Here is a 71,208-nt window from a genome sequence, read left to right as displayed (position 1 = left end):
ACATCACATAAGAAGAATATTAGTGAATTTTACCAGATTTTTAAAAATTTATTTAAGGCACTAACAATTACTAGAATTTATAAAAGTAGTCTTTTTTGGAGAATTTTAGTTTAAATTATACATATGATTTTTGGCTGAATTCAATTAAAATGGGTTGCACATGAATTATAAAATATGTACAAAAAGTTTTTGAAATTTTAGAGCAACAGAACATCACTGTTTTGAATAGAGAAGGTAACAGAAAATTGAATTTCAAAGTTACTGTTCATCACGGATTCTCTTACCGTGCTTCAAAGTGCTATAAGTCTACCCGTCCCATGAAAAAGTGATAAGAGCTTGTAAGACTGTTTACTGCTCTCTTAAGGAGTGATGAGGGTCCAACCGCCCTATAAAAAGACGGTAGACGTCTAGTTTTGTAATTATTTTAAAAAAATTTATTTATTTAAATTTTTAATGAAAAAATATAAAAATAAAAAAGCTCTCAATCACCCGACGTCCCGTCCCGTCCACCCCGTACAGGGACAACGCGGGCCATTGGGCTACACTGCGTGCCTCGTACACACGTGGTCCAGTCACGATAATGAAACCGGCTGGCAATGGCGGCTCCCCGGGACGTTCCGGGAAGGAAACCGCGCGCCTGGCCCGGGAGCCACGGAGGCGCTCGCCGCGCTGCGCTGACCAAACATTCGTGCGCGCTGCTGTCGTGCCGTCGGGATGGACACCGTAGCCGCCGTCATCGTACTCGATGATTGCAAGTAAAATTTGGAGGAAAGAAAGAGCAAGGGAGAATGCAAGCTCCTGATACTAAAAGTGTGTTTGGTTATGATGGAGAGTTTGTATTCTATAGCCTGGTTAATGGAAATAGGTTAGGAGAACTATATAGCTTTTAGAACAATATTTGATTGATGGTATGAACATGTAACGACAGATGGTATGAACATGTAACGATAGATGTAGTGAATTTATGAGTATATTTAATTATTTATATAAATAGATATAATGATCATATGATCTAAAATTGATGAGTGTGTTTATTGATATAGCTTATGTAGCCTATATCCGTTCAGACCGAATATGAGTGAAATTTAATTTAAACGTATTGTATAATCAAAATAACTCATATAAACAACCAAACACACTTCTATACAAAATATATGAATACATATAAGTTTCTCATATATATATATAATAAACCAATCAGATCCTAAATCTACACCACTTGTGTTGATCTGTGCCCGTAAATTTTTAAGACGCCTAAGGTGAAAGCTGCTTTCCGCGGTCAGCAGCTGAGCTTCCCACAGCATTCGTTGCCGGGTCCGGCCCGCTTCGCGCTCGGCGACCCGCATGTCCCTCCCCCATTCATTGCGCCCACCCACTCCGGCGTGGGTACGGCAGCACGCGCTCCCCTCCTATTTAATGCCGCCCCCGCGCCTTCCCGGCACGGCGGCACTCAATTCCTTCCTTCCCAAACTCCCCTGCTCCTCCTCGAACCCCGCGCCTGTGCGCCCTCAGTGACTACCGCCTCCCAGAGACAGAGACAAGCCAGGCCAGGAGAGAGAGGACAAGGCTGCCGCCATGGGAGAGGAGAAGAAGGCGAGCAAGGACGGCGGCGGCGGCGGGGACAAGAAGAAGGACGCCGGGGCTGGACCAGCGGCGGCGGGGCCGCAGCCCATCGTGCTCAAGGTCGACTTGCATTGCGCTGGCTGCGCCAGCAAGGTCCGCAAGGCCATCAAGCGCGCCCCAGGTACGTACGCGTGGTTATGGGTCGGTGGTTGGTTGGTTGGTTGCTCCCCTCGCCGCGGGTTGTTCGGAGTTGTGATTGTTTGTCTGTTTCTGTGCCGGCGGCAGGCGTGGAGTCGGTGGTGCCGGACGTGGCGGCGGGCAAGGTGATCGTGACCGGCGCGGCGGACGCGGTGGAGCTCAAGGAGCGCATCGAGGCCAGGGCCAAGAAGCCCGTGCAGATCGTCTCCGCTGGCGCCGGCCCGCCCAAGAAGGAGAAGGAGAAGGAGAAGAAGGCGGACGGCGGCGGCGAGAAGAAGGTGGAGAAAGAGAAGGGCGGCGGCGGCGGAGAGAAGAAGGGCGAGAAAGCGAAAGGTGGCGGTGACAAGAAGGCCGAGAAAGGCGGCGGCGACAAGCCCAAGGAGGAGAAGAAGCCTAAGGAATCCAAAGAGGTCAGTTACTCCACGCATGGTGATTTTTCCACTGGCACTGCTGCTCTCAACTGCCCCCGGTACCAGCGACTGAAATTGCTCTGCTTTTGTGCTTCTCTTTCAGGAGACGGTGACGCTCAAGATCCGACTGCACTGCGACGGCTGCATCGACCGGATCAAGCGCCGCATCTACAAGATCAAAGGTGAATCTTTTTTTTTTTGAGTTTTTGCGGCGGATTCCCACCTGGAACCACGAATCGTCAAAAAAAAAAAAACTTGTGAACTTTTCGCCGAGATTGAATTGACACTTGCGTTCTGATTCCAGGGGTGAAGGATGTGGCGGTGGACAACGCTAAGGATCTGGTGAAGGTGACCGGCACCATGGACGCCGCAGCGCTGCCGGCCTACCTCAGGGACAAGCTCAGCCGGCCCGTGGAGGTTGTCGCGCCCAGCAAGAAAGACGGCGGCGGCGACAAGAAGGCCGACGACAAGAAGGACAAGGGCGCCGGCGACGGCGGCGACAAGAAGAAGGACGGCGGTGGCGGCGAGGAGAAGAAAGACAAGGACAAGTCCGCGGCCGCCTCCGCGTCGGTGGCACCGATGCCCCTGGCCAACGCGGGCATGTACCAGATGCCGCCGCAGTACGGCTACACGCCGTACCCCCCGGCCCCCGGCGCCTACTACGGCGGCGGTGCCCCGCCGCCCATCCCCACCTTCTACCCCAACGCTGGCTTCGGCCAGTACCCGCCGCCGTCCTACCCGTACTCCGCCCACGTCCACGCGCCCCAGATGTTCAGCGACGAGAACCCCAACGCCTGCTCCGTCATGTGAGACCGCCGCCGGCGCCGCACGCAACGCTCCCTACACTCGCTGTATCAAACCAGAAACTACGGCTTGGGTCTAGTGGTTTAGTTAGTTAATCAGTTAAGCATTAGTAGCTAGTTTAAATCAGTGCTCCGAGATTAGCAGAAGACCTGTAAATGACAGCAGTGCAGCGAGGCCACGATGAAATGCAGTGTCATGTAATCTATCGGCCCGAAGAAATTTTGCCCCTGTTCTAGCACTAATCGCCATTGTCGAGTCGCTAATGTCGCATCCAGAGAAAGATAACAGTCGCTAATGGTGTTTGATTAACAATCGAACGGGGTGGCGCGTCGCCGTCGCCGGTGAGGTCCGCGACGCCGACGGGTGCCTTGTCTTTTCGTCCTCAGGAGGGTTCCAGAACCCGGACGCTCGCTTTGGCCGTCGCTCCGGCGTCTCGACGGTTAACGGCACGCTTTGTTATCTTGTGGTTACAGCATAATTAAGCATATCGCTAATCTTAATTCAAAGCTAATCGACTTGTCCTGCTCAGATGCAGAAAGATGGAGTACTAATCTACTTTGTCAAACATTTCGATTGCAGCATCCCTTCTTCTTTCAGGGAGATTTCTAGAGCTTAATTCTAGTGACAGCAGCCGTGGTTTTCTTCGATGTGACGTGGGTTTGACGAGGGCAGCCTGGCAGGTTGAGCAGCCCTGGAATATTCCCGTGTTTCTAGGTGATTTTTTAATGTGAGTGATGGTGGTTTTTCTGTGGGCTGCTGCTGCTGCAGGGCGGCTGCGATTATACGAAACGGACTTGTCTTTCAGAAACTTCTAAAAACAGACTACTCGTGTTAAATGCCGGAAGTGGCCATGCCGTGCGTGCGTGTGAAGTGGTCTACCTCTGGCGCATACGTTTTGACAACAGATACAGTGATAAATATCATATAGTTGGGTTGATTTTGGACTAGATGTATATAAGTATATACGGGACATTTCGACGTTAACACAGTTCACAAGACACAACTTTGATTACTATTTTTTTATAATATATTTATAAATCATAATAAAAATATGTTATTATAAAGAATACTTTTACAAAAATATATTCATGACATTTTCAAATATTAAAACTCAACACATAAATATAATTTGTAATCTAAGTTTAAAATGGTTAACTACACATAACTCAAAATGTCGTTTATTTGTGACGGTATGAAGTAATTTCTTCTCATTATCTGTCACTTTCTTATCCTTGATAAGGTTGATCAAGGATGTTGATTTCTCTTAAAGATACTTTATTAGATCTTTCATTCATCAAATCCCGTCCCCACCTCCTACAGTCCTACTCTGGTCTCAACATTTTACTCCCTAATTGTCCACTACTATACTCATTTTTATATGGACGCTTCGGCATCCTACACTTTGCTCGTTTGGGCGTGGTTGCCGACGTTCCCTTCCGCCGCCATCGATTTTACCGACCCATCCATCCCTTTAATAGTAGAAAATTATGTAAATCTCTAACCCTAATTTTGCTCCTGCTCCTAATCCACCCCTGCCTTAGAAAAAAAAGAGCTATCCCCTCCGACCACAACACAAATTGCCAAGCTACATTGAAAAGGCGAAAATATTGAGTGTATGAAATCCGCTGCAAGTGCTGATTTTCCAAATGGTAAGAAGCACCACGATGATTGGCACTTGTAGTGGATGCATGACAAGTCGCCTTCGTCTTCTCCCTGAGTCATCACTTGGACCAAAAGCCCGATGATCACCATCGATCCCTGCCGCAATCAACGCCATCGATGCGTACCAAAATTCTCATCCTCAACCTGTCGAGTTTATACCCTTGTCTCATCTAAACCACCACGATGATAGTAAAAATAGAAAAATAGATAATATATACTAATATATTTATAAAATCTAGTATATATATTTGAAAACTTAAAAACCAAAAATTTGATTTTGGAACCTAAGGCATCGAAAATCGATGGGCTCGACCGTATTTGAAATTTAAGGTGCCGAATATGGTATTGTACATCGTATTCGGCACCTTAATTACCGAAAACTCGCTGTATTTAGCATCTGAGTGCCGAATACGGTACACTCAATTACCGAAAACTCGCTGTATTTGGCATCTGAGGTGCCGAATACGGTGCACACAATGCCCGTATTCGGCACCTTAGTTTCCGAAAGCCGCTCGCGTGGTCTCACATCGCGTTGCATCCTGTCCCGTGCTTTCAGCGCATGTGGGTGGTGCTTTTGCCCGTTTTTGCAGCCCACGCGCCGTTGTCCCCACTGCTTTTAGCCTTCGTGATACTGATTTTTGCTATAAGATGAGAGCGCAGCAGCTTTAGAAGAGAGTATATGAGCGGCAGGGTGAGGTGAGGAGAGCAACACGAGGCGAGGAGAAGCAGCACCGTGAGGAGAGGATCGGCAGCACGAGGTGATGAGAAGCAGCAGCTCCAGGAGTGAAGAATCAGCCTGAGACGAGGAGGAACAGCAATACAAGTGTGTAGTAAATACTTAGATTATGTATTTAATTAATATATCTAGTAATAATAGTAATTAGAGTAAGTAAATTATTTAATTAGTTTAATTAAATTTGTTTAATTATATTAATTAGATAAATTAGAGTACTTAGATTATTTGCTTAGTTTGATTAGTCAGTGTAATTAGATTATTTAACTAATGGTGGCGTATGGTGATTCCTAGTGCATGCATGCTCTACATAGATGTAAGTATGGTGTCGGTGCAAAAAACTTAGATTGAACATAAAGATTTGATTAAAATCACAATATATTGAAAAATTCTCAAATTAAAATTTATAATTAATAGTGGTGTGTGCGTGTTTAATTAATATTTTTATTTAATCTATTAAAATAGTGGTACGCATCAAATAACTGCATGGCCACAAAGTTAGTCAGTGATGGGATATGATGTAAATGATGGATGGACTGTGGTGTAAGGCTATTTAATTAATATTTTAATTCAATCTTGAATATTAATTATTATATTTGAATTTAATATTGATGATTTAATTAGTATTGTTAATTACTTAAGTATTTAACATTGTTAACTATCGTACATACCTTTAAGTAGTTATTTTATTATATGTACTTTTGTTTAGCGGATATGGTATGACTTTTCATATTTATTATAGAGAACATCTCGTTATTTTGCACGGGACGCTCGTAATAATTTAAAACTATCAACACATAGAGAGTTCGGTTGAGGTTATTGACTTAGATGGTCTAAAATCACATGTTATGAATCTTTTGCGTGTGAACCAATAGTCTCATATTATTGTCATGGAGGGTGTGAGGCTACAGCTTGTTCCAAACAGTTCGATCATTGTCCATAAATTGTTCGAAATGAGAAGGAACAATGTATGTGTTTAGGAACAACGTATGTGCTTTGTACTCAGGTAAGGTATTAGAGGAGAACTTTGATATAGGGCTGTATGTAAATATAGTGTCACAACTAGTGCACGGTGATGCAGTTACTATCTTAGAAGCATCAGGCCAGTAAGTGATGCATGAAGAGGATATAGGGCATGTCGAGGAGGGTAGTTCCGGTAGAGAGAGTTAGAGTGGATCCTTCTGAGGTAGATGCAGGATGCATGGATGATGAAGACGGTGGTAGCGGGGATGAAAAGCTGCTGACAAAGATGACCCGGTACCGGTGATCTAATACTTTCGTGGTACTGAGCTGTTGGATTGTGCCGTCATTGAGTATGACACCTTATCTAATTAGGGATACCAAAATAGCAGCATTTAGGTTGAACAATAGTTTCGTAATATTAGGAGATCATCCACTTTATTAGCAACTATGCTGTAATGACAAGAAGGGACCACAAGTACGTCTGATCTAACCCTACGGAATATGAGGTCATGTGTATCAAGCACCCGAATTGTCCTTACTTTGTACACGCACAAAACCGAGATATGAGAACTATTTTGTAATTAGTAGACACACCCCATATATATGCAGTGAAGAGACTATTAGGAATGTGAATCACACCGTTATGTGAGGTTTTATAGCTGAACTCCTCATCACCCTTATTGGCACGAACATTTGTTTGCCCCCAAAATCAATTATGGGGGAGGTGCAGACTAAGACAGGTATGCTGATCAATTACTACACCATGTGACGAGTGAAGCGGAAGATATTGAAAATATTGTTTGGGAGTTTCGAAGAGTTTTACATCTATGCTTTAATGCTCTTGCATAAGATTATCATGACGAATTCAGAGACTCAGTGGGCCATGGCCAATGAACCAATCAAGCTAGATAATGGGTCATACAACACCACTGATTGATATTTTATTAGGTTATTCTGATCTTTTGGACAATGCACCGTAGCTTTCAGACATTGCATGCTGGTTGTATGCGTTGATGCCACATTTCTGAGCTGCAAGTACCATGGTACCCTTATAACAGTGATGGTGGCAGATGCAAATAATTAGATCATTCCACTCGCCTTTTGCAATGGTTGAGAGTAAGAACAATGATAGCTGGTTGTGGTTCCTCACCTTGGTGAGGATACGTATCGTGGAAAATAGGGAACGAGTTTGCATCAACTCTGACCGTAATAAGGGCCTTCTGCATGCGTTGAATATGCTGTATGATAACACAAACTACTCCATTGCATGGCCTAATATGGAGAGAAGACAATACATACAACACTTGGGTGCGAACCTATACGCAAGATACCACAACAAGTCACTTATAAAGAGATTCAAAGGGTTGTGTCTTCAGAACCAGCAAGCGAAGTCCAACGAGATATGGAGAGAGTTAAATGAGAGCACTCGCAAGATGATGGCAAAGCAGCAATCATAGGAAGACCATTTGCGGACGCAAATGGCTGGAGGTCAAACTACATTAGCCGTTCACATGCTACGTTTAACCAGTGGATAGCGGGGAAGCTGGTGGATCATTAGTCTCTAATCTATAACACTCATGGTGGCACACATAGAATTTTAATGATTATATTTTACCATTTCTTATGCAAATAGGTGTTCTAAAATTATTGTTTCCTATGTTAGATACACCATCATGATAATGAACATAGCGGAGACGTTCAACAATATCCTAAATGGAGTACACGACCTCCTATTATGTGCTCATTGAGCTCATATTCTATAGAACGATAGATTAATTTTAAGACCGTGGTAATGCTGCTATTAAGTGCAGCACACGGTTCACATCTAAGATGGATGAAATAATATCCAGAAGGAGGAACAAAGCACATTTTCATCGGACAAAAATCTACGACCGAGTTAACAATGAATTCGAGGCTATATGCCGCCGTAGGTATGCTTCAGGGTATAACGTAGGGGACAATGTGCAGCAGTGTCAACTTGGGCCTCACGAGGTGAAATACACATGCAATAAATCAAAATTACACCATATCCCGTGCTCATACACTTATTCATTTAGTTGTTTTCTTTATTTATTCACTCGTGCATGATGAAACAAAGTTGTGCTAAACCTCATATATTGATTACCATGCAATATGAAATGACACACGACAAACCATGGCACGTCAGCATGTATTCGGCAACTGAGATATTGAATACGATATTGTGCACCGTATTCGGCATCTCAGATGTCGAAAACAGTGGGACCGTCGCTTTTCGATAACTCAGTTGCTGAAAACAAGTTTTCAATGTTTAAAGTGCTAAATATAGATACTAAATTTATAAATATACCGATACATTACCTATTTTGATAAATAGATCAGCATAAATTATCTATTTTTTTAATTTTTCCCATGATAGCACTGGTTTCGTGTCGGAGCCGTTTGGACGACGCGAATCATTTTCGGTTTCGTCACCGGAGCTCATCCAAGGCTTGACCGGCCGTACGCCGGTGCGTGGCGTGTCTCGCGTCCTACCCGTCGGCCCGGTGCCGACTGCCGAGCCGGTTAGTTTTATTTGGTTTTTTGCTGCGTCACGCTAATCGATTAACGGACCGCGAACTGGGAATTAACAATGCTTTCGTGGTACGTCCCGTGATAATCAAAGTCGCTAGGTCGTCCGACCCTGTCAAGTTCAAGATGGTTTCGTGTGTCCTCATTCCAAATCAACTTGCAATATCTTTTGTTTTGTTTTTTTTTTTTTGAAAAATTGGAACCGGCAGATTCGAAAGGAGACATTTCGACAACTAAGCGATGAACGGGCGTACGGCGTCACAACAATCCTCACTCACTCGCCAGTGTACCGAGGTAGTACCACTGCATTACTGCTCGAGTATCCTTGGGTGCACGAAGGGTACCAACAGGGTGCAACCGATCGTAAGAGACAAGCAGAAGAAGCTGAACACAAGTTCCAACCGCAAACCACCCGTTTCGGCTACTGAATGCGTGAGTGACTGACGTTGTTGCGCGCAGGTACTCTCTCTCTCTCTCTCTCTCTCTCTCTCTCTCTCTCTCGGCACCGCACGGCGACGGTGTATGTACTTGTACTGCACCAAGCGACGTGGTCCTCGAGCTACGCACTGCGATATCACATCTCATCTGCATTTGCGTGCGAGTTTATATTTATCGGCGAAACCTAGGTGAAGAGGAGCGATATCTTTTAACACAAGCAGGCAGACGATCAGTTTGAAATCCTGCAGTCTTGCGTTGCTGGATGGAGCCATGGAGGAGCCGTGGAAACTCCCACCAAAAGGAGTCGAAAGGTCACCAACCGACCGACCCTTTACGCAAACGCTCGTTTCGTTTCTTGCTTTCTGATCTCTGTGCTCCCGCTGAAAACTCTCCTCTTTTACGACGCACCGTGGCTCCTCCTCCCCATCGTTCTCAAAAGCGCATGGGAGTACGCATGGGGCCGCGACACTGACCAGGGAATCTGCCGGTCAGGACAAGCGCGAAGCAGACGACGCAACTTCCATCCATCCATCCATCCATCGCTCAGGTTCAGAGGCCAGGAGTGAAGTGGCTGGTGAGCAATGATCATCAATCTTCAACCCTCTCGTGCAAACGCAAACGCAAACGCAGCGCAGGGCTGGTGGTACAGCGTGCTGCACCTTCATCTTTTCTTACGTGCTTGCGCGCGCGCGCTCTGCTTTAGTTGTTGCCACTCCAAGGAAACCTCCGAGCCGGATGAGCCAGCGGGGTGCGGACAAGCAGATCAGCCTTTCCCTCTTTCGGGTATTATTCCTGGGCTACCTGTAAATGTGCTGCTGCCATCCATGTAGCTGGTGTGACAATGCTCAACGCCAGCCTGCCAACCCCTTTTCGCCCGTTCTTGTGCAGAGTTTGTGAAGATTCCAGGATTTTCCAGTAATAACTTCCGATGTTTCTTACATAACATCGTTATAGATTCAGGTCCCACATGCATATCCCGCATGCCATTCTCCTAATAATGGCAAGCTAGGTATTAGATGGTTATTCATTTATCCATCATCCTCTCACAAAGAAAACTTTATCAATTGGTAAGCTGGTAATCAAATGATATGCGCTTAAAGGAAAATGTCATTTGTTTTGAAGTAGTAAGAGATAGCTCTAAGCACAAAGTGGGTCTCACCTCAGCACATTTCTTCTCTGTAAGATATCAAAAATTATAAACGACGATATATATATAAATTTTAATAAATATGTTTTAATAATTAGAGCTAGAGCTGCCTAAAAAACCAGTCCTTTCCAACAAGATCTGTTCGATTGACTCGGATGCTTTCTCTTCAAGTTGTATGTACATACATACCTTTATGCGTTGAAAAGGGGAAACGGTACATGTATGTGTACCATGCATCAAGTGGAGCAGAATTTCCCATTTTCGAATGGCTTACTGCCTACCTACCTATGTGTACTACACCACCACGACATTGACAACCACAAAAAATCGAACGCTTTCAAATCACACCAGAGGCAACTAATCAATATATTATACTGTTCGAGCACAGCCGATTGGTTTTTTTAATTTTAATTCTCTCTCGCGTTCGCCGAAGTTTAGAGTCCTTAGACTACCGGACACGAGACATGCTTTCACGGGGATAGCGACGAGTGGAGAAGGAACGAACGCAACGCCTGCGCCAGGAGGGCCCTCCCGAGAAGCGAACAAACGCATGCCAAGCCGTGCAAGGAACGGGAGCAGAAGCGTGCCTACGCACAGCCTGCGCGCGATGCCGCGGCACGAGCGGACGGACCAGTTGGCGGTGCGGCGTCGGCGTCGGCGTCGGTGGGGCTAGCCGGTGGGCGGATGGCGAGTGCTAGCGACAGGAGATGCTCTGCTCTGCTCTCGGGAGCTTGGCCTACCAGCGACCGCGAGTGAGCCACTGAGCGCTAGTTTCCAGCTCGATCCGTGCTCCGCCGATCTGTAACCTCTGCCGTGCTGCTCAAGCGATGCCTGCCTGCCTGCCTGCACTGGAAGTCCGAGCGGTGCCAGACCACGTAAGGTCACGTGCTCACGTTGCATCGCCATCAGCAGATATCTGGTGGATCGTCCTACGGCCTACGGACCGGACAGGTAGACAGCTAATTAACCCCAAATATAAACAAGCGATCAATCGATGATCGTGTCCAGAGATGACTCTGCATCATTAATTAGAGATGACTTTGCATCATTAATTAGAGATGACTCTGCATCATTAATCAGCACGAACAGTGTACGTGACATGCGGAGTGTTGAATAATGACTCACTCTCTAGGAGTAATATTGAGTTAAGCAGAGAACTCACGGGCTAAAGAACAGCAACAAGGAAACGCCAAGAAGCACAGCCAAATAACAGAGTCCAATAGTAGCTGCATGAATTGCCCTTCTCGGAATCCAAAGCTGCCAAATAAACAGCAACATATCAGCAGCGATTTATGCACGGGCTGTTGGCGTCTTCGGGTGCTGTCGGGCTTGGCGATTTGACTTGGTTCGGACTCGACTGCGATTTGACTCTGCAATCTGAAAATTAATAACAGAATTTGAAGAGTAGATAGATCAAATAGTAAGCTGTAGAAATAATCTCATTCCACAAAGCATGCTTATTTTATAGCCTTGCATTTAAAAGTATGCAACATGTTCTTTCTAGAAAAATGTGATTCGTATGCTCTGGCACTCTATTTTGCTGAGGAGTTTTTGAAATAGTCAAATGTCTTGCAATACCATTACAAAATTTCAATCAATTATGAAACTCACCACTACAAATTTCAATCAATTATCGATTCTAATTTTCTACTAGTTTGATTATCCACCAAAGCTTTCTACTTCTTGGAATACTAATATTGCTTTATTCTTATGTTTCAAGATATAAACTCAAACTTTGCAAAAAAATTATCAATAAATGTTATTATGTACTCATATCCACAAAGAGAAAGAAATTTAGACTTGCCTCAAAGATCAAAATGAATATAATCAAGAATTCCTTTAGTCTAATGAGTTACAGTACTAAAACTGGCCCTTTTTCCCCCCAAAAAACAGAATGCTCACAGAAATCAAGTTTACCAATATTATACTCACAGAAATCAAGTTTGATAATATTATCTAAAAGACCTTTCTTGCATAAGATACATATATTTCTCACTCATATGACCCAAGCACATATTCTAGAGCTCGGTGATGTGAGGATCTGATATAATAGTAAAAACAGTTGCAATACATGTAACTGTAGATCCTTGCAAGTGATAAAAAAACTATTAATTCTATTAGCTTTTGACACAACAAGGCTGCCTTTCGCAATCTTAAGAACACCATTTTCACCAATACATTTATATTTGAAGCATTCTATGGTGTCAAAAAAATAAGATTCATTTTTATTATGGCAACATGACGAACATTTATTAAGATCCTAACATTGTCATCATGTGTTTTAATTTGAACAGAACCAATTCCAGCAATTTCAAGTGAAAATTCATCACCAATCACAACTTCACCACTACTAACAGGATCATAAATAGAGAACAATTCTTTATATAGACATATATAAAAAGTGCAAGCTAAATCAATAATTCAAACAGTTCGATTCCTAAAATTAGTAGTACTAAAATTAGTAGTACTTGTTAGAGCCTCACTATCAAATTAATTTTCAATAAAACTAACCTCAATAGATTTTTATTTTTGAGTTTTACTCATTTCTTCCTTCTTTTTCAACTTTAAGCACTAAGAAATACCATGATTACCTTTATCATAATTACGACAAAAATAACTAGATTTAAGGTCTCTTGATTTAGATCTGGACTTTGATCTAGAAGAATTGTCTTTATGTGATGATATACCTCTAACAAATTAAACCTTCAGCATTAACTTCATAACGAGAATCAACATCAATTTTTTTTCTTGGACAACAATTTGATTTAACATTATCAAAACTAAGGGTATTATGATTGCTATAAAGCATAATTTCCTTTAAGTATTTATAGGTAGTAACCAAAGAGATAACCAGAAGAATAGCCTTATTCTCATCATGAAATTCCACATCTAACTTCTCAAGCTCAATGATGAGCGAATTAAACTCATTAAGATGAGACTGAATAGACGTATCTTCTGCCATGCAAAATCATGTACAAACATTCTTTGTGGCATAATTTATTGGTGAGACTTTTCTTCATGTACTACATCTCTAGCTTCACCCATAATGAGACGGCGGTCGTCTCGTTAATGACTTCACGTAGAACATATGTAAGACAAAATTGAGTTGTATGGTGGAGAGACCTTGTTCATCTATTTCCTCCTATTTGTCATTTGGCATGCCTGTAGGTTTAGCACCAAATGTCTTTCGAACACCAACTTGTGTGAGAACTTTTATTTGAATCTATCATATGGAGAAATTAATATTGCCATCGAATTTCTCAATGTCAAATTTAGTGTATGACATGGTGAAGAAAAAATTGCACATAAAAAACATAGTAGATTCTAAAGGGAAAATAAACTTCCTGATATGTTGTGGGTGTATGTAGCAATTTTCAAAAGAAACTGCGCAAAAATCCTGGCAAGAAAAGTGAGGTCGTATCTCAACTATGCGCCATGGTGAAATTGTCAGCCACTGTCCAATGGACAAATGTTCAGAAATCAGACCTACGCATGGCAACGACAAAGCACATGAGTTCCGATAAAGAATCAATTTTAATCTTTCTTCGTAACTCTAGGGACAAATTGCGCTCTAAAATATTAAATAACTTGCTTCCAAAACCAGCTCTATCCTGCCGCTGCATCATCGATAGCGCCACCAGTGGTACATCACCTTTAGTCCAGCAAATATCCCAATATTTTTTCACACCTCTTAAATTCCAGACGCCTGGAAATGAGAGGGCTCTTAGAGGAGGGGGGTTTTCGGGGTGAGTGATTAGGGGTGCCAAATTTAGAAGGAGACTAGCAGCGACAGCTGGACCGGCGATGTAAGACCCTATGCTTAATTTATGATTAATTGAAATAGTACTATTTGAATTGGATTATGATTTGAATTTGAAACCTTGATTTTAGGAGAGATTTGAATTCACTTTGATTTGGAATTTAGCTGATTTTGAAACTAAAGATTAGATTGAATTTGAGAGACATTCAAATTCAATCTCCACAAAAGAAAACCATTAAACCAAATGCTTATGATCATCTTATTGCATAGTTTAAATTTTATAAATTAATTCGGTGCACATTGAAATACTTAGCCAATTACTAATATATCTGAATATATATATATATATATATATATATATATATATATATATATATATATATATTCAAACATATACTTCCTCGATTTTGTGTTGGTTTAACTAAAATTTTAAAAGTGAATGATTTTTGCTATAATATAAATGATAAAACTCATGACGTTACAGGCGGTGGGTGGTGGTACTGATGCCGTGGGCGATAGGTAGGTTTAGCGGCGGGGTAGCATAGCGGCGGGAGCATCGCCAGAAACAAGTGGAAGAGGGCGGCAGACAGGGGCAAGCGAAGGAGGGCGGCAAGTGGGGTCAAGTGGAGGAGGTCAAATGGAGGAGTATGTGATAACGGATTGAGGGAGAAAATGATGTTGAAGTCATATCTTCATCCTATGGTTTAGAATGATCATCTAAGATTTGCTTTATTTTTAGGTATTTGAAATATAGCAGCGCCTACTCTTTTTTTTCAGGTTTTCACACGTAGAAACGGGGGAAAGCCAATTGCCCGTCGGTTTGTCGCAGTCTCTTGCCGCCTAGCTTGACTTCCTCAGATCCGTGTGCATTGTATCCTGGAACTTCCTAGTCATCAAAGAAAGAGATGTCACGACCTGGGGTTTTCGCAGATCAGGAGATTTCCTTCCTATTTTTAAGCTCGAGACGTCTGTTCTTGGATTTTCTTCTGACAGAAAACATCTTCCGGGACCTGGAAAAGTCGCTGGCAAACGGGACGGAACGCCGGTAATTAAGCACGCTCCGAGGAGAGGAGGAACGCCATGATTCCAACCAACACCAGTGAGGGAGCTGCACTGCTGGACCGTTGTCGTTTGGCCTGGCTCGCGCCCCCGGCCCCGTCCGCGCGTCCTTTTCCCGGGGTTTCTGACGTACCGCAGGCGGGGGAGGAGGAGTTGGAGACGTCACCGCAATCTCTCGGAACGCCCGTGCGGGTCGTGCGTGCTGGATTGTTTGCTTGCCGTGTGCCCGTGCCCGCTAGCCCGCTTTCCGCGGTGGATGCGCATGGTCGTGGCGCGGGCTGGCGGCCGCCGCCGCCCGTCTCGGACCGGTCCGGCGGCTGCTTTGACTAATGGAATGGCGATGCACGGATGGGTGACGTGACGCGGCCGTGGGGGACCTCGCCACGCGATGATGCGAGCATGGACCATGGAGTGTTAAGCCATGGATGGGACGGGACGGGATGGGATGGGACTCGTCAGCCATGGCATCGTCGTGGACTCGTGGTTGCGTCTCAGAGTCGCGCATGGCCGGCGCGTGGCGGGGTGCACTCGTAGAGCAGTGTGTTCGAGACGGGGAGAACAGCACAGCTTCCGTCGCTCAGGTCAGGACTCAGGAGTAGGTTGCTCGACCTTTTGGCGACCATCCTCTAACGAAAAACTTTATCAGTTGCTACGCAGGTACGCTCATGCCTCATGGTAAACTGATAAAAAAAATTACGAAAAAGGCAGGAGTTTTACCGTTCAATTAAGAATTCGAGAGTTTATGATATAGATGGCGGGTTGAGCCACATCATCAACATAAGTAAGACTAATAATGTGACTTACGCACGTGGGCGATGGTTCTAAACAAACGAGAACCCCCTACTCGCTGTTATCAATCAACGGTATCTTTGGAAGAAAACAAACATCCTCATTTGTTTAGAACCGGTCTAACGAAAATTTCAGACCTTTTGATGAGAGCTCATGAATTGACTCTGTACCTTCTCTTCAAGTTGTACATACATACATGGCTTTATGCGTTGAGAAGGGGAAGAAGATGCGTGCATCGACCAAGCATTACCGAATGACTTTCGACCTACCTACACTATCGCAATTCACTCCATTGAGAATCACAAATAAATTTGAACACTCTCGATCTCTGACTAATACTAGTGAATGGCTAACGAAGTTATTGCTCTGTTCCATAACAGCCGAATGGTTTTCTCTATTCTTGGTAGTCTAGACTGTAAACTACAGGGCATGAGACATCCTTTTCACGGAGATGGTGACGAGCAGAGAAGAAACGAACGCGACGCCAACTCCAGGAAGGGCCGTCCCTAGAAGCGAACAAGGAACGGAGGCGTGGCTATGTATGGCGCCGCGCGCGTGCCGATCGACTGCACAGCTAGCACGTTACCTGACGCTAGTAACCAACCGGTCGATCAATCAAACCGATCGTGCTTGCGGCGTCGCACTCGGCGATGACCCTGTCTCGCCGTCTCCGGCGGCACGGGCACGGCAGCGCCCCCGCGCGGCACATACAGGCGACAAGGGTCAGCGGCTGCACGCCTTTCGTACTTAATCGATCCATGTGCACTTTTATAATTCAGATTTACTAGTTTCAATCAATTAAAATCATAGTTTTGTTTTATTCAACGTGTTATTCGTCTGATGGTCAGATCATGCGTATGTCCTTTGATTTATATTCAATTAAGGGTTTTTGTCTAAGCATACACTACAAAATTGTATATGTCACTATTATAGAAAAATATTGTTCACTTGTAAATCGATTTTTTATCAGCCATTAGATCTTCATCTAACGGTTACTGTTGTCGAATGAAATATAATCTTGTTTTCATTTGATTGAAAATTAGCAACTCCTTTTATATTTTGCTCCCACACATGCAAATATACGATGTAAATCTTTATCTAAGTTCCTCTCCGATCAAGGAGTACCTTTATAATATGCTCCCATTGGATAAGTGAATTCGATCTTTTACTTTTATTTTTCTTAAGTTAAGGTGAAGATTTCTAGCCCTAAGAGCGAATGTGGCTTTTAACCTTGTTTTAGATATATAAACATATGGGATGGTTTCAACCATGGTGGAAAAGTGAAGCAAACTTGCGTGTTTTTAAAAGAAATTATGACAGCAGAATATTGCTGTTTGGATGTCATAGTTTCTTAAAACTGTGGTATTAAGAAACGAGAACCTTTACAGTACACCATGATACTAGATGGTGAAGAGTATCATTGTTGTGATCCAACCGTCTATTTTAGTAGGTATTATTGTAATTATCTTGATACCCTTAGGGGTAATTACGTCATTGACTGACCGGACTTCGGATCTTCACCACCCATCATCGACCGATCGACGGAGGGTGGAAACCCTAATAAATGAAATGAACAGAATAAGTGAAAGCTTATCCGAATAATAAACTAATATTTTGATCTTTCCTAATTAAACATATAATTTACAAGTTTATCATGGTTTTTTTTCCAATCCTACCCTTATGATACCTATGATACTCTTTAATGATACCTATAATACTGATGGACGATAGAGTATCATTAGGCCAATCTAAACCACCGGATGAGAAAAATAAACGGTATACACTCATTTAAATGTACTGTAAAAGTCCTCTAAGAAACTGCAGTTTTATAAACCAAAGCGGTGCAATACCTCGATTTAGAAGAAAGAGGTTTCAGGTGGAGTAAATAAAACTCCAAAAAGGACTGTAGTTTTAGCAATACTATGGTTTTCAAAATTATAAGATTTGTTATATCCAAACATCTCATAATTTTCCAAAACCAAAGTATTTTTGTAAAACCATAGTATTTTTCTAAAACTCCAATGTTACTTTTATCCAAACAGGGCGTAGTTGTTTAGAAGGAATGGTGACGCCAGATTGCCAGAACACTACTCTAGCTATTCGTTCTTGCTCATGCCAATAGTTCCATATCGGGAATTAAACCACCAGTAGTTCAGTGTTAGTCATGGTCCAGGAGACGTACCTAGGTGGGTGCAAGTCGCGCATGATAGGGTCGCCGGCGAGGTGCTAAACAGCTTGTCCTTCCTTGATCACTATGAATCCAGAGCTTTGCACAAACCTACCTACACCTTCACGACATTGACAATCACCAAAAATTGAACACTTTCGATCTCTGACTAATATTCTAATGACATAAGAGACAACTAATTAACTAATGGAGATATTTCCATTTGGTTTAGAATTTATTAGAGTAGCGGACGCTAGACGTGCTTTCACGGAGATAGCGACGAGAAGCCAACGCAAACGATCGATTGACGCTGGCCGGTAACCAGCCAATTGGCCGATTTGTTAACCGGCTGATCAATCAAATCGATCGTGGTTGCGGCGTCGCGTTCTGCCGCAAGCCGTGCCGCGCGCGGCGAGATTGGAGCCGGGACGGTACGTCGGTACGTACGCTCGCGCGTTGGGGTGTTGAGGGGACGAAGGACGCGAGCGGCGAGCCGTCGGCGTCGGGGGCTCGGGGCGATCAAGGCAACACTTTCGAGTGGCCTGATCGTTCCTTTGAAGCTGACAGAATTGCCCGTGGCGAGCCGCGTGGAGGCTGCAGCGGCCGGGTAGCCGAAGCTTGCGCTACGCACGATGTCACGCGCGCGCGATCCGCCGTGTGGCTCGTCTTTGCCAAATGTTGCTAAGACCATCTCAACCGACTTCGGCTATGGTGCTTTCACTCTAGCAATTTAACGGTTTATTTTCACGATTTCTATCAAAAAAAATTCAAAATTATTTATTTTAAGACGAAATTTTTTTCTTTCCTTTTATAAATTCATTCAAATTTTTTTTATTAAAAATAAGAGAAAATAAAAGAAATAGTACTCAGAAGGAAGAATTGAAAAGGAAACTAAATGAAAGTAGTAATATAGTTAAAAATGGTCTAATATGTCTCCTCCATTGCACCAGGGCTTTGAAAAGAGCCGCAGTAGTATCCTGAAAACAGGGATGAGAACACAGAGGATGGCTGTCGGTGGATGAACACCGCAAGCGAAGATCTTGAGGGGCTCTTTTTAAGATTCGACCGGGGGCTGATTCTGGATCTACCCCGTGCGTGTATTTAATGTGAATGTATGATGTCTAGGCGGGACGGATGATCGTCGGCTAGTAAGAGTAAATGCATAAGGGATTTTAGACAGGTTCGGGCCACACTGAGCGTAATACCCTACTCTCGTATGTATGATGTGCTATTAATACTCTTGGAATGTCTTTCTCTGGATCTCTGTATTAAAAGGTTTTTTTCTAAGTCTTGAGCTTCGGTCTTGCTTCGAGTCGCCCTACCCAAAGCTTGACTTCTATCAGTCGTCGTCTCTTTGAAGTGCTCCCCCTTTTATCCTGCCGGGGGAGGTTTGGCGTGCCCAGAACGGGGGCACGAGTCCCTCGTAAGTCATAAATGGAAAGCAACCATTATGGGGCTATAGTTTGATGTTACAGGGGTTGAAAATACGCCTCCGGCCGATCCCATTGCCCATTACACCCAACTTTTGCAAGTGCAGGGGCTCACCGGGCAGCCACCGAACAGCCCTACATGCCCGTTCTGTCAGAGCAGATCTGACACAGCAGGGGGGCAGGCGATACGCCTCGGGCCCAGCAACAATATCTCCAAGCCGTTTTCTTTATGGGCCCCGCAGGGTGACGTGCGATGGGACCCGTCGCATTAAATGTTCCCACGCCCTCCTACCAAGCGGTGGCAGAGACTGACGTACTCAGTACAACAGGCGTGGGGGGAGTGGTTGGATGTGACTGGCCACACTCCCTCTTAAATGCAGCATCGGGTCTCTCACCGATTGACGCCTCACCGTGAAGCCCTTGTGGGGTCTACCGGCAAGGGACTTTTCAGGTACTCGGGGATCAACTGTTCATGGCCTCGAGCACCCTCTTCCGGATTTGTCTCTTCTCGGGTCCTCGAGGAACTTCGGGTACTCGGGGGCCAATTGTTCATGGCCCCGAGCACCCCTCCCAGTATTGGCTCTTTTTGGGTCCTCGGGGAACTTTGGGTACTCGGGGGGGGGGGGGACTGTTCATGGTCCCGAGCACCCCTCCCGGTACTGACTCTTCTCGGGTCTTCGGGGAACTCTGGGTACTCGGGGGCCAACTGTTCATGGCCCTGAGCACCCCTCCCGGAACTGACTCTTCTCGACCCTCAGGGAGACGGTCCCGGAGGGAAGGCGCCACGTGGTATTCTGTTGTCTTGGCCTTGGGACTCGAGGACCCCTGGTTCCCATGTCACCGACAATGTCCATCGGCAGGGGACACACCTTGTGTTTCTCCAATCCTGAACCTGGGTAGATCGCCGAAAGATGGCAAAGTAGGAGCTCATATCCACTCACCGCAAAACCATAAGCTCGTCAGCCACTTCTCCATTGTGGATGTGCATGGTCGTGGTAGTGCGGTGGCGGCTACCGCCACCCGGTTCGGATTGGCTCGACGACTGCTTCCACGAGTGGTGATGGCGATGATGGATGGGGTGACATGAACGCGACACCGACATGTCATGGCCATATGGAATGGGGGGAGCTCATCATGCGATGATGCGACCGCTGCATGGACCGGCCATGCCGTGCTAGCATAGGTAGCCAATTGGCCATGGATGGGATGTGTCTTGCCAGGGAATGGCGTCGTGGCTGCGGGACGCGGCGGCCGTAAAGCGTAGCGTGTTTGAGAGGGGAAAAGATGGGGATGAAGGGCATATGTCTGATTTGAGTCTAATCTTGTCACGACACTTAGTCATGTCAAAAATATTATAATTCTCACTTTGTTAGCTCTGCTCAATTTTTACTAACTTTGTCATATTTATAACTAAAAATTTATTTACCATATTTTTGAAAACAAGACAGCTAGCTAAGGTTAGTCGTGACACAATTAGACATGAGCACAAACAAGCCTGAAATCTATGAGGTGGCGTGTACTTGACAGTGAAAAAACCGTAGAAAATTTAAGGGCCCGTTCGTAATGCTCTCGACTTTCTTGACCCAGAATTTTAAGGGCCCGTTTGTAATGAATAGAGAACATATTAACGTGGAAAAAACGTAGAAATTGTGTCATGTCCAATAAACTCCTGCATGAACTGAAAACACAGAATGTAGTCAATTGTCGTGTTTGGATGCACCGCACGAAAAACACAAGGATGTTAATATTGGTATAGTGGTGTACGTGAAAGGGCGACTTGTATTTTGATTTTTTTAACAACTCAAAAGGAATTCCAACTTGAGATGAGAGTATCAGGGCAAATTTGGGAATTTAGACAACATACGTGACCGTATTTGCGAAAATAGACAACATGTCGACGTATTTGCAAATCTAGCACTCGTATTCGGTATCTCAAATACCGAAATTTGAATTTCGGAAACTGAAAATCCGAAAACACCGTATTTGGCAACTGAGGTGCCGAATACGGCACTGTGGGCCGTATTCGGCACCTCAGTTGCCGAATACGCCGACCGACCGATCTGCCACCGCTTTTTGCTGCGTCGCATCAATCTCTTTTACGTCACATCAATCAATTTTCCCTTCCCTCCCGTGATGCTTCGGCCGGTGCATGCATGTGTTGTTTTGGCGCCACACGCGGAGAGATCGCTGGTCTGCTGAATAAATTGAGGTCGCAGCAGCAGCAGAGCAGAGAAGGGAGAAGAGAAGGGAGCAGAGGAACGCGAGAAGCATCAGCAGAAGCAACGCAAGCACTTAATTAGCTTTCGTACACATCGTCAAGAAGTGTGAGATTTCTTTGTTGATCAACTGTTCGTCTTCCGGGAAAGCCTGACGCAGAAGAGGACCGTTCGAATCAATGGAAATAAGATAAGTAGGGTGACCAAATGTTTATATGACATACTTGAATATGGGATGCATACTGGTCTGGCGACATTACTATCGTTCTTTGCCTCCTAGAGAAACCTATCACAGAAGGATGGTCGGCCAGTTCGCGGACCCTCAGATACATTTGACGCCGGTGATACAAGAGGGCCCTAAGGTCCTCGGTGGTTACACATTGGAGTGGCGCGGTTAACCTAGAACATATGGGTCTTGCATGCAATTTTGCCACGGCTTGGATTATGTTATTCTCCTTTAACGGATCATCGTTTCCTTCGCGCACAACCTGTAAGGAGGCATTAAGTGCTATAGCAATCGTTGCAGGTGTCCATGGAAAGCCTGTACTAGAGGATCCCGCCATAGATTTCTTGCTCACTGACTACCTACGCTCTGTCTCTGCATCAAAACACGGATCCATGAATATTTAAGAAACACGAAATAAATAAATAAAATTACATTTACAATACAATGGTCACTTCTTGTCTAAAGGGGTACAGTGCAAACCACATAATGCACAATAAGTAGTACAACTAACAGGTGAATAACATTTTACAATACAAAGTCTCTAAGACAGTTCAGTTTGACAGTGGGCTGATAGTTTACTGACGGGTCGGGCAAGTCCTCCTGTCATGTCCAGGTTGTTTGCAAAGTTTGCACCTGCGAAGGCCATCAACAGCATCTGCTTCATCCATGTCACCTTGCAGCCTCGTAGATCTAGGCCTTCCAGGATCTGTGCGTCGTGCTCGTGGATAAGGTACCCACTTAGGGCCCTCGATCGATTTGTAGTTGGTTCCGATGTTAAAGGACCGCATCTTTGGAAGCCATGTGCTCCTCAATGCATCGATCGTGAAGTACGGTGATACGTACTGTGATCCGTCATTGCCACCTATGTCCCTGCAAGCGGCTAAGACATGCGAGCACGGGATATGGTGCAGTTTTGGCTTATTGCATGTGCACTTCACCTCGTTAGGTCCAAGTTGACATTGCTGCACGGTGTCCCCGGCGCTATACCCTGAAGCATACCTACGGCGGCACATGACCTCAAAGTCATTGTTGGTCAAGTCGTAGATCCTCAACCGATGAAAGTGTGCCTTGCTCCTCCTTCTTGATATGATTTGCTCCACCTTAGGTGAAAACCGTGTGCTGCACTTCATAGCAGCATTACCACGGTCTCGAAAGTAGTCCGCCGTTCTGTAGAATGTGAGCTCAATAATGGCACACAACGGGAGGCCCCGTACTCCCTTCAGGACATTGTTGAACGCCTCCGCTATGTTCGTTGTCATGATGGAGTACCTAACATGGGATACAATAATTTTAGAATGGCTATTTGCATAAGAATCGGTACAATATGATCATTACAATTCTATGCGCTAACCTGGCACCATGAGTGTCATGGATAAGGGCCCAACGCTCCGTCGGCTTCCCCGCTATCCACTGGCTAAATGTACCACGTGAACGACTAACGATAGTTTGGCCCCCAACCATTTGCGCCCGCAGTTGATCCTCCCCTGCTTGCTGGTCTGCCATCATCTTGCGAGTGGTCTCATTTAACTCTCTCCATATCTCATTGAACTTCGCCTGCTGGTTCTGAAGACATAGCCCTTTGAATCTCTTTACAAGCGACTTGCTGCGGTACCTTGTGTACAGGTTCGCGCCCAAGTATCGCATGCACCATCTTCTCTCCACATCAGGTCATGCAATGGAGCAGTTTGTGCTATCATGCAGCACGTCCAACGCATGCAGAAGACCCTTGTTGCGGTCTGAGATGACGCAAACTCGTTCCCTATTTCCCACGACACGTGTCCTTACCAAGGTGAGGAACCACAGCCAACTATCATTGTTTTCACTCTCAACCATTGCAAAGGCGAGAGGAATGATCTGATTATTTGCATCCGCCGCCATTGCTGTCATAAGGGTACCATGGAACTTGCCGCTTAGAAATGTAGCATCCACGCATACAACCGGCCTACAATGCCTGAATGCTTCGATGCATTGTCCAAAGGACCAGAATAACCTAATGAGGTATCGGTCAGTGGTGCTATATGACCCATCATCTAGCCTGATCGGCTCATCCGCCATGGCCCACTGAGTCCCTGGATTCGTCATGGCAATCTTCTGCAGCAGTCTCGGAGCATTGTTGTATGACTCTTCGAAGCTTCCAAACAGCATCTTCAACGCCTTCTGCTTCGCTCGCCACGCGGTGTGGTAATTGATAAGCATGCCAGTCTTAGTGTGCACCTCCCCCATAATCGATTTTGGCGACAAACAAATTTCTGTGCCAATAAGCGTGATGAGGAGTTGGGCTACGAACCTCGCATCAACGGCGTGGCTCACATTCCTAATAGCCTCTTCGCTGCATGTATGTGGGGTGTGTCTACTAATCACAAAATAGTTCTCATATTTCGGCTGATGTGCTCGTACGAAGTAAGGGCAATTCGGGTGCTTCGTACACCTGACCTCATACTCCGTAGGGTTAGACCGGGCGCACTTGTGGTCCCTTCTTGTTATTACAGCATAGTTGCTAATAAAGTGGATGACCTCCCCTCTGTTACGAAACTGTTGCCCGACCTGAATGTCGCTATTCTGGTATCCCCAGTTAGATAAGGTGTTATACTCAACGACGACACACTCCAGGAGCCCAGTACCACGAAAGTACTGGATCGCCGGGACCGGGTCATCATTGTCAGCAGCTTCTTCATCCCCGCTACCACCGTCTTCATTATCCATGCATCCTGCATCGACCTCACCAGGGTCCACTCTACCTCCCTCTCTACTGGAACTGCCCTCCCCGACATGCCCTCCATCCTCTTCATGCATCACCTCCTGGCTTGAGCCTTCCACAGTGGTCACTGCATCACCTTGCACCAGTCGTGACACTATGTTTACGTACACCGCCATATCAAAGTTCTCCTCCAATGCCTTGCGTGAGTACAAAGCCCATGCGTTGTTCCTACTCATCTCGAACAACGTATGGACAATGACCGAGCTATTTGGAACAAGCCGCGGCCGTACACCCTCTAACACAACAGTATGGGACTGCTGGTTCACACGCAAAAGGCGCATAATATGTGATTTCAGACCATCTAGATCAATAGGTACCTCAACCGAACTCTCTATGTGCTGGCAGTTCTGAATTGTTACAAGTCTCCCGTGCAAAACTGTGGGACGTTCTCCATAATAAATATGGAAAATCATACCGTATCTCCTAAATAAATATACATGTAATAAATAATAAGTACAAAAATAATACTAATTAAATAGTGCAATATACAACTAATATGCATCTTTGTTGCTACTGGACACTATCTTCTACGGTTCTACCAAACCTAAGTGATTAAACTAATTAATCAAGTTAATTGATTAATTATATTACTTTAATAAAACTAATTACCTAGATTAAATCACGTAAATTCATGTTACTATATTAAGTAAAGAATCTAATCACACTTACTAATAAAACTTATATAACCCAACTAAATCATTAATTTAAATACTCTAATTTACCAAAATAATATAATTAATCAAATGTACTTGAATGAATTTAACAATATACTGACGAAATGACTAATATACTTCTGAACGAACTAAGAAAAATCTAATTATAATTACTAATTAACTATGTAATTATATTACTTTAATAAAACTAATTACCTAGATTAAATCCCGTAAATTCATGTTACTATATTAAGTAAAGAATCTAATCACACTTACTAATAAAAATTATATAACCCAACTAAATCATTAATTTAAATACTCTAATTTACCAAAATAATATAATTAATCAAATGTACTTGAATGAATTTAACAATATACTGACGAAATGATTAATATACTTCTGAACGAACTAAGAAAAATCTAATTATAATTACTAATTAACTACGTAATCTAAAAACTTACCTTAAGGAAATTGAGCGCGGCTGCTGCTCGCGTTGATCCTCTCCGGCTGCCCCCTCTGCTCGAGCTGCTTCTCCTAGCGTTGCTCCGTTGCTACTCTCTTCTCTCCACTGCTGCTCTCTTTTCTTCTCCCTTCTCTCCTTTGCTGCTCTCTTCTCTTCTCCCTTCTCTCCTTTGCTGCTCTCTTCTCTTCTCCCTTCTCTCTTCTGCGAGCCAGGGCTTTTATTAAGCGCAAAAGCAGCATTCCGCTGGCACGCACACACCGAAAGCATCGACAGGACGTGAAAGTGACATGATGTACTGAATTCGGCAACTGAGGTGCCGAATACGGCACTGTAGGCTGTATTCGGCACCTCAGTTGCCGAATACACTCTGTACTCTGCTGTATTCGGCAACTGAGGTGCCGAATACAGCCCACAGTGCCGTATTCGGCACCTCAGTTGCCGAATACGGTGTTTTCGGATTTCAAGTTTCCGAAATTCAAATTTCGGTATTTGAGATACCGAATACGAGTGCTAGATTTGCAAATACGTCGACATGTTGTCTATTTTCGTAAATACGGTCGCGTATGTTGTCTAAATTTCCAAATTTGCCGAGTATCAGACATTTTTTCCTATACGAAACGTGTATGATAGGATTAGTTTCCTTGGGAATTTTTTATTTGAGACCGTCCTTCAATCATACCAACCGCGTTAAATTCCTCCGTTTCTCTTTTGTTGCGAAGGAGCCCTAAGATAGATTGCTCGAACTAATCTGCCAATGATTTTAGGAACAGTACCCAATAGTGTACATTTTTGTATGGAAAACACAAAATGGGCTCTGTGAAGTGCGTAGAGAAAACGAAAACCATATTCCATATTCCTCCACTTCACTAATCAAGTGGAATGGCGTACCCGGCATTAGGACGGATAAGGCTAATTCACACGTGCACGTTATTGGCAGAAGTAGCAACTTTTCAGACAATCTCTCTCATCTTTCTATTTTTAGAAAAAATTTCTTCCAGCGTCTTTCTATATTTTAAAAAGTTTTTTAATTCTAGACAAGATTTTTTAAAAATTAATTAGAAAAGTTTTAAGTAAAATTTAACCAATAAAGTTTGCTCAGAAAAATTTTTGAAAAAAAAATTCGATTTCTTTTCCAAAAATCGGAAGTGGGCCCGCCGGAGGCGCGAGCAACGCACCGCGCGCGTGCGAAACAGAATTTCTGCATTAGGACGCTTAAAGTATAGGGAACACGTAAACAACGAACTACGCGTTCGTTACTGCTACGTGTCGCCGAGGTGCCGACGCCCAGCCAATAAGAACTGCGAGCTAACCAAACGGCCACCGCCGACCGCCGCCGCGTCCGTGCCTTGCCGCCTTATTCCGCCTCCGTCCGTCCGTTGCCCGCGTGACGGCATGGGCTGCTCGTCCTCACGTCCAGGTCGCCCCCTTTCTCAGGAACAAGCCAAAAAGACCTCTTCTTTCACTTCCTCCGTGGATCTTTCGTTTTACTTCTGCTGTGCTGCGTCGGTGTTGTGGCCGCTGAACAACAGAGTTAAGCAGGATGCTTCTCTAGAGACGGTGTGATTCGGGATTTCAATATTAGCGGTTGGGAGGAGAGGTCAGTGCTGGTGCGGCTTGGGGGTGGGCTTTAGTTGCGGCGGCGGCGGGCGGCAGATTGATTAATTGATGCGGATTTTGGTTACTGTTTACTGCGTATCTGCGCAGTATTTCTTGGAGCTGAGTGATTTGATCAGTAGAACGGAAGGGTCTGTGAATTCGTGAGACCATGTAGGTTGTTGGGATGTAGGAATGGGGAAATTTTGGTCTTTTACGTTGCAAGTTCTGTACGCTAGCACGGACTGGAGGTTAGCTGCATGTCGATGTGAAATCGTAGATCCTCCAGCAATGGATGTAGTTCGATTGGGAGGTGAGTGAATACAATGACAATTTTGCTTTTGGTTAGTTGCTTGGTATTCAACTATAGCTCTATGCTGAATGCTGCTGATGTGGAGTTGCTTCTCGGCACATTTGCGATCAAATGGTAGTGATGGTAATAGCGTTAGTGCGCCAAATGAAATGCAAGCAATCCCAAACAAGGGGTACGTATCGGCATTTTGGTGTGTTGGCAATTTGGCATATGAAAGAGAAGGGCTGTTATGTAGGTTGGGGCCCCGAGTTCAGATCATAGTCCTGTCTATGCACCTGCACAACATGCACTACTGCACTGGCAGGGGAGCCCTAAGGTTGAGAGGTTCTCTTGAATACACAAATTGTCAATTACTCTGAGTGACACTTGTATTGATTCAGGAAGTGTTATAAATGGGGGCAAAAGGGTGGTATTCCATCCTGGAAGTTGAACATTGCCTTGTTCCATAGTTAGCTTAGGAAATTTCAACTATTGTTCAATGAAATCTTATGGAGGTAATTGCAAGATAGACCTATCTTAATGCCATTGATACTGCTAAACCATTGTTGGAACCTTAATATTTTGCTTTATATAATTATATTACTGCCGTGCATTTGTGTTTGGATGAAAAATTAATCAGCAGTTTAATACAAGAGCTATTATAGCCGTGCAAGGAATGTAAGCCTGCTTACTGACCATAAAATAAACTAAGAAAACAAAATCTCTAGATTCCATCCTCTTAAACCTATGGTCATTCAAAAGTGTCAATAATCAAATATCCAAACTTTTAATTTTACTGAAAGAGTTGTAATCAAATGGGCTTTCTTAAATATTAAGTTCTTCAGCTTATAACAGGATCTAGATAATTTTTATTGTACCTTCTCATAAACCTTGCTTAAATGCTGGGATCAGGGGAGCACTCGTAGCTCTTAAAAAGTTTCTTGTGGCTGCTAGGTTGACAAATATATGGTAAAGGATCCATGCAGAACTTACTAAAACAGTGTAAATAGTCTGCAAGAACCTGAAATGGAATTGAATTTACTTGGTATTGAATTTTTTGGATCATTTTATTCGGTTAGTAACTCTCTTGCCTTTCAAATCAATATTTTTATAAAGTTGGGCTGCTAGGCAGCAAGCAATTAATGCAGCAATACTTTTTTTTCCTCATTTAGCCACTAATGCTGGAGGGGTGAGCAATATCAACAATGGAAATTCAGATACTGATTCAAAGAACTTCCAAGTAAAGGTTTGCTAAATACGATTCTTTTCGGGTCATGTATCTACACTTGTACTTCAATATGTTTATTCACAAATTGGTATGCAATTCTGTCGCTGTAATTTCTGCTTGTTCATGTATGTATCTGGCATATGATTTGTTAGCACATCGACATTATAAGAGATAGATCTCAGTCCAATTAATGTCTTTCATTTAATGTTTGTAATTTTCTTTGTTGGCATCAAAGTGAGTTAAACTTTGTCCTTTGTTCTCAATTTTTCTTATTTGTTCTCCTTGTGTAGTTGGTATTACTTGGAGACTCTGGTGTTGGTAAGAGCTGCATCGTTCTTCGCTTTGTACGTGGCCAGTTTGACCCTACTTCCAAGGTGAAACCAGCAACTAACGTTTTTTTTTGGGTTTCATGAACAGTAGAAACATTTTTTCACATGTGCGATTTCGTTTCAACATCTTCCATTAAAATGAATATAGGTAACTGTTGGTGCATCATTTTTGTCACAAACATTGGCATTAGAGGACTCCACAACAGTGAAGTTTGAAATATGGGACACTGCTGGCCAGGAGAGGTACATATTAGGAGCTTTGGTTAAATGTTAAGTTTGACCATTAGTGCATCCTTGCATTGATCTGCTTCAAGAAATTTCATTCCAAAAGTACCAAGTTATGCTCTCACATACAAGTTCTCTTTACTTGACTTATGTCTAATGCAAGCATATGTAATGCATTTCCTGCCAAAATTCATGAAAAAAAGTCAATTTCCAGGTATGCTGCCTTGGCACCTCTTTACTACCGAGGAGCTGGTGCTGCAATTGTTGTCTATGATATAACCAGCCCAGAGTCATTTAACAAAGCACAATACTGGGTGAAGGTATTATGCATATTCCCTTCTGTCGTGTGATTAATTTTGTCTGTGAAATCTGCTCAAGAAGTATGGATGAACAAGTTTAATTAATTCACTCCAAACCCAAAAGTGTTGTTAACAAGTTCTTTTAGAATTTGTAGTTGGTCTGTGTTTCTGCTTCTAAGTCGGTACATTATGTTTGTGTTTTAGTACTGAGATACTTTCAGGCAGCCTATAACATTTCCAGTATAATTGGCGAGCCTGCCCTCCTGTCTTCTGTTATTGTATTTGAGTCCCATATTCTTGTACTGCAGTACTAGAGTGCTTCTAACTACTACCAATGTGTTGATCTTGATCAACATTCTGTTCCAAAGAGTTACATAAGATCCGTGAGCAGCAGCGTAGTAAATGCAACCTAAATTATGTTGTCTAGCTATGCATTTATTATGTAGCTTTTTGTTTATTCAGTGTCAACTGTGTGGAGCAATAGTTATCCTCTTCAGCATAATGAAATCCATGATGATACCACTCTCTTTTGTTTTGGTACAAGGGAAATCCAATTTTTCATGTCTTCCTTTTCTACTCTTCAGGAACTTCAGAAACATGGCGGTCCTGATATGACTATGGCTTTGGTTGGAAACAAGGCTGATCTGCATGAAAATCGTACTGTATCTTCTCAGGTGTGCAAGAAAGATTATGCCAGTTTGTCAGTTTGACTAGTAAATGTTGTTGAAGGTTTTGACACTATACTTTGGTTTCTGAAGGAAGCACAAGAGTATGCAGAAAGTAACAGTATGTTCTTCATAGAAACGTCAGCAAAAACGGCCGATAACATAAACCAACTATTTGAGGTATGTATCAGGAGCACATTGATATATGTTTTTGATATAGTTAGGTGGTGATAAACCTAGAAAAACATGAAAAGAATCTAGGCTCATCAGTTTTTTCTGAGTAATGCAAAAGTGCTGGCTGACACAAATGAGGACTTGTAGCAGAACCGAAACGAGAGCAATGTATATTTTGGGCCTTTTGGCTGCACTGCTGGCTAGTTCCTTTAATATGAAGAACCCCTGATCCCAAGCAGGATCAGTACCATATTCCAGTCAAATCTTCCAGAAGTTGGCATTTCTAATATCTTTCCCAAGTAATGTATGATCTGGAAATTTTGTGGTGTGGCTGCTGGAATATGGCCCATCCAAAAGGAACTCCGAGAACTTTTGAATTTATTTTTGGCCGTTGTCTTCTTGTTGGAAAAAAACAGCTTTCCACATGAAATCATTGATAAAGAAAGGGGACTAGGGCAAAACATGTAAGGTGTGAGATTTTTTCTATTGGGAATGTGTAGCAGGCCTGATGCTTTTCTGTTGTGTGAAGTTCCGTTCACTTTCCTGTTCTAACCACCACATAGAAAGTCTCCTTTCTATGTGGATGTTCTGACCAACTGTTGTGTGAAACGTTGAACCCACCCTGGCTCCCGACTTTGTTATATCTTAAATTACCAACATTTTTCACCCATTTTTTGTTTTCCGTCACACTCTGGCCATATGTTGTTCCCAATACAGGTCTTTGGTGAAATCATGTTAACATATTGAATGTCTTGCGCAGGAAATCGCGAAGAGGTTGCCCAGGCCAACATCATCTTGATCGGCGCAGGTTGCATTTAAACAGCCTCATTAATGAGTATGTGTAATCTACACTAGCATGGTGTCAGGTCAAGCCTTCTGTATGCGAGTTGTTTGCATATGTAACTTCCATGTAAAACTTGCATGTTGTCCCAATTGTGTCGAATTCTGGAAATATATATATTTCCAGTTTGGTCAAGTTAAACTGGCCGCAGCATGTGCTCTGCACAAGCCATTACACATGGAAGTCATATGTAGGCGGCAAGCTGCTACTGCTGCATTTCTAATGCGAAATATGTACCCCATTTCTAATGTGAAATCAATTATATTGCAGAATTGTCAGGACTATTGAACCTGTCCATTGTTGAAATATGTATCTGAATTCTGGAACCTGAAGTGTTCTACTTCAACTCCATGTTCAGGCTCCTTTCACTTGAAGCTCAATGAGCAGCTGGCTACCTGTCCATCTCATAAGTGTGCTGACCTGAAGGTTCAAGCTGTCCAACGCATATCATCACTGATTTTTTAATATTGTTTTTTACGGTAATATCAGAAATAATACGGAAAATCATGAAATTTCAAAAATATCACTTGTTCGCTTGACCGTTTAGCGAAAAATAGTTTTTGCACAATGGTAAAGCGAAAAATATAGTGTGCTACATAGCGAAAATATTTTCACTTTTCCGAAAATTGAAAAATCAAATTTTCGTTGAATGGTAGTGTGAAAATAGTGTTTTCCGATCTGGTTTTGCAAAAATATTGCGTCGCTTGTCCATTCAGTGAAAATACCTTGTAAATGCGAAAATTAATTTAAATTATATTTTATGCATGCAAAAAATTCCTTATTTTTTTGGTTCGAGGTAAAATTGTCGTACTTGTGTGATTGCCGAGAACATTTTTTCCTTACTTTTTCATTTGATGTAATTTTGTCCAAATACTTGTGTGATTGTCGAGAACATTTTTTCCTTAATTTTTCGTTCGATGTAATTTTGTGTAGGTACTTATCCGATTGTCGATTTTTTTTATTTAATCTAAAATTGTGTGAGTAATTTTTTGAGTGAAGTAATATTGGGAGGGTTCAAAATATATTTTTTAAAACAATAGTAGTTTTGAACCATAGTTATCATAAAATTTGATATGAATGTTACATACGCTGATGAACATTATATAAGACGTAGTGTTTTTTGTCATAGCATGAATGGACTCTAACCATTCAGAGATAACGAACGCCTAAAGACTAACCTAATAGCATACCGATACTAAACCTAACATGCCTTAGAAAATAAAATTAGCCTGAGTTATAATAGATTCTCTCTAGTGAGTGTATCTAGGATATTTGACATTACTTAGGGTTTCAGGGCCCTCCGCCTTAGCGCGACGGGCGCTCTCTCGCTTCCTTTCACTCTGTACTTTGCGTGCTTGCCGCGGTGCGCTCCTCCATAGCCTTCTTCATGCGCTCCTCCTCTTGCTGCTTCATCCGTAGTTCCTACTACTGTTGCTTGTACTTATGACGTTCGTAAGCTTCCCTCATCCACTATATGTTCATGTCAACCCATCGCTTTTGGTGCTTATTTTTCTCCATATCCAGTCCTACCATGAAGTCACAGAGAGGTGGAGGGGATTGGACAAATGAAATAAGAGAAAAAATTAGTAAGACAATGCATGAAATCGTATGCAAAGTGACATATGAATGATCTATGTTGCTATACCGATGGGTACTTATACGGTCTATATCGAGGCATATTGTACTTAATAGTTGGCACACATAAAGAAATATCTATCATAAGTGTAGGAGATGTCCTGGCAGTGGTGGGCTCAGCACTTTCAAATTAGATGTACATAGCTAAAAAAAGTATTTGATAACCATAAATATTAAACGATGACAAGATCCAAAGTTTTTTTTAAAAAGATATCTGCATAAGCACAACTGCAGTCATTTACTCATCTGAACTGGACTGGACAGATGAATCCTTTGGCAAATGGCAATTGCAATGCTCACTGGTGGCAGACCTAGGAATGAAGCAAATGGGTGCTAATTACTACGTACTAAAATTTTCACTAGTTTTGAATTTAGAGATGTGCTATAAAAATTAGAATTCTACTGACACAAACACGTAGAGATATAAATATAGACAAATGACATGAAAATAATGCATTTTACCTAGATAAATACCAATTAACGAAGGTAAAATCTACTAACCATTGTGATATGATTCCATGCTACATTGGCAACCTACATATGTAAAATAGCATATGTTTCAATTGCATTTGGTTGCAACCTTTTTTTCCCTACTTCAGTGGCACACCTTGATATGTTTCAATTGCATTGGGTTCTTCATCTTGGTACTAGCCCTCTGAGATGATTCATCCTGGTACTAGCTCTCTGAAATAAAGTTGAGCATATTTGCAAGTTGTTACCCAACCTATTAAAAATTCATAATTATAAGCAGGAGAAATGAATACTTACTAGAATAGCAATTTGCAACGTAGCTCCAATATCATGGGGTCTGGTGAAGCCTAGCTCTCTCTCTCTGTTCAGTTTGATATTTACAGAAGTTTCCTAAGGGAAAAAGCAATGTGATGTAACACAATTAGTGTACAATTTTAAGAAAACTATACCCATGCTTTGCTATGGCAAACCTAGTTCAACTCCAGAAATACTAGCCAGGAGTATTGTCATATTATAAACTGAATGACAACTATCCAATTTTCTATCATGGGAAATCATTCATGACAGTCCAAATCCTAAATATCTCATCACTGGTAGATTATACAATTGGATGTGTAAAATACTGCACATGATAATATGTAAACCGGGCTTTGTATAAACCTCTTTGGAATATAGAATTAGATGGGAATATGAGAAGTCCGGAAAAGAAATTCAGACCTGTAGTCCAAAATCAAAAGGAGCGGCAGTAGGTTAGCACATTGATGGTAGAAATTCAGACCTGCGTGCATGAAGAAGCAGTGCTGCTGGATTTGGACACCGATGGAAGAAACATAGGAGTTATAAAGTCATCGCCTATTCGCTGGTGAGTTTGGAGCGCCAAATTTATTGAGGTGGAAGCTAAGGGTGATGGATCCAATGGTAGGGGAGCCGGCCGACGGGGCGACGGGCGATGTCGCGACGGGATGAATCAGGGTGCCTCCTAACTGCTGAGGGAGTAGGCGAGCGGTGAGCAGGCTGCACCATAAGGAGCAAATGAGAGTAGCCGAGCAGGTTTGTAGGGACCAATTGGAGTGTTGGACCGGGCTTTGGGGTGGAGGGAGTGCTAACTAGGCCGATGGGTGGTGACCAGTCCAAACAAGATATAGGAGCCGATTGGGTCGGTGGCCAGCTGTTGGGAATTGGGTTGTGGTAGTTGGACTTGGCCACTAAGAATACATATAGTTATTTTTTTTAAAAAAAAATTAGGTGTACATCTGTACACCCTTGTCTCTACATCGGCCCGCCCCTGTGTCCTAGATCCACGAAGCCTACAAGAGTCGTCAAAAAACACATCGACAGTTGGACCCCATAGAGGATGGAAGTCTTCCGATGTTTCTTGGGTGTGTTTGGTGGAGCTAAGTAAGATATTGCAGTTGAGAGAGCTGAGAAAGGAGTGGTCTATCCATGGTTTATGGTGAGGTTATTTATGGTGGCTGGTGTATGAACTGAGTGCATATGCATGGCTTGGGGCTGAAGCATGGGAGTATTGTGCATAAGGACAAATGAGCAAGGATTCCCTATAAAAGCTGAAAAGGTTGTGGCATTAATGCTTGACCGAGATTCCCTGTGAAAGCTGTTGCTTGGTGTGGTTGTCTTATTCTGTAAAAGTTCAGCAATGAGTTATTGTTGCCTCTGCAGAAAGGATACTTTTCATTATACGTTACTATAGCAGAAGGCATAAGGTCACGAGCGAGTGTTTCCTCATCATTTTACTTCGTGGAGCGAAGATATGTCCAAGCTATAGGTGTAGGCCGGCTGTAGCAGCCGATTATATGGATGTGATGAATCACGTGCTCTAGCATCTTCTCTGACTGATCCACCGATTATTGGTAATACGGAGTGGTTCCTTTATCATCGTGCAATAAAAATCTGAACAAATGAAATGGTAAGCTAAACAAAAGAAATAGTTGTGCAACAGCGTGAAAAAAATACATTGACTAAGTATATAAGTAAAACAGACTACACCTGAACCTTGGCCCCTACCCTGACCCCTACCCTAGGCCCTACCTCTGGCACACTTTGGCATGCATGCTGACGCTGGAACGTCTGCCTCCTCCTACTCTTGAGGATGGTCGTATGCGGAAGGTGTGTACCAATCAGACTCGCGGTGGTTGCGTCTGGGCAACTGGAAACCATAGGCTTCTTCCGCCTCCTGTTGTGTAGCCTGAGTGGGCGGAGGTGCACTGCACAACTGGAAGGGGCTGATCACTTCAGAGGCCCCTCCGAAGTCAAAGAATGGGTTCCTAGTGGAGTGTGGTGAGCTCCTAAAAACCTGTCGGTGATCTTAATGCGGAACATACCTGCATTTCATCGTACAGAAATAAGTGAGCATCACCATATAATGTGTAATAAGTCAGACATTATGGAAGAAAGAGTCATGACATACCTGGTGTAGGAACATACAAAGGCACTATCCATCCAGAGTGTCCTGTTTGGTCAAGGCAAGAAGGCTGAGGACTAGCGTGGAAATGCTCCCATATGATACATGCACCACTTGTTTTGTAGTTTAGACTATGGGAACAGCTCACTTGAATTCTCTTTTAGTGTTTTTATAGTAGATAAGATCCTAACATGCCGGTCATATATGATGCAAACGTTAGGTCAATCACGGACAACCCCAACTTTAAGATGCCTAAAAAACCAGAGTCAGCTCAACCTGCTCTCACCCTCCACACATGAAAATGCCAAAGGAAATATCCGGTTATTCACATTAACTCCAACTGCAGTGAGAATCTGACCTTTGTACTTCTCAGTCAAGAATGTACCACCCACGTAAAGCAAAGGACGGCAATACTGAAAGGACTGAATACACTAACCCAAGAAAAAGAAAGCACGTCGGAAAACCTTGAGCTAGTTTTCATCAATTTCAGTCTCTTTGAAAGCGATGTAAGTGCCAGAGTTTCTTTCCTTAATAATATAAACACACGAGGTGGGTTGCAATAAAAGACCTCGTAGGTACTCTAGCGCTTCTCTAACTTTTTCTGCTTCGCACGTCAAGTATTTTGATAAATAAGCTCCTCTTTCCTTCTTCTTCTTCTCCCTTCTTCTCCCTCCTTCCTCCTCTTCTTCTTCCCTCTTCTTCCTCTTCTTCTCTCCCAACCGGCCTCCTCCCTCTCCCTGCCAAACGTGCGGCCGCGCACTCGGCTTCTCTTCTCCCTGCATACTCAGTGTGTCGAAGATGTCAACCCACACAAAGAGAAGAAGGTGCAAGGCGTCGCGGGCGGACTGGACAATTTTCGCTGGACGGTTCAACGAAAATTATATTTTCCGCAATGGTCCTTCGAAAACTATTTTTCGCGATATGGCCTTTCGAATTTTTTTCTATTTTCATTATATGATCCTACGAAAATATTTTTTGCTCAACTGTAGTGCGAAAACTCTATTTTCACGCTACAGTTTTTATATTTTTGTTTTTGCTAAGCGGTCGAGCGAATATGTGATATTTTTAAAATTTCGTGATTTTACGTATCATTTCTGAAATTACCGTACAAAAAATTATATCATCACTGCCTTGTTCTGATGTCAGCTTGGCTTGACTCAGGATAAACTGTGATTCTCTGTTCAATAATTAATTCGACTCTGAACGATCATAATTCTTCCTTTTAATTATCATTGTAGAATTTTCTTCCATACTTGCGTTACCGGTGTTGGCACTCAGTCGACTTGCTGTCTCGAATATGACATTGATTGGATATCATAGAAAAAGATTATTTTCTCGCTCGGTTATCCGGTTCTCTTCATGATTCATTTCTCGATCAATTATCCCTTTTTTGGTGTGGTTTCTGATAAAAAGATCGCACTGGAGAAAAAAGTCGAATTTTATCCGAATAAGTTGGTAGAAATTTTCAATAATTTCTGCTGGTTGAAGATATTTTTGGAATTTCGGCCACCGTATACAAATTCAAAATTCGATTTGAAAATTAGGCAGTAAAAGCTGATAATCATCTCACTTTTTTGGGGAAAAAATGGTAAATGAATGCTTGATCATAGCAGAAATTGCACATCTGCGTTTGACTCGCTACAGAAATAAGAAGAAAATGTGGATCTTTCTTTTCTCCCTATGTGGTCATAGAAGGAACGCCAATGGAAATGGCCAATCAATAGTTGCTTCTGCAGTTCTACCTGAAAGGTCTTCATGTCTGCTTGCTTATCAGAGACAAATTTTCCGATCTCTCACCTACCAAGGACTAGGTGAGTTGCCACTCTGCTCCGAGGGACGAGATGCATGCCATGATCTCCTTCCTTGTACTGCTTCTCTTTCATCGCCATGGCGTCAGCCATGCAGCGGTGGCAGCTGCTGCCAGCGGCGGCGGTGGCGCCCAGTTCATCTACAACGGCTTCTCCGGCGCGCGGCTCGACCTCGACGGCATGGCCCTGGTCGAGCCAGACGGCAAGCTCATGCTGACCAACGTCACGTCCCAACTGAAGGGCCACGCGTTCCACCCGGCGGCATTCCGCTTCCACGACGACGACAGGACGCCCAACGGCACCGCCCGGTCGTTCTCGACGGCCTTCGTGTTCGCCATCGTCTCCGACTACGTGACGGTGAGCGGCAACGGGTTGGCCTTCTTCGTCATGCCGAGCAAGAACCTGTCCGCAGCGTCGCCGAGCCAGTTCCTCGGCCTCTTCAACAGCCAGAACAACGGCAACGCGAGCAACAACGCCTTCGCCGTCGAGCTCGACACCATCCTCAACTCGGAGTTCCGGGACATCAACAGCAACCACGTCGGTGTCGACGTGAACGGCCTGGTGTCCATCGCCGCCGAGCCCGCGGGGTACTACGCCGAAGACGACACGGGGGGCTTCAGGAACCTGTCCCTCTTCAGCGGCGACGCGATGCAGGTGTGGGTGGACTATGACGGCCGGGCCACGGTGCTCAACGTGACGCTGGCGCCCGCGGAGGCGCCCAAGCCCAGGAAGCCTCTCATATCCGTCGCCGTCGACCTCTCGCCGGTTGTGAGCGACACGGCGTACGTCGGCCTCTCGTCGTCGACGGGCCCGTACCAAACGCGCCACTACGTCCTCGGCTGGAGCTTCGCCCTGGACGGCGCCGCGCCGCCGCTCGACTACGCGATGCTCCCCAAGATGACGCGCGTCGTCACCAAGCGACGATCCAAGGCGCTCTACGTGGTCCTGCCCGTAGCCATGCCGCTCCTTGCGCTAGCAGTGGTCGCCGGCGTGTCCCAGCTCGCGTGGCGGCGGTTCCGGTACGCCGAGCTCCGGGAAGACTGGGAGGTGGAGTTCGGGCCGCACCGGTTCGCGTACAAGGACCTGTTCCACGCCACCGACGGCTTCGACGGCAAGCACCTCCTCGGCGTCGGGGGCTTCGGCAGGGTGTACAAGGGCGTGTTGCCATCGTCCAAGACGGAGGTCGCCGTCAAGATCGTGTCGCACGACGCGAGCCAAGGGATGAAGCAGTTTATCGCCGAGGTCGCCAGCATCGGCCGCCTCCGGCAGCGCAACGTCGTGCAGCTGCTCGGCTACTGCCGACGCAAAGGCGAGCTCCTCCTGGTCTACGACTACATGCCGAACGGCAGCCTCGACAGGTGGCTGTACGATCACGACGCGCCGCCCCTGAGCTGGGCGCAGAGACTCCGCGCCATCAGGGGTGTCGCGTCCGGCCTGCTCTACCTCCACGAGGACTGGGAGCAGGTGGTCATCCACCGCGACATCAAGGCGAGCAACGTGCTTCTCGACGGCGAGATGAACGCGCGGCTCGGCGACTTCGGGCTCGCGAGGCTGTACGACCGCAGCGCTGGCCCGCAGATCACGCACGTGGTGGGCACCATGGGTTACCTCGCGCCGGAGCTCGCGCACACCCGGCGCGTGACGCCGGCCACCGACGTGTTCGCGTTCGGCTCGTTCGTGCTCGAGGTGGCCTGCGGCCGGCGGCCGATCAAGCACGACGCCGAAGACGGTGACGGCTGGTTCGTGCTGGTGGACTGGGTGCTGGAGCTCTGGCGCAAGGACGCTCTCGTCGACGCCGCGGACGCGCGGCTCTGCGGAGACTACCCCGCCGACGAGATGACGCTGGCGCTGAAGCTGGGCCTGCTGTGCTCCCACCCGGCGCCCGCCGCGCGGCCGTCGATGCGGCAGGTGATGCAGTACCTCGACGGCGACACGCTGCTGCCCGAGCTGCCGTCGTCGTACCAGAGCTTCACCGTGCTCGCCATGATGCAGAACGAGGGCTTCGACTCCTACGACGTGTCGTACGCATCGTCGACGGCGACGGGGACGAGCGTGGGCGCCGCGTCCTCCATCCATTCCGGAGGAAGATGATTAAAGCGGCCACGCGTAATCACATTTCGTTATGCCTGGTAGTATCGTAAAATCATTTTGAAAGAAGGATCAAATTTGGCAGGAATTTCAGATTTAGGAATCATGATTTGAGCAAGAACGCACATTTCTTACCCTCCAGCAGAAAAGGGTCTAATCATACTTCACATACGTCGAGCTGTATGAGCTGTAATTAAACCCCTATGCTAAGATAGCTTGGGAATTATCATAGATCGAGATTTAGTGCTATATGTTCAATCCGAAGATCTAAAAAAAAATCAATGATGAACGCGTAGTTTAGGCCAAAAGTGGCTGCAAAGAGCAAATAGGGTTGGCAGCCACCGCAATAGTGGTAGCGGGATATAAACGCTATTATATGATGTAGTAGTCAAAAATAACGGATTAGAACTTAGCAGCCATTACGATGCTTCTCAGGCCTCTATAGTGCTTGTACGACCGCTTTAGCGGGCACTATTTAGTTATGGTGTTCTAAACTCTGATTTTAATTGGCTAATCTATTTTGCATGATTTTTTATAGGAGAAAGTCATTATAGGTACTATCTTCGTTTTCGTTTACTTATCATCAATTTATTACTGTAGTAATTTTAACTTTACGTTTTTCTATAAAAAATTATAGATATCTAAAACTTCCGTATCATTAGATTCGTCGTGAAATACATTTCATTAGTATTATATACTTTTAAGTATTTATAAATTTTTTTAGAAAAGCGTAATATCAAAATTGCTACAGTAAAACCTGATGATAAATAAATGAAAATAGAGGTAGTGCGCTATTACACAAAAGTTCAGTGTTTTTCAAATAACGTTATAGGAGCGTCTGCTATATAGTATGCTACCTTCTATCCGCTGCAACTCCGCTATGCGCTATTTATCAACATGCATATGAGTCAACAGTCAACAGCGAACTGAGCGTAGCTCGGTTGGCTGCGTCGCTGTGCCACGACGCTGCCCGCCCACGTTCGAGGTTTTAGAACGACGCAGGTGCGCGCAGGGAGAATAGTTGTAGTGCGTGGTTTGTACGCATATGAGTCAACAGTCAACGGCGCTGGTCATTGTCCAATCCACGCGTCACGAACAGCCAAAATTCTAGTCTACGATCAATGATACGTAACTCCACTCGGGGCGTTCACACTGCTCGGGTTCATATGGCGTTGATAATTCCTTCGTTGTGTGAGTGCAAGTTACACAACGTCACATCGATGTTTTCCATTCAACCACTCCGTTCAGAATTTCCCACTGAAAATTTTGACGAATTTTAGTGCCACTTGGTACCAGCATCGTCAGATTTGGAGCCAGTTCCGTTCCTGCTCGAACCAGCCTCGTGCTACTTGGTACAGGAGTCACGCTGTGGTCACAGCTGCAAATCTTGATTGGTCGCCGTGAGCCACGTTTACGGATGAAAAATCATGGCAGGTCGCTCTCATGGCGTTTCCTTGCGGTCTCGGTTTCTTGCAGCCTGAAATGTGCTGCCGGAACCTTCCTTGCTTGTGACTTCGCGAGACTAATGGAGCGATCAGTTTGTGTGGTGTGAGTGTGACAAGCGTGCAGGGCGGTTGCGCCATGGCTGCTAAAGCTTTGCTGCTGCTCGTGGTGGCTGTGGGCGTCGGCGCGGGAGTGGAGGCCGCCGGCGCCGTGGAGTTCGCGTACGACGGCTTCGGCGGAGCGGACCTGGCGCTTGACGGCATGGCGACCGTCACGCCTGCCGGGCTGCTGCTGCTCACCAACGACACCAACATGTCCAAGGCCCACGCGTTCCGCCCGGACCCCGTGACGTTTCGTCGGCCGGCGGGGGCAGGCGGCGCCGCTACGATGTCGTCCTTCTCGACCACGTTCGTGTTCGCCATCGTGTCGGAGTTCCTCGACCTGAGCACGAGCGGGTTCGCGTTCCTGGTCGCGCCGTCCACGGACCTGTCCACGGCGATGCCGCAGCAGTACCTCGGCTTGTTCAACGGCACAGACAACGGCGACGCGCGCAACCGCGTCTTCGCCGTCGAGTTCGACACCGTGCGCAACCCGGAGTTCGCGGACATCAACAACAACCACGTCGGCGTAGACGTCAACAGCCTCAACTCGTCCGCGGCCGAGCCGGCCGGGTACTACGACGACGGCACCGGCACGTTCCGGAACCTGAGCCTGATAAGCCGGGAACCCATGCAGGTGTGGGTGGATTACGACGCCGCGACGACGGAGGTCACCGTGGCCATGGCGCCGGTGCGGTCGCCCAGGCCCAAGAGGCCGCTCCTGTCCACGAGGATCGACCTCTCCAAGGTAATCGCCGACACGGCGTACGTCGGCTTCTCGTCGGCCTCCAGCATCGTGCTGGTCAAGCACTACGTGCTCGGCTGGAGCTTCAGCCTCGGCGGCGCTGCGCCGGCGCTCGACTACGCCAAGCTGCCGAAGCTGCCCCGCATCGGCCCCAAGCCCCGGTCCAAGGCGCTCACCATCGCTCTGCCGATAGCCACCACGGCGGCCGTCCTCGCGGCGGTCGCCATCGGTTTCTTGCTCCTGCGGCGGCGGCTCAGGTATGCCGAGCTGCGCGAAGATTGGGAGCTCGAGTTCGGGCCACACCGGTTCGCGTACAAGGACTTGTACGACGCCACTGGTGGCTTCAAGGACAAAAGGCTGCTCGGCGCCGGAGGATTTGGAAGGGTGTACAAGGGCGTGCTCCCGGGGTCCGGGACCGCGGTTGCCGTGAAGAGAGTGTCCCACGAGTCAAGGCAAGGGATGAAGGAGTTCGTCGCCGAGGTTGTCAGTATTGGCCGCCTCCGGCACCGCAACCTCGTGCAGTTGCTCGGCTACTGCCGGCGCAAAGGAGAGCTCTTGCTGGTCTACGATTACATACCAAATGGTAGCCTCGACAAGTACCTACACTGCCGTGACGACAAGCCCGTCTTGGATTGGGCTCAGAGGCTCCACATCATCAAAGGTGTCGCCGCCGGACTGCTCTACATGCACGAGGACTGGGAGAAGGTGGTCATCCACCGGGACATCAAAGCGAGCAATGTGCTTGTCGACGGTGAGATGAATGGCCGGCTGGGTGACTTCGGCCTTGCAAGGTTGTACGACCATGGCGCCGACCCGCAGACCACGCACGTGGTTGGCACAATGGGTTACCTCGCCCCGGAGCTGGTGCGCACCGGCAAGGCGACGACTCTCTCGGACGTGTTTGCATTCGGCGCGTTCCTCCTGGAGGTCGCGTGCGGCCGGAGGCCCATCGAGGAGGACGACGTGGACGGCAACGCCGCCGTCGATGAGGACCACTTCGTGCTCGTGGACTGGGTGCTTGGGCACTGGCGCAATGGCTCCATCACTAGCGTGGTGGACGCCAAGCTCGGCTCGGATTACGACGCCGTCGAGGCGGACCTGGTGCTGCGGCTAGGGCTGGCGTGCCTGCACCCGTCGCCCGCGGCACGGCCGAGCATGCGGCAGGTCACGCAGTACCTCGACGGCAGTGCGCCGTTGCCGGAGCTGCCCGCGACGTACGTGACGTTCAGCACGCTCGCGGGAACGGAGACCTACCAGCCTCTCTTTTTTGACTCGTGGTCCGTCCGGCGGTCGACGGCGGCGATGAGCGTCGCCACCATGTCTGACATCGGTCTCTCCGGTGGCAGATGACATGAACAAGTAGGTGTTCTCCGTAGGAGGCTGCGATATAGGCATCAAATTAGCGATTGGGGAGAGATGCTAATTGTGATGTCCCACAAATTTTTTTGCCAAACCCGTACCATGTTTTGATCGGAAAAGCTTATCTAGGATTTGTTGGAGTGGTGAACTGAATGAACAATGGTTTTTGTAATCTTTGACCATGAAGATTGTTGACGAGTACCCGTTTTCCATGTTCGAACATAGCGCACCTTTCCATTGGGCTGAAGAAGATCGGCAACGGCTTCAACGAGCATTCTTCGCACCATTCTCCACCTATTTTGCGCTTTGTTGAAGTCAGGATTTGGGCACTGAAAACAGGATATCATCAACAAATTAAATAAGGCCATTGGGTAGCTGTGTGCATCCTGTATTCCTGTAAAGCATATGCACTTCAGGCAAACCATTATAGGCCATTTGGTGTATCTGGTTTTATCGTATTGATATAATATTTCATAAAAAAACAAATATATCATTCATGCAAATAATTTTTATGGTACTTACTTAGGTAAGATTCTGGAGACTGGTATACAAGGAGGAATAAAGTGGAGTTTTTTAAGGTCTACTATATTTTAGAGGTGGTAAGTAATGGAGCTCTTCGCCAAACAGGGGTAGCCATGTAGCTATTGATTACAAGCTTTATGACAATTTATGTCTTCTTATCATGTTTCTTCTCTCTATGATGCTGGATATACATGTCAGAATATTATAATAATCAATTGTGTGTTGGCTGTATGCATCTCGGTGCAAAAAGGCGGATGATTTTATCCATTTTCTTAAAAAAAAAGAGTAAAGAAAACCTGTATTGTGACAAGAGTCAATTGTCCAGGATAACTTATGTAGCGGAATGTGGACGTTGCATTTGTCGATACAATATCTCTGTCAGAAGAGAAACAAACGCATCATTGATGGTGAAATATAGAAGGAAACACAAAATTCAAAACAAAGGAAAAGAATAACATTAGTTTCAATTGATAAAATCATTAGGGAAAAACTGGAAAAAAACATAAACTTTTGAATAAATGAACGAAGTCATTACAAGAAACTTATGTACAAGGACTACTAAATGACCAGCAAGCGCATGCCCTTGCTAAGGAGGAACAATGACACTTGAACTTCACGAGATGGTAACTTCTCTTTTAAAAAAATGTGACATCAAGTTCTTATGATAATTTACTTGCATTATATAATCCATCGCCTGTCGTTGAATCTGTTTTTTTTGTAGGATATGGTTCTTACTATGACATAAAACAATGCAAGACATTGAATCAGACAAATGCTACCGCGAATAAATAGTGCATGTAAGAGCTTCGTTACAAGCAGATGGACGTTGTCGCCAAACCAATGCTGATACTTGCACTTTTTGTTGATGATCTTATTTTCTAGAATGAGATTTCTGAAACGTAGTTCTAAGGTTCAGGGTATTTTGATGCCAGGCTATCCATTGCCAAAGAATGCAGCCCTGCTCTGCCTTCTGACAGGGATGTGGCACTTTCATGAGAGAAATTTACATCCCTAAATATCAGACATGTCAACTCGAATATAGGATCCTTCCACAATGAGTCAAACTAGTAATACAGAATAATTCTCTAAAAAATAATGCAGAATAGCCACATTACTGCATTAGAAAAGAAATGTCTCAAGTCAAGGTGAACAGAAAGACATAAGGCTATTCTGTTATTTTTTTCCAATAGTTTTATGAGCAGACTTGTTCCAGGAACTGAGACCATGCTTGAACAAAGAAAGGGCGAGCAAAAGACAAACGCAAGAAAGACTTACATGTTCCTTGTCTCATCTGAAGCTACACGCCTACACCCTGGAGGCACCTTATAACAAGCTACAGAAAGGTGAGTTACTAAAAAGGTTGAAGACAAGAATGAGATTCCAGTATTCCATGGAAACTAAAAGGTGGTTATTACCTTTTGTTCATCTCAAGCCCAAGGAAACTGGAACTTTCACAATTTCTAGCCATTAGAAAAAGAAATAAACCATTTCCTGCGCTAATAAAGAGCATTTAGCCTTTAATTAAGTAACTGATTGTTCTAAGTTTTGGTAGTCTGCATTAGCATGGTGTTGCTCACTTTGACCAAACACAGAGCTAGCAAATCATACCACAAGGTACAGACTGGAACTTTCTGATCAAATATGAATATGTTATTCTGAAAATATTGAGTAGCTGAGATCAAGACCACGAAAATGGATTAGTTAAACCCTATACTGGCAACAGCAATATGGATATGTTATCTGTAAATATTGAGAAGTGTTAGATGTATATCTATTATTCCTCTATTCCCCCATTGTATAAGAGGTTTAGTGCACCATGTATAGACAAATATGCAGGTGCTATTCATAACATGGTATGCGTTTGAAAAACTAGAGTTTTATTTTTGCACTTGCACGCATCCCCACCGCCACCACTACTCATCTTTCCCGATCGGATTTGGATCGGTCTGCTTCTTCCCCGTCGAACCCGCTGCTTGGACTACCGGCTGTCTTCGCCGGATCGTCTTCTTTTGGGCTGACGGATCGGGACAGCAACCCATCGGATCAGATCGGGTTGCGCCGCTACGTCGTCTTCCTCGCGGAAGAGGAGTAGAAAGGCGTATACCGATAGCAGCATACATGTCATTGCTTTCTAGTCACAGCCGTGTTGTTCAATATAACAATGGTGTCAATCAACTAGTACCTAACTAGTAGAGGTAACGCTGCAAAAGTAGAGATGAGCGTGTTGCGATTCGTTGATCTTTTTTAGTTCAACTTAATCCATTAACTAGTTATTTTGACTAAATTTAAATGACTACTTAATTAATTAAATTGTACTAGCGTGATATACGAATATTCATTGGTGCTCCACGTCTATAACTATAGAAAAGGTAAAAGGATTTTATGAAAAACAATAGATATCTATGTCCCTGGAACAAAAGGCACTCCAGGTTTAGAAAATTACAGAAGACAGAGACAGAGGATGCCGATGAGACAGAGGATTATTCAGTAAAAAAATCTATACAAATTTGGGTACATGTCCACAAGTCAACAGAGACGGAGGATGCCGCTGAGACCTCTGAATCATATTTGAATACACTAATTACTGTTTCTGCCACCAAAATATGTAGGTGTAGCACGCAGGACCATCACTGTCAGGACTTGTATACAAATCAATAGAAATCCTTGATCAGAAACTCCAATCAATTATTATCTTAATCGATTCACACTTAATATATGTTAGGTACATACTGGCCATCTATTACACTAATGCACCCTGTTAGATGATTTTGATGCCATGACATGCATATAGAGCTCTGATTCCTTGCATTACTAATTACTGTAGGACTATCTTGTATTATGGTGCCGTATACCCTGGACTTCCAATTTAAGAACTTTGCTAAAGTGGTACAGATGCCATGTAATATGCTCATCAATTAATCTCTACTGTATAAAACACGAATTAGTTCACGCATCACCTCTTCCCTACTCTCATCCCATCTAATAAAAATCCCTAAAATTCGAATAGTTTACCTATGTTTACATACATTCTTGTCTCGCTACTGACTACGGATATGGACTCATTATACTAATAAAAAGAAATAAAGAAATTAAGAGAGAAATTTGTTCGGCGATGCTCTAATGATGTATCGGTATCTCCATACCTTGAGTTTGTACTTGATACTACCGCATTCAATATTTATGTTTTTATTATAACACACTGACACTTAGCTAGTCAGATATTAAAAGGGGACTACTTAGAGTTCTTCCCGTATCTGCAATTTATAACTAGTATATTTATATAATGTGATCCAATGCAGGGTCACATGAAAATGAGATTGTGCAGGCACACATATGTGCTGGTCTGCTGAGAGCATCAAGGCGTCAGGCTACACTTCCTTTCTTTCTTTTGAAGGAACATCAGGCCACACTTTCATATTGAATTCTTGATTGTGTTTTGACTTTTGAGGCGGGCGTCATTTGCCATGCACTGAGTAAACAACATAGATGAATTGAAACAATATCTTGCCGAATATATTGACTATTGCTTGAGCAGCATTAGTTATGACCAACAGAATAATCACTAGAAATATGGCGCACCAATTGGCACGTTATGTAACCCCGTTCACTACTCGTTGTTGCTAAACTAAAAAGCGTGGCAACGTTGCTATTGCTATAGTGTCGGTAGAATCTGTATGGAATCTGAACATAGTACATAACTCATAAACAATTAAATCAACCTATTCCTGATATATTAAGAGCCATAATTTTCATTTCTGTTCAGGAATCACAAAGACATTTCACTATAACCAGAAGCTAATGTCCCCCTTTGTAGGTCTTCATCAATGTTCCAACAAATATTGCAATCACATGTTGAGGTTGCCCAACATGATGTACTTCTTCTTCATTGAATTCAATCGCCCTTGCACCCCAAAGTGATACTTCAATAGTATTTCCACTGTAATTTATGTTACTTCATGATTTAGTTGAAATGTTGTATTAAAATAATATAAGCCATAATTAGATTTGTAACGGATATAACGATAGAATTGTAAGAACTTGAAAAATACAGATGAATATGGGCAAAAAAAAAACTATGATAAAAAAGTTGGATATGTAAATAGGTCATGTTGAACAGTAAGAACTTAAAACTAAGTGATGTTGAATTGTAAATAGATCTGATTAATCACTGTGAATTTTGTTATGCTGAACATTTGGGCAAAAGGTAGGGAATGCAAAAAAATATTACCCTAAAGCCATCTCCAACAGATATTTTAAAAATTCATCCCCTATAACACTATTATATCATCCCCTACACTATTACAATACTCTTTATTTTTTCTATCTTCAACAGCTACTCTATTTCCTACCTTCTATTACTCTTCTCCTCCCTCCGGAACCACAGTCAACCTTTACGAACAGTATTGCGGTTGCTACAGTGTTTCAGCAAATTTGGAGTACCGATCCTCTCTCTCATCAACATTGTAGCACTGGATACGGCAGATACTGTAGCAGTGGAAACCTAACCTATTGGAGATGGCCTAAGGATAACAGAAGCATTGAGACAGTAAGTTTTTTTTTATCGCCCTGAGGATCCAAATGCTTCTCTATTATGATTAACTCATCTGAATGTCATCTATTTATAAAGATAATATTATGATTTAAGTTAGAGAATATATCACAGTGTAAGATATGTGATATAAACCTTAGTGACTAAAATAATGAGATAATAGATTGAACAGACTAAATAAAAGAATGCAGTCCTACAAGGATATACAGCTCACAAATTACAATGTACTACATGTAATGGTCTAATGGAGATAACGTGTCACATTTGTTATGAAACAATCATTTCTTTCAGATTGTACAATCTAAGGAAGTTAGAAACGGTCTAATCAAGTGCTCGTCATTGATGGTCTAATAAAGTGCTCATCATTATGGTAAATTGTGAACCTCACAGTCTAAGAAACACCAGCTTTTATGTATTGAGGCCTAAAGATGGTTGCGACATTATTATTCTTAAGAGCAAGCACTATATGGAGACGATTTTGTAATGGAAAGTTAATTATGCAATAGTTGGAAAAAAGCAAAGCTTCCAATGCAGCGGGATTGTAGGAGATTACAACATTAACATATCAATTCATAAACTTTATTTAGCTAGCATTTGTTCACCGATTTGTGCAATTCAAGAAGTCATCATGATGTTTTACTTGTACTAAGCTCTTCCATTATCAACATTTTAAGTCGTACCTCTAGAAGGCTTGGTCCTAAATATATTTGTACTTCACCACCCTAAGAATCATCATCTTGTTGGCAGGGTGAGCCTTTTCTTTTAGCCCATGAAGCAATCAGTCCATCTGAAGCACAACATGCATGGTCATGAACAATACAAACATTTGAGGAACAAAGCGGCAAACTCGCACACCAACGCACACGGAATAGTTTATTTTTTTCTCGCCCAACTTTTGCGCAACAACACTAAAACTTGTAAAAGAAACAACCTTCTTTTCAGTATAAGGGAAAAATGTCCAGTTCAGCATGTATATGTTTTTCTTTTGTTTGCAGAGCATAGCAGCCTCCCCAAAGTCTCGCCAATCTAGTTCAAGACAAAAGGAAACTCTTGGATAAACACCTTTGATCTCCTACCTGACAAGGTTCATCTAGGATCTTACCTATACGAGTTACATAAGGAATTGGCTTACCTACTAACTTGAATACATTGGTAGGATTATTTGATCCCTGAGATGTTTTGTTCCTCTAAAAATCTCCTTCCACCCAATAAAGAAAAGCTTTTTCTGTGTACAGATTCACATAAAAACAATAAGGAGATGGGTGGGGAACCTTAGCCTACTCAATCAAACACGAAAGGGCTACAATATTTGTATCCCCTAAATGAAACTACAAGAAACTAAACAGCAAACACAATAAAATAGAGGTTTTTTGTGCCCTCCGTATAAAGAAGCGCATCTAGAGCAGCAACCATGTCTTTCCTGTTCTCCTGTCCATCAGGGAGGTAAGAGATAAGGCTGCCACCTGGCCTTGCATGCACAAAAATTATATGAAAAAGATGAGTAAATTGCACAAAACTATAAGTATTGTGCCATTTGTAACATGAAACTACTAAAATTCTCTAAAAAGGCTACTTTTATATATCCTAACAATTATTATGGCCTCAAATAAAATCTCAAAAATATGATAAAATTCACTAATATTCTTCTTATATGATGAAATAATTTATAAAATTATTTTCAGCATTAGGTTATATGGTGAAAAGTGAGTTCCTTTGTAATAATCCATTTATATGCTCCATTTCCATACTTACAAAGGAACTCACTTCTTCACCATATAACTTAACGCTGTAAATAATTTTAGAAATTATTTCATAATATAAGAAGAATATTAGTGAATTTTTCCATAGTTTTAGGATATTATTTGAGACCCTAAAAATTATTAGGAGTTATAAAAGTAGCATTTTTAGATAATTTTAGTTTAAATTCTACACAGGTCTTTTTGGTGAATCTAATTAAAATGGATTCTACATGGATTATGAAACACTTATAAAAAATTCTAGGATTTTTTGGAGAAACAAAATACCATTTTTTGAATGAATCTAATTAAAATTAGGTTTTGTGTGAAATTAATGTACATTACTTATAGTTTTATATTACTAGATACATTACTTATAGTTTTGTGTTACTAGATACAATACTTATATTTTATGTTATAAATGATATAATACTTATAGTTTTATATAATTCGCTCAAAAAATTAATAATAATTCTCTGTCCATCGGGGAGAGGAGGAGGAGGAGCAGAGGGTTACTATTGGTTGGGGCTTGCCGGCGGCTGCGCTCTTGTCTCGCTGGCGCTGCATGGAGTGAGGGAAGCGAGGCGAAGGCCACAAAAATTGCCAGAGCTCGGTGGGTGGATTTGGGGATCGAAAGGATTTGGGATGAGAAGCAACTAGAATCTCCAGAGTTGCACTGAGCCCGAAGTCGGTGGGTGGATTTGGGATGGGAAGCTTCAAGCAACACGGAAGAAATTGCCGGTTCACCGGATGTCTCACAAAGCAGCCTCAGGATGCCAGAGCTGAACCACTCCTCGATGCAGTCCGGGTGGAAGGCGTGGCTGCACCTGGGCAGGCGCCGGAGCTCCTCGTCGTCCTCAAACTCGCTGAGGCGTACCTCATGTTGAGTAACGACACGACCACGGCGGGGTTGAGCCCGCGCTGCTGCTGGTTCCGCTGCTCCTGCCGTGACAGCATGAGGAGCGCGGCGGCCAGGATGGCAGGGCCCGCGGAGGAACCTCCCCTGTCGCACCGGCGGATGTACACGGAGATGAAGACGATGAAGAAGAAGGCATCCCATTTTGAAGAACGGAATGGGGGCCGCCGGCGGCGGAGGCGGGGAGTGGGGCAGCCACGGGAAGGTGGCGGCGGGAATCACGTCGCGAGGGACAGAGAAGAATCGGGAGAAGACACCGACTGTTCTGGACGTAGCACGCGACAAGACAACAATCGGACGGTGCACATCTACTCGACCTTCGATCCGACGGCTCAAAACATCGATGCTGACGTGGCGCACCCAGAGGCTGAGAATTCGAGGGGATTTGGAGCATGTACAACGCGGTGCTCAGAGGAGGCACTTATGGAGGAAAAAATGTGTTTTTTTTCTCAATTGCACTAACGTAGATGCTTAGACGGAGATTAAGGTGCTTATTTAAATATTGTTGCTTATATTAGTGTTAACATAATAGTTAATTATATTTAAGCTCATATAATTTTGGTTTGCATTGAAGATTAAATTTTTATATATATGCTTAACACTCTTTTTCTTTAAACACATGGCCATAAGCACCTGGCATTATTCATATCTGATGTTCCTTTTACTGCCTTATTATGCACTCCCCACTAAAATAACATCACAGCCATCAGAGCTTGCCTAGTATTTGACCCAACTATATCACTCCAACTAAAATAACATCATAGTTTGTAGGACCAATCCATAGTATCTTCTGAGGAAATAAAAAAAAGAAAATGTGATAATTATCTATTCAATATCTAACAGATTATCATAAAATTAAGATGCAACTTGGTAGGAGCAAAAGAGAAGTCTAATCGTGTACCATAATATACCAATCCAACTTTGGCCGTTCAAAGAAATTACAACTTATCAGCGAAACTGAAACTTTCAGTTGATCTGGGTGTAATTCTATTTTTAACACTTCCCTTACAACACATACTTCATATATGTGTTTAGTTCTATATATAGTAACTACTTAATACTCCATCCGGTCAAAAATATATGATGTTTTTGATTTTTTGCGGTCTTCGATGTACAACTTTGACCACTATTTTCTACTAGAATAGTTATAATATCTAATAAAATATAATATTATGAAAATATTTTTCAAGATAAATCTACACGTATAATTTTTATATTTTCAAACTAAATATTTTGGAAACTAACGATAGTCAAAGTTTTAAAAATTTGAGAGGATCTTAATAAAAGTGTCAAGTATTTAAGACCGGGTGGAGTATTAGCAAAAAATACTGTACAGTCAACAACAAAGGCAATAAAATCTGTGAAATATTTAGTAAAAACTAATTAGTTTCATGTGCTGCGCACACCAACATAAGATGACTTCACGTGACTCCACTAATGCCATTTCCTACCTTGTATAATGGTATTAGAGAAGAATTTTTCTCCAATGTTGATGGCCCTATATCAGCTGGGGTGTCCATCCTAAGCAAATTAGGCACAAGAAAAACAAAGGTATTAGTAAACTTAATTATCATTTCAAGTAACTACTTATGTGACGCTTCCATAACCAAACTGTGAACACAATCACTCCTTGAATTAATTTCAAGAAATAACTATATGGCAATGGAAGTGGGAATGCTACAATTTACAGAATAGAGCAGAACCAACAATAATAGTTGTGAATAAAACCCAAAAACACATGCAGATCTATAATTTGCTAAATACAGGTCTCTCCAGCAACTGGTATGATCAACAAGCATTTCAATGTTTAATTTCTGACAGTAAAATTTTGCTTCCAGTTCTAAACATTAATTCATAAATTCCAACTCTCCAACTAAACATGTTTCTCCAAGGTGCAATTTGTCAGCATGGACTGAAGGCCCCTTTCTCCTCTTATACATTGACAGGTAATTTGTTCAAAATGAAGAATGAAGCATGTTCTCCAAACACGATGTTGCCTAACCTAACTAAGAAACCTGCAATTTCAAATAATGTTGCCAAGAAAAATAATATGAGTATTTGGATTTGGCAAACACATGAAATGCAATGAAAAGCTATCGTTAGGAAATACAACGCCCAGTAGTTCAGTAGAGTAATGGTAATAATACTCACCGCACAATAGTTCAGTGAAGTTAAATATTTTCAGTTTTTCATTATCATCATTGTTCAAGCACCAGAGGTCTATTGGATAATTGTAGCATTTAGGTTCCTACGTAAGTGATAAGTGTTTCGGACAACTGTATTATTGTGACTAACAATTTATTTTGAAGAGAAAAAAAATTTAGTTCACAATGATAATTAGGTATGCTTAGTTCCTAAAGCGATTATATAGACGATCAAAGGACATATGTGTCAATATTAAGAATCTTCAAGTTCTAAGTGTCAAGGAGATGAAAGACACTTATCATAGTATAGGTCTATTTTTTTGACTGTACTATAAGGAGGGACTAAGAGTAGTAGCTTGATTTAGTGAGTCTAGACTTAGCTTGATGCACACTTATGAAATTCTAGCACTAGGTAGCTCAGAAAAGCTCATGGTTGAGATGTCGAGAAGTTAGAGCTCAAGAAAATTTGAATTAGATGAGCTTAGAGTTTTTTTAGTTCATCGGATGATCCGGTCTTATGAAGCTCGTTCTCATCGGATCATGTTTGGTTATCAAGACAGAAAACATATTTCATACATAGGATGGTCTGGTGATTAAAGTTGTGGAATCAACGGATGCTTTTTTTTTTTGGTGACACGTGTCAAAAAATACTAGAAGTGTTACACTGGATGGTCTGGTGTTAGTTTACTCAGAGCACCGGACTAATTTCAGCAGAAGTGAAATTGTAAAAAAAAATTAAGTTCAACTCACCGGATTATCCGGTGATGCAATGATGAAATCACCAGACTATTTATTCCAGAGGCGATTCCAAGTGATGAAGTTCACTGGATGGTCCGGTGATCATGACGTGTGCACCGGACTCTCATCACTGAAGAAATATTTCCAGAGAGGATTGCTTCGGATGGTGTGAAGGAGTTCTACTCATCGAATAGTCCGGTGATGGATAAGTATGTACACTGGAGCATCTCCTGCAGAGAAGTTTTTGAGGGCAGAAGAAGTTCAACTCACCGGATAGTCCGGTGATAGCAATGAAATCATCATCGGAGCATATTTTCCATAGAAGGTTGTAAAATGGCAGTTTTACTATGTTGTACTCATATTGATGGTCCGGTGCTAAGTGTGTGTCACCGATGATAACACCGGACTATTTCTCAGCAGTAACGGCTAATGACAGTCGGCATAGTGAGGATTAAAATTTGTACTCACCGGATTATCTGGTGTGAGTAAGGAGATACTCACCGGATCATCTGGTGTTAACAGAAAAGTGGATGGTCAGACAACAGCTAAAATTTAAATTTGTAGCCTATAAATACCCCTCCACTTGGTTTTATTGGCTCTCTCACAATCCAGAGTAGTTCATACATTGTATGTGTCATCAAGAAGCAAGAGAGAGCACTTGAGTTGATTTTCAAGTTCTTAATTGAAGACTAAGGATATTATTAGTGTTTGGAGAGTAGCAAGTGTGCATTTAGCTATAGTTTAGGTTTGATTTTGGTCAAGTAAAGCTATTGACTTGTTACTCTTGGTAATTGGCAACACCTAGCCTGTTTTTAGTGATTAGATGTGTCTCGATGAGCTCTTGGAATTTTTGTGGAAGCCTCGGGACGAGCTATGTATTTGGTTTGATGTCCGTTAATCTATAAGTAGTAATCATGAGGGAGCATCTGAGTCTTGGCGACTCAAGGGGGAGCGATATTCTTGTTGGATGCTTCAATAAGGACTAGGTGAGAGTGTCAACTACTCGATACCTCGGGGGGAAAAATTGGTGTTCTCTTGTCCATCTTATTACTATTTTATAATTTAATTTGGGCATATACTTTCTTGCAATCTTTTAATTCCGTATTTTTTTTAGTGTCTTTATTTGCTTATTTTGTTGTCTTCTTCTACCTTGATCGTGTAGTCGTAATTCTTTTATTCTATGATAAGATTGCTATTTGTTCTATATTACGATAGAAGTTTTAAATTGCACAATTCACCTCCTCTCTTGTCTTTCGATCTTTTTAATAATAAATTGGATTGTTCGTATCGTGAGCAATTTGAATAAGTTGCAGTGCTTCCCCATATATATATATATATATATATATATATATACATATATATATATATATACATACATATATATATATACATACATATATATATATACATACATACATATATATACATACATACATATATATATATACATATATATATATATATATAGACACACACATATTTCTTTCCATGAAACAAGGGGGCACCGGCATTCCAAGGCCGTTCATTATTTGAAATGATAATTTTCCAAAAAAGAACAGCCCATCACATAGAGAGGCTAATAGGAGAAGAGCACGAGCCTTCCTCAAGAAGTTACTGCCTCCAATCTGCAATAACAAGAACAATTAAAAAAATGATCTGGCAATAAAAACCAGTTACAGAGTGTAGGTTCTCAAAAGTACTCCCTAGTAAAGCACGGATAAAATACGAATTCCATATAGTTTACATAAAACACCCATTTCTAGGACCAAGGATCTTTTTTCTGTTCAATTGCAGTTAATCATCGATTATAATCAGTAATCACCATGTATAAGGTAAATAAAATCCTCAATACAACTGAAAGTGACAACAGTGAACATTTGCCTGTCACCTACCAGGAGCTTAATATTACAGTAGAGTAACATGCATAATTACATTTCCTGGCATACATCTTTCTAAAAAAGCTCAAGAAATAAAATGTGCTTATATTATTAGCAACCTTTGCCAAAATAATTAAAGTCTTGCTTCCTCACTTAATAGTATTTAAGAGTTAAGACTACACTTTTTTGGATAGCAGAAGCGGGTGATGCCGGACTGTGCTAATCCGCGCGCACGTGCCGGGAGGGCAGCTGCGGACCTCCCGCAACAGTCCAAAACTTACCTTTTTTGGAAAGTATTTCCCTCTGCAACTTTCCTTTCTTTGGAAAGTTTTCTTAAAAAACTTTTCTGGCTCATAAGTTTTGAGATAAAAATTATTTTGAGAAAAAAGTTACCGAGAAAAAGTTTTTAAGAAAAAGTTATCAAGAAAAAGTTTTCTATAGGCCATGACTTGGGCTGTTACATGGGTTGCACGTGGTTCGTGAGTTGATCGCTCGCAGACGCGTGTGACTTAGGATTTTCGGGTGATGCCAACAATTGATGCAAGAATTGTTGGAAAAAATACACACTCTGAGATTGAATTTTATTCCTAAATAAATCATGAGCAAAAATTGGTAGACTAACATCCTGATGTAGTGATAGTAAAAAATAGACATGTATATAACAGAACTGCACATATAACTCTCGAAAGGACTCTCTAACAGTAACATCAAATATTGTTCAGCATGACAAACATGATTAAATAAAAGTTGATCATAGCGAATATATCGATCGACGGTGAGAGATGTAGAAGCTCTTATGATGTTGATGCAGAAGGCATCGGTGAATAGGAAGGAGACCATGTGTAGTCAATAGTGAAGAGTAAGCATATCACGAGCAGCCGCACATAGCGCTTCCTAAAAATCTTAGTTGTCCTCTCTCAGTAACCCAGTGACATACTTTCTCTATCGCTGGTGCAGTGGGATGAAGTAGGCTATATGTAGCGGGGCAATAGGGAGAAAGAGGTAAAACCCTAATTTTGCATATCCTTTGTGGTAGCGGTCAATACATATATAGAGAAGTCGTGTGGTTGAGACGTGTCACCGTCGGACTCAGTTACGCGTCACGATTAGACTCTTAACCGACATAATTTCTGTAAATAGTTGTGGACCATTTTTCCACATAAAAAAAGAATAAAACTACAAATATGAAGGCACTACACTCATCTGCGTGTGTCTAGCCATAGCCACAAACCTATCCGGCCCAGCCCGACACGGTGAGGTGAGCGCACACATATGGTCTTCTAGTTTTAGTCCTCTCATCCACATATGCTAAGGGAGTGAATGACATAACTTCTTTTATATTGGTCTCTTTCTATCTCCACTAGTAATGTGGGACTAAACCCATCACCTCTAATATCTTAATAGGCCTTTGAGATTTATTGAGAATTATTTAAAAAATAAATGGACTAGATCCATATATCCCAACAATTCCCCACAAGATCTCAAGGTGCTATAGAGATTTTGCTTGTTTCCAATACTATACAATATACCAGTATTTCGATAGAGACTTCTTAGGGTTGAACATCCACCTAGAACTTAAAGCTACACTCATTCACAATTTGGATAATAGACTATGTCTTGAATTACAAATTTTGTAGAAACAAATTTCACTTAATGCCATAATTAATACTTGATTGCCAGTAGACTACCATTTAGGTGGAGCACATGAGCTTATTTGAGATCACTCAAGTCTCATGTTTCAAAAATACCTTGTAGGAAAACATCTTTGCTAGTTACAATCAACAGAACACATTAAGGCAATAGCTAACTTGCCCTATAGACTCCGAGAGTATTGCATCTTCACTCGAATGGGTTGTGTAGCACTCTTCTTCAGTTAACCAATAGCTTGCTCTTCTCGGGTCCTAATTCACGGAATCTCTGATCACATTAGTGTAGTTACCACTATAGTATAAATCATATGGGTCTCATACCCATTTTGTTCGATGCATTATCTACGATATTCTGTGATTATTTCTTTGTAAAGGGATCTGCCAGCATTTTAGCTATTTGGATATAATTCAATGTTACGACTCCGTAGTTCTTCAATTTCCTGACAGATTTTAGTCATCTCTTTACATGTTTTGAGGATTTTATGTTATTATTAGAACTATTCACTTTGAGATTAATTATTTGACCATCACAGCTCCTAAGAATAGCTAGTGTCAGTTTTTCAACCACAGGCAAAACCATCAAGAGCTCACGCAGTTATTCTGCCTCAACAATGGTTGTATCTAACGCTGTGGGTTTTGCTTCCATGGTTGACCTCGTTAATATGGTTTGCTTGCAAACATCCATGAGACAACAACACTACCAAGAATGAATACATATCCACATGTGGCCTTAATCTCATCAGCATCGGATATCCGATTTGAACCACTATAACCCTTCAATAATGATGGATGCCTAGAATAGTGAAGTTTATAATTTATAGTATCTATCAAGTAGCGCATGACTCTCTTAAGCGATGCCAATGATCATCACCCGGCTTAAAAGTAAACCGGCTCAATTTGCTTATAGTAAATGAGGTATCAAGCCTTGTTGCATTACCTAGGTACATGAGTGATCCAATAATATGAGTGTATCTCTATTGATCCCTAACATTTATTTTATTCTTTTGAAGTATTAAGTTAGGATCATAATGTGTTGTAGAGGTCTTGCTATTCATGCAGCCAAAGCTACTCAAGACCTTTTCCACATAATGATATTAGAAAAGTGTAATCATATTCTCACCCTTGATCAACTTGATGTTTAAGATTACATCATCTTCTCCCAGATCTTTCATATCAAAATTCCAAGACAAATAAGACTTGGCCTCATTAATCACATCAAGATTTGTTCTAAAAATTAGTATGTCATCAACATATAGGCACAAAATAGCTTTCTCACCCCACCATGACAATAATACACACATCTATGAGCTTCATTATCTGCAAAGCATACAGATGTTAAAGTTTCATTGAATTTCTCATGTCATTGCTTAAGAGCTTGTTTAAGACCACACAAAAATTTCAATAGCTTACATATCTTGTTCTTATGACCTTCTACTACAAACCTATCCTACTGATCCATAGAAATTTCCTCATCTAACTCTCCATTAAGGAAAATTGTCTTAACATCTATCTGATGAACGAGAATACCATATAAGCAACCAAGAAAAGTATAACTCTTATCATGGTCAGTCTAGTGATAGGTGAACAAGCATCAAAGAAATTTCATCTTCTTTTTTGTAATAACCCTTGGCTATAAGTCAAGTCTTATACTTTTTGATAGTACCATCAGGCATAAGCTTCTTTTTGAACATATAATTGCATAACATAGGTTTACAACCATAACGTCAATCTGTGAGTTCCCAAGCCCTGATAGCGAGAATGAAATCTATCTCCCTATAAACTGCCTCCTTCCAGTATTATGCATCTGGAGATGCATATGCTTACAAAATAGACTTGGGAATATCATCAACAAGATATATAATAAAATAATCACCAAAGAATTTGTGTTGTCCTTTGTCTCTTACTCCTCCTTGAAACCTCACTGTCATCCTCCTCAACAACTAGCTTATGTGTTTGTTCAGAATATTCAAGTGATGTGATAGGTTTAGAAACTATCTCAAAGGTTAGACTAGAAGTATTATTTACATCCATCATGTGAAATATGTTCTCAAAGAAAGTAGCATCTCTAGACTCTATAATTGTACTGACATGCATGTCAGGTACCTCAGATTTAACTACTAAAAACCTATAAGCCAATGCTACTATGAGCATATCTCAGAAAGGCATAATCCACAGTTTTAGATCCCAGTTTGCGCTTTTTAATTATCGATATATTGACTTTTGCCGAGCATCTCTAAATATATAAATAGGAAAGTGATAGCTTTCTCCCTTTCCATTCTTTATATGTGGGTTTCTTCTTATTCATGGTAGGAACTTTATTTAGAATATGACATGAGGTCAATAAGGCCTCCCATACCATACCTTAAATAATCCTGCGGTATCTAATATGACATTAACTAAGTTAATCAAGATGTGGTTCTTCCTTTCGACAATCCTGTTTGATTGGGGCGAATAGAGAGCCATTCTTTTATGTATAATTCCATGTTTTCCATATAATAAGTCGAAGTCATTAGAGAAATACTCTCCGCTATAATTTAACCTAAGTCTTTTGTTTTTCCTTTCCAGTTAATTTTTAACTTCCAATTTTAGTGGCCCTCTTCTTTCCACAGCCCGTAGTGGCCCTGTATACATCAGCCCACGGATTGGCCAGCCCATTTAGGCCGTGGATCGGTTGGCCCATTTCCAGGCCTTTTAACTTACGCATAGTGCAGCCCACCAGCCCATGAAAGATAGCCCAAGGCAGCCCACCAAATTGGCCCACCACGAGGAAATTCAGTCTAAAAAATAAAGCAATAGTTTTTCCATTTTTCTTTCTTTTTATAATCCTTGTAATTTGTCTAGATTTATAATTTTATGCCATTTATGCATTCAAGAATTTCAAATAGTTGATTCAATTTTTTTTAAAACCAGGTTCAACATTTTAGAAAAACTAATTCAGTATTTTTACACAAAATGTTGAAACAGTACGGGCGAAATGTTGAACTAGTACATTTGAAATGTTGAAGATTTTAAAACAGTAAAAATAAGAAAAATATATATTTGTATTGGATCTTATTATGTTGCATTAGTTCTAAACAACACGGTGTTTCAAACTAATTTGAAAAGAGACTAACGGTTTGAGAGAAAAATACGTATGAAGATTTGAAATCAATCTAAACTCACCCACCTACCTCGTTAACCAACCAAAGCATGATACATGGCAGTACATGCTCCTGCCGCCACAAATCTCAGAACACGCTACACTAAGCCCACTCATAATGCTCCAAGGCTTATTTCCTTGGCATTAAATGATCATGCCACCTAGGATTTTTTATGATGTGACGAAGAATTAAAGAAGAGAAAAAGCTAATGCCTTTTATAACACATAAGGTAGGCACAATATCTAACACAAGAAACAAGTTAAGCAATACATTGGGGTGATCGATGTCTATGTTCATGTGTCACATGAAGCAAGTAAATAAATGTAGACCAATGAAAACTTAGATGTAGGAAATGCAGACCAATTAAAATTTAGATGTAGGCATATATTTTAAGAAGTGGAATTTTTTTACATTGGAGAGATAATTTCTTCCCTAGTGTTTATATTAAGTGGAAGAAGATAGACATTGTTCTAAGACATTTGTATTGCCAGTGGCTTAAGGCTATATGTAGCGTGCCCTACATATAGTGATTTCACCTTTACATCCGTATGGCCAATCAGTTGATAGTAAAGACTCGGCCTATTGTCCATCCCTCTCTCGAGCCCAGGCTTACTAACCACACGATCCGCAGCTAATGATCACGACGCCATTGAAGCTACCTTGTGCCTTGCTCTCGAAGATGAACCGTCGAGGACAGCCTGCCGTCACGCCCGAGGCACATCATGTCGTGTGCTCAGTTTCTCAATAATTAGTTTGAGGTTGAGACTGCTAACCACACCTTCCATGAGGTTTGATTGCATAACCGTATGTCAACTTATGAATTTTTTTATCCTATTTCGAGAGCCAATGTGGTACTAAGTTAAAGTGTCTCTCCCCCCCCCCCTCTCTCTCAGGATACAGGATATCTAATACTAGAGGTGCAACATTTTCGGCTAAACGCTTTGAAGATGCTATTCGAGCCTAACAGCCCTACTTTGGAAGGCCACGTAGCGCACGCGGCACATGAGTTGACGCAATACCCACGACATGAGCATGGTCAGCGTCAGGGTCACCTGACGCCGAGTCACCGAGACGACGACTCTAACAACTCTGCCAACCAAACGCAGCGTTAACCTAACCCCATCCAAACCCATCCGTGGGGCGGGATCTATCATCCATGGCAACGCAGAACAGGGGGTCATGCTCGTGCACGGCTGCCCCCACGCCTATCCGCAGTCGTCCCAACAACAATCCATGTGCCCACTTCGCTGCCCCTAATGGCCCCATGTGAGGTCCTCCACTTCTTTATCTCCTCACACCTGACATTCCTCTTCTTCATGAATCTTTGTTAATCCTGCATTTAGAAGACCATGCTCGCCGCTAGCTCAACGTTACAGAATAAAAACTATTGGCACATAATACTTGATTGGCATCAGAATCCATGTAGCTTGGTCTCGATCTAGGGAGGTAACGAGCCAAGGCCCACGCCTAACCCCACCCCAGCCCTATAATTTTTTTAAGTGGAGTCCTATTTGCTTGGATCTATTCCTAATCTCATCCTGGACCTTTATGGCCCCACAGGCCAAAACTGATCTTGAAAAACCTGATTATGCCAAGGAAGTTCAATTTTTCAATCGGACGCCTATGTTTGTTAAATTTAGAAATTGAAAAAATATTAAACAAATCCTCCTCGCAAAAACCCACGGATTGGCCTGGTCGTTTAGCCTGCGGATCGGTCGGCCCATTACCACCGTAGGAGGTTTAAGTACTCTAGGTAGAGCCTAGAAGTCATGTAGGATCAATAATGCGTCATATCCAACTCGGAGTCCTCTCGCTACATGCATGGCGCCTAATCGTCAAGGCTTTGACATGGCGCGCAATTTGCATGCACGCATGTGAGCTTCGCTAGCACTGATCATGCATGGTTCCGCGCCGTGCAATCATGCCCCTATATTCCTTGCCAACGACCATCATTCCCGTCGTCATCGTCGTCCCCTGCAGTTAGTTGCGCTCTCTTCAGGTTATTTAAGCCGTACAGCCCGCCATTGATCCATCCATCGATCGTCTAGCTAGCTTCTCTTGTCATCTGCATTCTCTGCATCAAACATTTCTAGATCCTTCCCGCGCTTTGATTTGGTGAGCCGTCACGTACGGCCGAGATGGGCAGCAGCACGATGCTGCTCAAGTCCTTCGCCGTCCTCGCGCTCTTGGTCTCGTCGGCGATGGCGGACTGGAGCAGGGGCACCGCGACGTTCTACGGCGGCAAGGACGGTTCCGGGACCATGCGTACGCACCTGAGCGCGCGATCGCGCCCTCAACTTCCACTGACGATAGAGCTCATCACTTAATCGTAAGTCGTAACAGCCTCTTATATATACTTGGCTTGAACTGCATGCGTCGTTGATTGCAGACGGCGCGTGCGGGTACGGGAACCTGTACAACCAGGGGTACGGCGTGCTCAACGCGGCGCTGAGCAGGGTGCTGTTCAACGAAGGCGCGTCGTGTGGGCAGTGCTACACCATCAGGTGCGACGACGCCAAATCTGGGTGGTGCAAGGTCGGGAACACGGTCACCGTGACGGCCACCAACCTCTGCCCGCCCAACTACGCACTCGCCAACGACAACGGTGGCTGGTGCAACCCGCCCCGCCCGCACTTCGACATGTCCCAGCCTGCCTGGGAGCACATCGGCATCTACCGCGCCGGTATCATCCCCATCCTCTACCAGCGGTAAGAAGGCCACCTTTGCAGCATATATACACGCATCATTTCTCTCCTTGCAACAACAGCTAGCGCAGCAAGACACGGCAAACATCGCAATGCCGGCCGAACCGAGAGCCGTGTTGCGAGATAATTCTGCCAACAAGGTTTGTGTTACTGACATCATATGATGCTTGTGCAGGGTGAAGTGCTGGAGGCAGGGAGGGGTGAGGCTCATCATCAGCGGGTTCAACTACTTCGAGCTGGTGCTCGTCACCAACGTCGCCGGCAGCGGCTCCATCCAGTCAATGTCGCTGAAGGGGAGCAAGACCGGGTGGATCACACTGACGCGCAACTGGGGCGCCCTCTGGCAGTGCAACTCGGCTCTCGTCGGCCAGGCGCTCTCCTTCAAGATCACCTCCACCGGCGGCCAGACGCTGCACATGAACAGCGTCGTGCCGGCGTGGTGGGACTTCGGCACGACCTTCACCAGCAACTACCAGTTTGACTATTAGTTCAGTCAGGGTGCCGGCGCATATGCATGTGGCTGGTTCTCATATAAATTTATTCATCGGTTGACTTCATGGTGTGTGCAATAATGTGGGATGATCTGTAATTGGGGTTTGTCGAGTTAATTTCTACTATCTGTATATATAGATGGGTATGTTGTCGGTTGCGCTATTTTTATTGGTATATGAATCGAATTAATTTTCCATTTTGAATTGGACCTGAGAATTTTTTTCAGCACTTTCTATCGTTATTCAGTTAGCAGCGACCATTTCTTATTAAACTACTCACTCATTTTGCATCAAATACTCCTCTACTTTGATAAGACTCAAGTACAAGTCTAGTATGGCCTTACAAGTCAGAAACCTAATCAATATAACTCCAAAAATAATCACCCCATGATATGCTGATTAGCCTCACCCAACGCACCAACAGAGCACATCTAAAAAAAGAAAAGAAAAGAAAACTGCAACAGAGCAATTTCTTTAAGGGAAATATGAGGTGGGGGGGGGGGGACATGGGTGATTATTTTGAATGTCACAATATACGGAGCTGGCCCATAAAAATTACAGCTCAAAATTTAATCTTGTGACAATAATATTAAATTCCGGCCATAAGGCCACTGTATTCTTTGCCCATTCTGACTCAAAACCTCTTTTTAATATAGTTAGCAGCTCTCCTGTCGGTTCATTTAAAAAAATAAATTCCCCATGCAATATTTTTGTCGGGTGTGCCAATATCAGCATCGCGAGTGTTAATCTCTATATGAGAATGATCATGTATTTAGTGGAATTAGTTGTTGATTTGTTTGATCTTAGACTAAATGTACTACTGATGTTGAAGGATAAAAATTAGGTACAAATAAAAGCATTTTCTGGATTCTAGAGTGGAAAAAAAAGAGGCTGACTTACAGTCAGCTAAAGTTAAAAAACTACTTGTAGAGAGAAAATTCCAGTTAGGGTATGATAACTGCTATGTACATGCTAGAAGTTTATCAGCCCTAGGGATGAGCAACGCAAGAAAACGAAACAATAAAGGAGTTTTGATTTGGGCATCAGCACTTCCTCCAAAAATCGATACAACTTTCTTCACCTATGTCCTCTGCAATATAAGATTAAAATACTTTTAAAAACTCAACATATATATGCTACCTAAAATTGCCATATACCCAATCCAGAAAACCACGTTGATATTAGTGAAAGCTAAAATGATTGTGCATTATCAGTTTTCCTCATGACTACAGGGACTCCCTATATGTCATGAGGTAAGGCTCCACATTTAACGTAAGTCAAAGTTTTACAAAATTTCACGAACAATTATTTCAATAATATATAGATATAATAACACGTAAATATAACCATAAAGTACTTTCATATAATTATAAATTTGTATACAGTTAGTAGAAATATTTAGAAAAATATGAGAAAAATAGACAAATGCACTGGTTAAGTTGTAAAATAACGCAAGTACTGCACAAAATCATTGAGAAGCGGACGTTGAATATCTTGGGTAAATCCAGGTTGAACATAGCACATTGCGCCTTAATCTCGGTACCATCTGAGGTTGGAAATCTTACTTCCTCTAGGAAAAAGTAAGTGATGCTTTTGGGATGCAACCGAATTTTTGTATATTTTCTCTACTGATATATTTACGTATGTTTACCTTTGACATATAAACTCATTTTTCATAGATTTATACTGTAAATATTTTAAATATACCAGGAATTGTAGACTCAATAAAATAGAAATCAGTAATGAAAGAATAATGTATCAACACCCAAAATGACACTTAATTATTATTCTGTTTCTTTTTTAGGAGCATGTTACTTATTGTTGACGATTGAAGGGATTTTAAAATAGTGATAATGATTTGTTGTCCCATCAAATAATAATTTCCATAATTCATTTAAAATATTTATTATTACATATATGTAAGACTCAAATAACAAGATAGATAAGAAAATTAAGAAAAACAAATTGTTGGACATAACAAAAGTGGGACGAAATATGAAATTACACGTCACCGCGCGCAGCTCCCGCAGTCGGAGCATCACATAGGGGAAATGCCGGCCACCAAGGATGCAATGGCAAGTGCAGCTAGCTCCGTCGAAATCACGAGCACGCACTCGCCATTCCACCGAACCGCAAGAAATGGCGAAGGAGATCGGTCACTCCGGCCGCTTGCACGTTTTAGTAAGTGAACTGCTGTTTGGTGGCGGTGAAGGTCTGGCCGAACTGCCACCACGCCGGCACAACGTCCGGGAACTGCAGGTACTGCCCACCGGTGCTGGTCACGGCGAAGCTGAGCGCCTGGCCGACGAGCCCGGACAGAGCCTGCCAGTTGGCGCCCCAGTTCCTGGACATTTGGATCCACCCCGTCTCGGTGCCCTTGACCCAGGCGGCTCCCACGGAGCCGCTGCCGCCGATGTTCTGGATGTTGACGAGCAAGAAGTATTTGGAGCCGGCCAAGCTGAAGCGCACGCCGCCGCTGCGCGAGCATTGGACCCGCTGGTAGAGGACGGGGATGACGCCGGCCTTGTAGATGCCGATGTTCTCCCACGCCGGCTGCGACATGTCGAAGTGGGGCCGCCCCGGGCCGCACCAGCCGCCGTTTGGCAGCACGTAGTTGGCCGGGCACATGTTGGTGGCGGTGACCGTGATGGTGTTGCCGGGTTTGCAACTCGTCGACTTGCTGGTGTCGCACATGATGAGGTAGCACTGCCCGCACGACGCGCCGTCGTTGAACAGCGTCTCGCTGAGCGCCGCGTTGTTGACGCCGTACCCGGCGTTGTACAGGTTCCCGTACCCGCACGCGCCATCTGCGTAGTATATATCGTACACATGCATATTGCATTAGCGACGTAGTAGCACGTACGCAGGTAGTGAAATTGTGCAGATCGAGCTAGCTCTTGTACCGAAAGGCATATTGCATTAGCGAAATGCATATTGCATCTGCGTAGTATATATCGTACACATGCATATTGCATTAGCGACGTAGTAGCACGTACGCAGGTAGCGAAATTGTGCAGATCGAGCTAGCTCTTGTACCGAAATGCATCGCATGCAAGCTTACCCATCGTGCCGGAGCCGTCGGGTCCGCCGTAGAACGTGGCGGTGCCCGGAGACCAGTCAGCCGCGGCGACCGCGAGGCACACCGCAAGCACTGTGCACAAAACCAGGGACTTAGCTGCCATTTCCATGGGCGTCAATGCAGAACTAGCTGCAGAAAACGAAATGGAAGTGAAGGTGTTTTCGTGAGGACGAGGTGGCCGAAGGAGAGAGGCTAACTGTTTGGTTTGAGCTTGTGGGATGAGATGCATGGCTCTAGGGCTACCATTGCTTAAATAGAGACGATGTGTGGAGACCGACTCAAGGTAGGAGAAAGAGTAAACCAATCACGATTGGTGTGGGATGGGATTAAGGGAATAATGGTCGTGCCTTGTGTCTGAAGTCAGAACGCACGCAATCTGTGTCCGATCGGAGCACATGCATACAGATGCATCGTCATGCGTCACGGCCTGCAGGCTAGCTGATCAGCCCCAAGGCCATTGACTTTGGCGTCGGCTAATCTTGGACGCAGGCCTTGATCAACCATTTTCCGATGTTGTTTAGTCCAAGTTAGGTGCCTCTCCGTTGAGAAGATTCGCGCGGCAACGAACTCAACTAACGGGTGGTTCCTTCCACATTAGTTGAAACCCTGTTCGAGGCATGTTCTGTGATTTTGAGGGCCGATCATTCGATCAAGCAACCGAATGATCAAAGACGTGAATTGGTTCGTTCATTTGACGCGAGATTAAACAACAAGTTTAGAATATTGTCGAAACTTAGTTATTTTATGAAAAAACACAAGTAATAATTGTATCGTCTGCTTCAGAATTAAGATGCCGGTGCCAACGTGCCAGTTGTAATTCCATGTCGGTCGGTGGGGAATTTAAAAGTACAAGACGCATATAATTTTTTTTCTTTAAGTGAGTAAGACTTTATGACTTGTGAAATATTGGAAGGACTATCCCAGTTTCAACGAACTTGGCCATCGCCATCGAGAAAATAAAAACAGATAAATAAAATTCAAACACTATAACTTTCTCTCCTTTTTTAGATAAAGACTATAACTTTCTCTACTAAAATACTCCCGTGAGAAGAAAGAAAACTCTACTATTTAGCCCAAATCCTTTTTATTTGAGGCCTGGAAATATATCACACTCGAGTGCTCGACTAGTGTAACATGTTGCATTTGATTTTTCATCTCCTCTTGGGCTACAAAGGGCCCATTTGGAAGGCCAGAATTTCACCTCATTTATGTGGAAATCGTATTCTTTCTTGCAAAAATTCTAATAAAATTCCTAGAAAATTTCTGTGCTCAAGCAGAACATACATTCGAAATAAAAGCACATGATATTATCGGTTGTAGTCCAAAAGAAAACTTGGACAGAACATGATTGGTCCAACACTAGATAACTGAAGTAATTAAAAAGCTATTGCAGAAAACTCCAACCCCCCCCCCCCCCCACCAATTAGTTCCAAAAATGCACTTTTTGGTTGTGTAATGATGTACGTAGGCTACAATGTACTCCTTCCATGATCTGCTTTTAGCACCCCCAACTACGTGCTCTCTAGATAATCTTTGTGGTGTAATGCAATACGAGATCCATGTTTGATCGAACGATCACGTACAAGCACATGATCATTGAGACATCCAGGCATTGGCTTGCACGCTGCAATGATTGATTCGATCGATCACCAACCTAATTTTACTCGTTTAATTTGTTCATATCAGAGAATTATGACAAGAAAGAGTACCTAGAGATCCCCTGGGCTGCGATATGCCCCTCTCCCTTTCTGGCCCCAAAGCGCTCTCCTTCTCCCTCCCACTTCGCCACCGTCTGAGCAGGCCACTGGAAACCGTGTGGCTATAAGGATGGCAGCGACAGGGCTATTTCGTGGCATCCGCTTGGCTCCCTTCCCCTCATCTCTTCCTCTCTTCTTCCCCCTCACAAGTCCGTAGTTCCTTGTTGTTGTGCTCGGTGTATGTGGCGAGCTCGGCGGTCGGACCCACGGTGTGGTGCGCCGGATCCGCGTGCCCAATGGTGCACCGAATGTGGTGTCCGGGCGATGCGGCACGGCAACCAGTTTCTACACGCTCGGTGGCCTGATCCGCGCATCGGGCATCCCAATGGCGCTGCGCAATGGCCCGATGGCCACCTCAATGACTTGGTATAGCGTCTCGACGGCGCGTCGGTGCAAAGGCGATGCCCTCCGTTCGTGTTGGTCAAGACATCGCCATCGTTTGTGTTGCTGTGTTGTGCGCATCTTCGAGTGTGCAATATTTTGCATGTGGAGGGACGACACCATTCTCAACAATGTCCGTGTAGTTTGTGGAAGCCAGGCCCCATTTGATGTCACCTCCCCTTTCTCTCTCTCTCTCTCTCTCACACACACACTTAGATATGGTCCACGGGGAGCCTGGTGGTGTGGAGGTTCGGGGACGGGGCAGGTCCGAGGCGTTGAGGTGCGGCTATTGCCAGAAGCTAGGTGGGATGGGGGAGGCACGAGCGAAAGCCTTGCCCAACATTTTATTGGTGCCGACGACGGTGACATCCTCGGGCGCCGCTCTCCTCTCTTGAGGCGTTGTCATGACGTTTTCCCTTATCCCACCCATTGGGGTTTCTCCAGGTGAAAGCCCTGTCCGAGCTTCTAGACGTGCGACGGCGGCTCAAAAACGACGTGTTCTCCTAGAAGGCATCGCATTAGAAATCCATCACAATTTTTTGGTGGCCGCCGACCTCATGGTGCATCTTTGGTCGGTTCGGCGATGGCTTTGATCATACCTTGCCTCTTGGAGTCTTGGGAAGAGCTGCATTTTGCGTTCTGAGGGACGACGGACACGCTTTGAGAGGAGCTTGTAGAGGTGGAGTCAGAGCTTTTGCGTTGATGGTGCGATAGAGCTGGGCACATAAAGGGGTATCACTGTCGGTTTTGGAGCGGATAATGGGTAACAGCCCGACTATCACTGCCGGCTGAAGTCTTCAACTGGCAGTGATAGTCGGGCACCGAATCGATCTTTTTGGGGCTGAAAAAATTAAAAAAAAATTCACCAGAAGAACCCCCATGCCCGCGTCATCATAAGTCACAAGTCACACGATTTTTCGCGCAAAATACGCGCGCGTGCAGTTCGTGGCACTCGAACACTCAGGACCTCACAGCTCGTGCGATACGTCCTTACCATCCCACCACAGAAGTACTAGTATACCATTAGCATATGCAATTCTTTTGACATCTTCTGTCTAAAACTTTAAATGATTATTTGGATATCTAAATAACAACAAATGAAAAGGTTTTTAACTATAAAATTATAGATCTCGTCGAGGGCTATAGTTTTGATATAAAGTTTGTCCCCATCCGACTTTTTATGAAAAAATTATGAATTTTTTAAAATAAACTATCATCCACTGTCACTGCCGGCTCGTTGCTAGAGCCGGTAGTGATAGTGGATTTTCAATGCTGGTTCTTTTTTAATGGTCTTTTAGTGCCAGTCCATGATATAAACCAGCAATGATATTCCATCACTACTGGCTCGTAAGAAACCAGCAGTGATGGATCGATATATAAGCCTATTTCTGTAATAGTGTCTGTCTCGAGGTGCCAGAGATGCCTATGGATGCGAGCATGATGATGATGGGTTGGTGGTCATGGTCTGCTTTGGAAGTCAGAGCTGTTGTGTCCTTTGCGATGAGCTAGGCAACGATGACCGATGCCAGACCATATCATTGTAGAGCTATGCTGTGGTGTGCGAGCTGTTTTGTGGTTGTTCAGTTGTAGTTGATCTGGCGTCATCCTGTAGTTTATCAGTTGTATAATTTTCAGACCCGGTTTCCCTTGTAAATTATATCAATTCTCTTCTAATATAAAAACAGCAATGCTCGTACCATCCTTTCGGGGGGAAAAATTATCAGAGAATGATCAGGCAATAATGCTCAACCAACTCATCATCTCCATCCAATCTAAGCTAGCGTAGCTGAAATCGTCAAGAAGCAATGGTGGATTATACTAG

The 71,208-nt window shown here is 43.3% G+C and overlaps 6 protein-coding genes and 1 long non-coding RNA gene across 7 annotated transcripts; 5 read left to right on the top strand and 2 right to left on the bottom strand.

Moving 5' to 3' along the window:
* The first annotated feature begins 1,418 nt into the window (after positions 1–1,418).
* LOC133907276 (heavy metal-associated isoprenylated plant protein 3-like) lies at positions 1,419–3,217 on the top strand. Its single transcript, XM_062349275.1, has 4 exons — positions 1,419–1,744; positions 1,849–2,171; positions 2,275–2,353; positions 2,476–3,217. The coding sequence occupies exons 1-4, from the start codon at positions 1,576–1,578 to the stop codon at positions 2,979–2,981; spliced, it is 1,077 nt and encodes a 358-aa protein (XP_062205259.1). The 5' UTR covers positions 1,419–1,575; the 3' UTR covers positions 2,982–3,217.
* Positions 3,218–27,228: 24,011 nt separating this feature from the next.
* On the top strand, positions 27,229–31,920 carry LOC133907384 (ras-related protein RABF1-like). The gene is made up of 8 exons (XM_062349418.1): positions 27,229–27,407; positions 29,048–29,121; positions 29,394–29,477; positions 29,581–29,675; positions 29,872–29,977; positions 30,541–30,630; positions 30,715–30,801; positions 31,556–31,920. Exons 1-8 carry the CDS (start codon positions 27,383–27,385, stop codon positions 31,592–31,594), a joined length of 600 nt encoding a protein of 199 aa, XP_062205402.1. The 5' UTR covers positions 27,229–27,382; the 3' UTR covers positions 31,595–31,920.
* Positions 31,921–33,795: 1,875 nt separating this feature from the next.
* On the bottom strand, positions 33,796–34,722 carry LOC133906935 (uncharacterized). The gene is made up of 3 exons (XR_009907877.1): positions 34,521–34,722; positions 34,040–34,132; positions 33,796–33,955 (listed from the first exon to the last, which is right to left on the bottom strand). It is a non-coding gene; the product is annotated as an uncharacterized LOC133906935 (long non-coding RNA).
* Positions 34,723–37,722: 3,000 nt separating this feature from the next.
* On the top strand, positions 37,723–40,306 carry LOC133907923 (L-type lectin-domain containing receptor kinase SIT2-like). The gene has a single exon (XM_062350048.1). The coding sequence runs from the start codon at positions 38,003–38,005 to the stop codon at positions 40,058–40,060; it is 2,058 nt and encodes a 685-aa protein (XP_062206032.1). The 5' UTR covers positions 37,723–38,002; the 3' UTR covers positions 40,061–40,306.
* A 1,050-nt stretch (positions 40,307–41,356) lies between these two features.
* Positions 41,357–43,874, top strand: LOC133907534 (L-type lectin-domain containing receptor kinase SIT2-like). Its single transcript, XM_062349586.1, has one exon. The coding sequence runs from the start codon at positions 41,639–41,641 to the stop codon at positions 43,691–43,693; it is 2,055 nt and encodes a 684-aa protein (XP_062205570.1). The 5' UTR covers positions 41,357–41,638; the 3' UTR covers positions 43,694–43,874.
* Positions 43,875–62,962: 19,088 nt separating this feature from the next.
* LOC133907475 (expansin-A28-like) lies at positions 62,963–64,373 on the top strand. Its single transcript, XM_062349528.1, has 3 exons — positions 62,963–63,238; positions 63,363–63,681; positions 63,854–64,373. Exons 1-3 carry the CDS (start codon positions 63,112–63,114, stop codon positions 64,164–64,166), a joined length of 759 nt encoding a protein of 252 aa, XP_062205512.1. The 5' UTR covers positions 62,963–63,111; the 3' UTR covers positions 64,167–64,373.
* A 1,643-nt stretch (positions 64,374–66,016) lies between these two features.
* LOC133907535 (expansin-A31-like) lies at positions 66,017–67,473 on the bottom strand. Its single transcript, XM_062349587.1, has 2 exons — positions 67,231–67,473; positions 66,017–66,976 (listed from the first exon to the last, which is right to left on the bottom strand). The coding sequence occupies exons 1-2, from the start codon at positions 67,355–67,357 to the stop codon at positions 66,348–66,350; spliced, it is 756 nt and encodes a 251-aa protein (XP_062205571.1). The 5' UTR covers positions 67,358–67,473; the 3' UTR covers positions 66,017–66,347.
* Positions 67,474–71,208: the final 3,735 nt, after the last annotated feature.

The sequence above is a fragment of the Phragmites australis genome, chromosome 24, assembly GCF_958298935.1.
Source record: "Phragmites australis chromosome 24, lpPhrAust1.1, whole genome shotgun sequence".
NCBI lineage: Eukaryota > Viridiplantae > Streptophyta > Magnoliopsida > Poales > Poaceae > Phragmites > Phragmites australis.
Note: the sequence above shows the minus strand (reverse complement) of the source record. Positions and strands in the feature narration are given on the sequence as shown.

What these genes read in the sequence shown, in the direction of transcription:
- LOC133907276 (XM_062349275.1), top strand. Translation starts at nt 1,576, where the DNA reads ATGGGAGAGGAGAAGAAGGCGAGCAAGGACGGCGGCGGCGGCGGGGAC. An exon ending in AGCCTAAGGAATCCAAAGAG is followed by an intron (nt 2,172 to 2,274) that starts GTCAGTTACTCC and finishes CTTCTCTTTCAG; the next exon opens with GAGACGGTGACGCTCAAGAT. An exon ending in CCGCATCTACAAGATCAAAG is followed by an intron (nt 2,354 to 2,475) that starts GTGAATCTTTTT and finishes TTCTGATTCCAG; the next exon opens with GGGTGAAGGATGTGGCGGTG.
- LOC133907384 (XM_062349418.1), top strand. Translation starts at nt 27,383, where the DNA reads ATGGGCTGCTCGTCCTCACGTCCAG. An exon ending in AGTTTGACCCTACTTCCAAG is followed by an intron (nt 29,478 to 29,580) that starts GTGAAACCAGCA and finishes AAATGAATATAG; the next exon opens with GTAACTGTTGGTGCATCATT. An exon ending in ATCGTACTGTATCTTCTCAG is followed by an intron (nt 30,631 to 30,714) that starts GTGTGCAAGAAA and finishes TGGTTTCTGAAG; the next exon opens with GAAGCACAAGAGTATGCAGA.
- LOC133907923 (XM_062350048.1), top strand. Translation starts at nt 38,003, where the DNA reads ATGCATGCCATGATCTCCTTCCTTGTACTGCTTCTCTTTCATCGCCAT.
- LOC133907534 (XM_062349586.1), top strand. Translation starts at nt 41,639, where the DNA reads ATGGCTGCTAAAGCTTTGCTGCTGCTCGTGGTGGCTGTGGGCGTCGGC.
- LOC133907475 (XM_062349528.1), top strand. Translation starts at nt 63,112, where the DNA reads ATGGGCAGCAGCACGATGCTGCTCAAGTCCTTCGCCGTCCTCGCGCTC. An exon ending in GGACGGTTCCGGGACCATGC is followed by an intron (nt 63,239 to 63,362) that starts GTACGCACCTGA and finishes CGTTGATTGCAG; the next exon opens with ACGGCGCGTGCGGGTACGGG. An exon ending in ATCCCCATCCTCTACCAGCG is followed by an intron (nt 63,682 to 63,853) that starts GTAAGAAGGCCA and finishes ATGCTTGTGCAG; the next exon opens with GGTGAAGTGCTGGAGGCAGG.
- LOC133907535 (XM_062349587.1), bottom strand. Translation starts at nt 67,357, where the DNA reads ATGGAAATGGCAGCTAAGTCCCTGGTTTTGTGCACAGTGCTTGCGGTG. An exon ending in CGACGGCTCCGGCACGATGG is followed by an intron (nt 66,977 to 67,230) that starts GTAAGCTTGCAT and finishes TATACTACGCAG; the next exon opens with ATGGCGCGTGCGGGTACGGG.